The 60,014-nt window shown below is 43.1% G+C and overlaps 1 protein-coding gene across 1 annotated transcript; it reads left to right on the plus strand.

Moving 5' to 3' along the window:
• Window positions 1–335: 335 nt before the first annotated feature.
• On the plus strand, window positions 336–48,419 carry LOC124143940. Its single transcript, XM_046513099.2, has 6 exons — window positions 336–791; window positions 36,568–37,522; window positions 38,288–38,364; window positions 40,376–40,519; window positions 41,645–41,834; window positions 44,493–48,419. The coding sequence occupies exons 1-6, from the start codon at window positions 741–743 to the stop codon at window positions 44,741–44,743; spliced, it is 1,668 nt and encodes a 555-aa protein (XP_046369055.2). The 5' UTR covers window positions 336–740; the 3' UTR covers window positions 44,744–48,419.
• Window positions 48,420–60,014: the final 11,595 nt, after the last annotated feature.

The following is a 60,014-nucleotide window of genomic DNA, read 5'->3' on the forward strand; positions in this document are numbered from 1 at the left end:
TAGCACCCGAGGAATTTCTTACCTGTTCTGATTGTATGTATTTATTCTGGTTGTTTAATATTTTAATGAACAGGCATCTACTTAATAAAGTTCATAACCACCCTGTTTACGCTAGATCAGCGGAATTACATATTCTTTTAGTTTTTCACAACATATATTGATTTAATAATTTAATGATAAATTGATTTCATAATTTCAAAATTTCATTATTTTATTTATTTCAAAATGCATGTTTGACCTTTAAGGACTGTTTGTAATAACCAGTCTCCGAACAATTTGTCTTTTATACTCTGAATGAAATACGCCCTTGTTATCTAAGCCTAACCAAGTTCACATCACCAACAATCACAAACGCGTTCATGAGATTAGAAGATCGTGCACATGACTTACACATGAACAATAACAGAGTGGTTAAGAAGAGGCCTACCTATGTAAAAAACAATTCTAATTAATGTTTATGTTTACAAGTTTAAGTAAACCACAGCTGGACTAACGAGAGAGGCAAACCCAAACTGGACAAGCGTTTAAGTTATCGTAAAACGGAACAAGTGTTTAGAAGTCGTAGCAGCATGTGTGTGTGTTTGCGTGACGTGTACTGAACACGGAGAACAGGGCCAGAGGGAAACGGGGCATACGGCCACTTGCAGGGAGCGGAGCGGTAGTGTGGGCTAAGGCTTCTGTCGGTGTGTGTAATTGGATCGGTGGAATATTAAATGTGAGACACTTGTGCCGTTTTCAACATGGAATATAAGGCTTGGACTACGTTGTTTGTGATTTTGGTTCAAATCTTGGTAAGTACAGTTTTAGTCATTATGTTATTAGCATTTAATTGGTCTTTAGCATTATGTAACAATGCATTAAAATGTTTGTTAATTTGTCTTGTCATGTATTTTGGTACCTGTTATGCCTACATGACAGATCGTGTCATATTTTTTAACACATGTGTTATAATGCTGCGTCGGTAGATAATTATTATTCCCGAGCTGACTCGTATCTGAGATTCCAGATGGGAAAGGTTAATTCTTATGCAAATATCATTTTTCATGGTGTAGCCGAAGCTATGTCATATATAACGGAATATATGTCCACATATTTGACCATAAATTAAATGCTTATATATAAAATATAAGAATACCTTCACTGTTCTTTGTTAATGGATGCATACCGGGGAATATATGAATATATTTGCATAAATCATGATATATTTGAGTCATACTTAACCCCACCCAATATTACATGCAAATGAATAACGGCCTTCCCAGAAATAGCCCATCATTTGGACAGTGCCCGTGACACATGCTGACGTTGAGAGATTTCTGGTGTATTTAAACCACGCTGTAAATCCTACACTGTCACTCAGGCTTAAAATACGAAAAAATCATAATTGCAGTCTTGACATTCAGATTCTTTTAAGATATATGTATGTGCGTCTGGAATCACAATGCAAGGAATTCCTATAACGTGTTTTATAACATTTACTGAATTATACATTTAGGTATGTAAGTAGGTGTACGGGGACAGAGATACAGGTATTGATTATTTTACTAACGTAAGGGCGTTGTTTAACGCAGTATGCGTTAAAGGGGGACCATGCTATAAGTTGTTATTAGTGACTGCGTTAAATAGGGGCGGTCGGGTAGCCTAGTGGTTAAACCGTTCCTCGTCACGCCTAAGACCCGGGTTCGATTCCCGACATGGGTACACGTGTGTGAAGTCCATTTCTGGTCTCGCCTGTCGTGCTATTGCTGGAATATTGCTAAAAGCGGCGTAAAACCATACTCATTCGTGAAGACATTGTTTTTGGGTAATCATCTGCAAAATTTGATAATACAATCTGAGTTTACAGACCAACGTGGGTTTTTAATAATCTAAATTTGTTTGGGCTACATTTTCACCCGAGCCAAGCTTCCCTTTAAGGTCGCTAGGAGGAAATAATTGTGAAAGTGCGATGGATAATTTTTTTGTAAATTAAATTTACAGTCACGTGTCCACATCCAGTCTTCATTTGGATTTGTTTTTGTGCCACGTGTTAGTGAGTATCTGGTACGTTGATACGTCCTGACTACTGCACACAGATCACAAACCAGTCGGTTAAGAAACGTCGGCGGAGAGTAGTTGGATGGGTAACAGTGTTCCTTAGTGTTTCTAGGGCTTCGTTTCTGCCACATATTGAAACACAATTATGTAACATGTACTTGTGGTATCTCCTTAGGCAAGGGGCTTTGTTCGAAATATGCCTGTGTTCACCCTCAGTGAATGGGTACCCGGTAGAACTGCAACCTTCTAGCGCCAAATACGGTAGCTTGGTTTGTTGGTTTGCTTTATTTAAAGCCGCACTCAGCAGTATTCCAGCTATATGGCGGCGATCTGTAAATCATCGAGTGTGGGACAGACAATTCAGTGATTGACATCATGAGCGTCGATCTATGCAATTGGGATACGATGGCATGCATCAACCAAGTCAGTGAGCCTGACCACCCGATCCCGTTAGTCGTATACTACCCACTCGGACGTAAATGGAATTTAAGTACACACTGACACAAAGATCGGGGTCATCATAATGCTGTGCGGGGGCACGGGTGGCCCAGTCGCCTAGGGCGCCGCGATTCGCTGTGCAGAGTTGCGTCCCTTGGGCACGCCAGAAACCTATGATTGTGGGTTCGAATCCCGGTTCGCCCCGATTATGTTTCTAGGTTTGTCAGCACCGTACCCGTGCTCGTGGGTTTCACCGAAGTGGTAACCGTCTGAGACCTGCATCACTTCGGGCTTTCGCCCCACATTAAGCTGATACCGCGATATACATGTAACTGGAATACTGTTAAAAGCGGCGTTAAACCAAACTCACTCACTCACTCACTCATAATGTTGTGCCATGATCATTCAATTGGTGACTGGAAACTAACTCCTTATAACATGGACAGGAAAAACGGAATACGTTTCTTGGGAAATGTTCCTGCATTACACGCCATCTCATCCTCGCTTAGCCAGGGTACATTACATCTTCATTCCTATATGATACAGATTTATCATAATGAAATACTGTGCAGAGTTGCGTCCCTTGGGCACGCCAGATTCCTGTGATTGTGGGTTCCAACCCGTACGCCCCGATTATGTTTCTAGGTTTGTCAGCACCATACCCGTGCTCGTGGGTTTCACCGAAGTGGCAAACGTCTGAGACCTGCATCACTTCGGGCTTTCCTCCCACCCTAGCTGACACGCCGCGATATAAGTGGAATACTGTTAAAACCCAACTCACTCACTCTTAAAGAAAAGTATACAAGTGTTTTATGAGAGAGGACGGGCTGAGGAAGTTCTTTATGGGGCTGTCACTGTGACACACGTCTCCAGGAAGGATTACACGGCCACAGTAAGCTGATAGACCAGTTGGTTGTTTCCTGTGTAATAGATGCTTTAAAGGTGTACTTAATTATCTTATGTTTCGTCCATCGCATTACACGCGGTGTCACAGCTGTTTTCAATAAGATTTAGTATACCCGATAGCAGAGACAATTTCCAAATGTTTAACTGTTTAGTTTGCCTTGAAACAAATAGTTTGTGTGTGTGCACCCCGCTCTTCCCCTTTATAAACGAAATATATCATAATGTTTTGTTAAATTCAGCTCGGTTTGTGCCCGCAAAATGTGTCACTTATTTACAGAACATTATATCACGTTTCATCATTTAAACTGTTCTGTCTCCGTCTAGCTGTACCCGTAGATGAGCACATCAATGACACTTGTTATATGTGACGGGTTCAAAGTATCCTGTATTATCTGATAAAGTTATCATATTTACAAGTGACATGCATTTCTATATCGTTTGACATGCCTCCGACTTCTCATACCTGTGGGAACACGTGGTAAGGGTCTCACACGACTCTGATAGCCTACATAAAACAAAACACCATTATAAAACAACACTGATTTTAACACTGATGTGTCATGCATAATTGTGTACTACAGAACGAGTAAGTGAGTGAGTGAGGTTTTTATGCCGTTTTCAGCAATAACTCCGCATGACATGCATTGTACCCATGTAGGGAAGCGAACCCGTCTCTTCGGTGTAGCACGCAGCATATTAATGATGCACGTAATAGTTAAGTTTTAAGTAAAGTTAACTTATAATGATTATTCAGCGACTTATCTAGAAGCACTTTTTCGCGCCATCGAGACAATCGCAAGCGTTGTGTGGGCACCTGCTGTCTATCTGGAAGAGAATGTTACAGCTACATGCGTGAACACGCTCGGTATGTACACTAAACAGAATAGTATGCATGTTAACAAACATTTGATGTGATATACTCAAGCATCCGTCACTTGTAAAGCGCCTCCCCCCCTCTCTCTCTCTCATGCTTGCTCACATATCATTCGTTTTATATTTCCAATTCCTCCCCTCCTCTCTCTCTCTCTCTCTCTCTCTCTCTCTCTCCCCCGCCCTCTCTCTCTCATGCTTGCTCACATATCATTCGTTTTATATTTCCAATCCCTCCTCCCCCGCCCTCTCTCTCTCATGCTTGCTCACATATCATTCGTTTTATATTTCCAATCCCTCCCTCCCCTTTCTCTCTCTCACTCTCTCTCATGCTTGCTCACATATCATTCGTTTTATATTTCCAATCCCTCCCTCCCCCTTTCTCTCTCTCACTCTCTCTCATGCTTGCTCACATATCATTCGTTTTAATTTTCCAATTGCCCCTCTCTCTCCCTCTTTCTCTCACTAACTCATGGTTGCTCGCTCCCTCCCTCACTCATTCACTCACATATCATTCGTTTTATTTTTCCACCCCCCTCTGTTTCTCTCTCTCTCTCTCTCTCTTTCTCCCTCCCTCCCTCCCTCCCTCATTCACTCACCCACTCACATGTCATCCGTTTTATATTTCCAATCCCTCTCTCTCTCTCCCTCTCTCTCTCTCTCTGGTATACGCTTATTTCTTTAACCGATAACATATAGCCTACAACGTGGAAACATACCGACGTCTTATTCTATAGAAATGTCATACACCGCTTATTTGAGCTGGGTTGCCCACAACACTACCATCCGTCCTTGCAGTTGACTCACTCTGTGATCGGGACAAGCACTTTATCTACATGTGTACTTTACCTGAAGGTGACTTGTCTATTCCGCTGTATGTGGGCCATATCTGATCAGCTAGGAGAACGTTGCATTTGTCAACACCCTGCAAGTGTTGTTGTGTCACTGTGTCAAGTTTTGTCCACACAATAACGCGTGGTCCAGCCCCATGTGCTGAATCGAACCCGGGCCTTCAGCGTGAGGGGCGAACGCTTTAACCACTAAGCTACCCCAATGTTTTATGACCAGATCAGTTCTTATGTGTTTAATCATACATTAACTTTCATGCTAAATTTAACATAAAAATATGTTGGCGACTTTCGAAAGAAGTTCTTTCCTAGGAAGAAATTAGACATAATCGTATCTCTGTAAAGGAAATGCCAGATTCACTAACCCAGTGACAAACAGTCCGTCTGAAATATACTATGCAGGACGTCTTCGGTGTTAAACATGAAGACATGTGAAGACCTGGGATAGAATAGGTCTTCAGCAACCCATGCTTGTCGTAAAAGGCGACTATGCTTGTCCAAAGAGGCGACTAACGGTATCGGGTGGTCAGGCTCGCTGACTTGGTTGATGCATGTCATTAATCCCAATTGCGTGGATCGATGCTCATGATGTCAGTCATTGTATTGTCTGGTCCAGACACAATTATTTACAGACCGCCGTCATATAGCTGGAATATTGCTCAGTGTTGCGTTAAACAACAAACCAACAAACCGACAAATGATAAACAGACCAAAGCAAAGTTAATCTGTAATGACATACTTCATCGATGTATATAGCGTTGAAGCACAGATTTCATTTTGTTTCCATGTAAACTTATCATTTTTAACTCGTATCCTGTATTAATTTTCGGACGAAATGACGTTTTCTGTAACGTAACATACACGTTGACATAGAGAGTCGACATCAGATGACGTGTCGCGTCATACCAATATACTTTAAATCATGGTACTTGGTGTATAAGGGGATACGACACGGATTCTTCAGCTCGGAGTCTGTATACTGTGTCTGAGGGGTATCCATGTTAAACTGGGGCATGGTATCTCAGTGGGCAAGTATACTGTGTCTGAGGGGTATCCATGTTAAACTGGGGCATGGTATCTCAGTGGGCAAGTATACTGTGTCTGAGGGGTATCCATGTTAAACTGGGGCATGGTATCTCAGTGGGCAAGTATACTGTGTCTGAGGGCTATCCATGTTAAACTGGGGCATGGTATCTCAGTGGGCAAGTATACTGTGTCTGAGGGCTATCCATGTTAAACTGGGGCATGGTATCTCAGTGGGCAAGTATACTGTGTCTGAGGGGTATCCATGTTAAACTGGGGCATGGTATCTCAGTGGGCAGGCACTATAAAACTGGCACAAGTCCGGACTAGTACCAGCTGCCACACATACATAATCTTGGACGCGACGTTGAAATCCATTCACCTTACTTTGTTGCATCATATGACGTGACTCCGGCCCCTCTGGAATAACTTGTACGTTGTGGTCGTAGTTCAAAATTTTGCAGTGGTCTAATTAATATATAGTGCTCTAAATAAAAATTAAATTTCACATGTCGTTTTTATTAGCTTCAGCAATGTCAGTACCGTGTCAGCTATCGTGTCACTGGATTTTCTGGTTCATCGATCACTTGATTGTTTGGTTTGTGTACAGGGCGCTGTCGCATGGCAGGAGTACTGCTGTGCGGGGTTACCGATAAATACGTATTTGTTTTATGCAGATTGTATGAAATGCTTACCCTTTTTCGAAAACACTTGGAGTCATCACTTGTTTTCAGTGGTCCATTCATATACAGTAAACTACGGTTATAACGAACTCAAAGGGACCACTTATAGTTCGTTATAACCGTAGTTCATTATAAGCATATATACAGCATATATACAACAAATGGCCGGGACTAAAAAATAAGTTCGTTATATCAGTCAGTTCGTTATAAGCGTGTTCGTTATAACCGTAGTCTACTGTAATTGTCACAGCTATTTTGCCTTTTGGCCAAATTGAATCTGTTTCGGCGGCTTATCAAGACTTGTTATTCTCTTGCATTGACATTTTATATTTCTGCCTTAAGTTGAGCTATTATCAGTGGGACCATAGACATTTCTCAAAAAGAGACTAATGCCATTTCTAGATATTTCCAAAAGATACACTCTATGAAAATAGGGAAGGGTGGTGCTTAACATTTTTCAAGCTGTATAGATGCAATTAACCTTCTAGCGCCTAACAGGCAGCTTGGGTTGTATACTCCCCAGAGAGCTGAGAATGACTTTTGAGTGCAAATTGATCTAGTGACCGGGGTAATAAAAGCGCTTTGAGTATGCCCCTGAGTGGTGTGGAAATATGCGCATTATAAATAGCCTGTTATTATTATTTAAATTTTGCAAAAACACATCATATTCCTTGTTCCCACTGCTGACGTCTGTCTGAAATGCAGTACACGTGTACCGACAAAATCAGGAAACCACATGTTTTTTTTATCCATGGTCCTCTTGAATTTCGCTCCCACTTCCCCGTTCACTGTATCCGAAAGGTCAGAGGTTGCAGGAGGATACACAGACTGTCCTCGGTCGAACTCAGGTGGTCACGTGATTCTGTGTGTCGTCTGCTGGGTTACATAATCGTTAAACTGTCGTCTGGTGACCTTTACTAGTGAAGGTCACAAGCTGAGGAGATTAGACGTCCGACAACAGTACGCCAACCCCGAAATGAAGAATCGTTTGGGGAAAGAGGAAATATCCTTGAACACGTGATTCGGTTACAGACTTCATTTTGCCTGAACCTTTTTCGATCCTTTTTTCGTTTTTAAACAGATGTGTTTGTTTGGGATTATGAAAGAAAATAGCCACGTTTCAATTTTGGTCATATATCCAAAGGAATTTTGCCTGTTTTCTTCTTCTTTTGCAAAACGTTTAAACATACATGCCTGAAGTGATATGGGCGGGGCCATTTTGACCTTGTGTGGAGTGTTCAAAACAGTATATGCCGTCTTGAATATGTTGGCTGTAGCGCCGAAATATTTAACACAACTGCGAAGACGTGTGACATTGTTTTCAAATGACTTTCGTTAATTCCTTAATTCCTAATTTTGTTTTTTGTGACCTCACAAGAACACTACCATTTTCTCCGACCATCCAATGCTTGTAGGGTTGGTGTTGTAGCCTAGTGGTTAAAGCTTTCGCTCGTCTCGCCGAAGGCCCAGGTTCGATTCCCCACGTGGATACAATACGTGAAGCCCATTTCTGGCGTCCCCTGTCGAGTTATTGCTGGAATAGTATTTAAATCGGCTTAGTTATAAATAAGTATACATTTAAGCGAATTGCTGCATAGTTTAGATAACTTCTTTTAACAGTTTACTCTGAACGAATCATAATGTCACGTTCATAAAATATATACCATTTGCAAGAACGGCGTAATACCGTTTTCACTGCGATATCTGTCAACTTCAGAGACCTAAACACAACTCTTGTATGCATGTTTGTGTATCCAGTCGTATATAAACACGTCAAACATACCGTCCAGATAAGCGAGTGTCCGCATTTTAGAGATTCAGCATAACGGCCGGAAGGTTTGGGACGATCAAGTTAAATCTATGTAAATCATCTGACCGATGTCTTGATTCTATTATAATTTATCATTTCATATCCGTTTCTTTAGATTCTAATTATATTTTTCGAGGAAATTTCCTAATTTGTTCCATTTATTTGTGATAATGTTTGTTTAGTTTTTTAGTATGAACATTATTCAGATCAACAACCCAAAGCAATATTTTGTATGAGCCAGTTTTTATGTTTTTACGTATGTGGTGAGGTGGACTGATGCCGATTTTATATCGCCATCCAACTGAGATACCATGCCGCAGTTTAACATAAATACCCCACTCAGATAAAGTTTACTGACTCCGAGCCGACCAGTCCTTGTTTAGCCCATTAATGCCGGGCGTCAGACAGGGTAACAACAAGTATCAGCTTTTGGTAGGACGAAAATCGAACCCCGGACCTTCCGCTCTCCGGGCGGACGGCTCTACCAATAGACCGCGGAGGCAGACTTACGATAGATGTCAACATCGAGTTATGAAATCGTGTTACGACATGTCTGTAACGCCCAACAGGTTACACGTGTGCATGTGTCCGACGACGTCCCCGATGCCATCACAAAAAATCGTATTTGCTGAATAGGGGTAACCAGGTCGTCAAAGCCAGCGCTTTGCAGAGTTGCGTCCCTTAGGTGTTCCAAAAACGAATTATCGTGCGTTCGAATCCCAGATTCGGCCCGATAATATTTCTAGGACTGTCCGCATTAGCACCATATCCGTACTCGTCGGGTTCACCAAACTGGTAAACATTGAAAACATGAACATATCTGTTTTCATTTAACATCAATCTGATATACATTCACATACCTGAAATGCTGTTCAAAGCGGCGGTAAACTCACTCACTCACTCACTCACTCAGTATAAACACTTCTGATAGCTCACTGAGCATGGGGGCGGTTGGGTAGCTTTGTGGTTAAAGCGTTCGCTCGTCACGCCGAAGACCCGGTTCGATTCCCCACATGGGTACAATGTGTGAAGCCCATTTCTTGCGTAAAACCACTCACTGGGCATGCTTGATGTCACAAAAATTGTCTGGTTCCTCTTTTCAGAAATTAATATAAGTGTTTTGAAGTAGCAGCGGGGAAAATAGTCAAGCAGCCCACCTACAACCTACCCATCACAATAAAGGGTCGTTCCCTATGACACAAAACGCTGAGCCCAGACTTCAGAATCTCCCCTAAACGGTTGTTCACTGACAACTGACAATTTCCTAAACATAGGAAAATATCCTTTTGGCCAGTTATGGAATTCAAACGATGTTCTCTATCCACATACTGAAGCATGCGTTAACCTGACATGAACAGTTTATGCCCATAGCAAGACAATGACTCACATGAGACAGTCAGTAGTCAATTTTTCAAAACGTAAGACAAGGATACAAATAAAGCTCATGTCGTCAGCTTATTACGTGACAGAAATACCTATAAACAATGCACTGACACAATCTGACCCACAGCATATATGCCGATACGCAATCCCTTCTCAGCTCCAGCAGCCTATACCCATCCCCTTCTGAGCTCCAGCAGTCTATACTCATCCCCTTCTCAGCTCCAGCAGCCCATACTCATCCCCTTCTCAGCCCCAGCAGCCTATACCCACCCCCTTCTCAGCTCCAGCAGCCTATACCCATCCCCTTCTCAGCCCCAGCAGCCTATACTCATCCCATCCCCTTCTCAGCTCCAGCAGCCTATACCCACCCCCTTCTCAGCTCCAGCAGCCTATACCCATCCCCTTCTCAGCCCATGCAGCCTATACCCATCCCCTTCTCAGCCCCAGCAGCCTATACTCATCCCATCCCCTTCTCAGCTCCAGCAGCCTATACCCACCCCCTTCTCAGCTCCAGCAGCCTATACCCATCCCCTTCTCAGCCCCAGCAGCCTATACCCACCCCCTTCTCAGCCCATGCAGCCTATACCCATCCCCTTCTCAGCCCCAGCAGCCTATACTCATCCCATCCCCTTCTCAGCTCCAGCAGCCTATACCCACCCCCTTCTCAGCCCTAGCAGCCTATACTCATCCAATTCCCAGCTCCAGCAGCCTATACTCATCCCATTCTCAGCTCCAGCAGCCTATACTCATCCCATTCCGATGTCCAGCAGCCTATACTCATCCCCTTCTCAGCTCCAGCAGCCTATACCCATCCCCTTCTCAGCCCCAGCAGCCTATACCCATCCCCTTCTCAGCTCCAGCAGCCTATACCCATCCCCTTCTCAGCCCCAGCAGCCTATACCCACCCCCTTCTCAGCTCTAGGAGCCTATACTCATCCAATTCCCAGCTCCAGCAGCCTATACTCATCCCATTCCCAGGTCCAGCAGCCTATACTCATCCCCTTCTCAGCTCCAGGAGGCTATACCCATCCCCTTCTCAGCTCCAGCAGCCTAAACCCAACCCCTTCTCAGCTCCAGCAGCCTATACCCACCCCCTTCTCAGCTCCAGCAGCCTATACCCATCCCCTTCTCAGCCCCAGCAGCCTATACCCATCCCCTTCTCAGCTCCAGCAGCCTATACTCATCCCCTTCTCAGCCCTTGCAGCCTATACCCATCCCCTTCTAAGCTCCAGCAGTCTATACTCATCCCCTTCTCAGCCCCAGCAGCCTATACTCATCCCCTTCTCAGCCCCAGCAGCCTATACTCATCCCCTTCTCAGCCCCAGCAGCCTATACTCATCCCCTTCTCAGCCCCAGCAGCCTATACTCATCCCATTCCCAGTTCCAGGAGCCTATACACACACCCTTCTCAGCTCTTGCAGCCTATACACTGGGCTGACATATTATATATCAACACATACAACCGGACATTGTGCAACCCGTTGAGCACCCGTGTCACATGCGTGTCAACGCGTGTTAGGGGGATGAACTTCTAGGCAGTAGTGTATCATGTAAGTCTATAGTAGTTGGCAAGTCTAGATTACTAGAATTTCGGAAAATGAGCTTCTTTATATTTTACTTTATTAAGATAATCCAACAACTCCTTTCGGTGTACAACATTTTGATTTTAGAGACTAGATGTTAGTCAACCTGCACACATCCCCGTCTCAGTCCTGGCAGCCTGTACCCATCGCCTTCAAGACACTTGAGGTTTCCTTTAACACTCGTGGATCCATCGTGGACCCCTTTGTATATAACCTTATGCATGACTTATATATCAGAGTGGATAAGTAACTTTAAATGTGTTATTCTGAAACCCACGCGGTTTCTGCATCACTTCGGGATTTCCCCCCACATAAAACACTGCGATACAACTGAATACTGTTCAAAGCTCTAGCAGGCTTTACTCATACCCGTTACAGCTCTGAAATGTGAGGGTTCCTTGATCCTCGATGGTTCCTTTGAATAATTGTTTTTGTTTATTTTTATACATTAGGGTTATTTCTGGGACTATATGCGTGTCTAATACACTATGTGCATTTCAAAGCCAATTCGTCACAGGTGGTAGTATGTTACGTATAGAGATTTTACGACGGGACAGTTTATATTATTATTGACGACGTATTTACGCTTGTGCACACTGAATCAATTAGTCCACAGTGTAGGGTAATTGGACTTAATGGTCAGTGCTGGCCTTGATTAAACAAACTGGACAACCAGAAACTTGACCTTCACTACCATATCGGACCTATCTGTGATGACCACATGTGTTGAGTTTGACCATCCACAAAAAGTAGAGGTTTCAAACGAAATACACTGTTTAAGGCCAATCTCCTATACAGACCGTGAAACAAAACTGAATTTTCTAAGCAAATCTACAATTCTTTTGCAAGTTGGATGTTTCCTCATTTTCAGGAAACGAAGACATACTCTTTTCTCTTTTATATATATTTTTATATTACTTTGGCCTCTCTGTATAGTTATCTCACTCGAAACGTACATTTAAACTGCATGCGGAAAATGTTTCTTGTAAATTCTTTTCTTATGTAACTACCAACAGTAACAGGCAGATGGACTTGTATTTCCGGAAACGAAGAAATACTCTTTGCTCTTTTACATATTTTTTATATTACTTGGCCTCTGTGTATATTTATCTCACCCGAAACGTACATTTAAACTGCATGTGGAACATGTTTCTATGTAACTACCAACAGTAACAGGTAGATGGACCTGTATTTTCGTTAACCATCTTTAAGCAGAAACATCCGAGATTCTTAAGACACGTTAAGTAGCGTCACGCGTACTGTTTCCGCGATGATGCGCTGTGGGGACACCCCAACGGGCTCGCATGTCAACGTTAAGATTATATCGCTAATCTGCTGTACAAGCAGAAATAACCAGCTGGGATAAGTCAAGGTTTGCCATGCGTGGCATGATCTAATCCTACCACTCTTAAAGGAAGACGAGGATCAGGCCAATTTGCAGCCCCAGCAAGGTTAAATGGATAAAAATGTATGTTGTTTTCTGCTAAGAACATTTGTTTTGCGTACACCAATCTAATATAATGTTCACTTGATAACATAAAGTCATTGTATCCGTTTCAAACATGGCAATAATTACGTCTAGAGTTGTGTAGGTATGTCAGAACCCTATGATAGCAATATATACGTTTATTTACAAGTAACGGTTGATGATTTGATTAGGAGCATGGGTACAGTATAAAGACCATCCACCCATACACCAACAAACCCACACTGTAAACGTGAAAGGTGAGGTGAGGTGAAATGGGGTTTAACGTCGCGTCCAAGATTATTGCACTTATATAGCGACGTGCATGCACGTGTATGTGTGTGTGTGGCTGCTTGTACTAGTCCGGACTGATGCCGATTTATAGTGCTAGCCCACTGAGATACCATGTCGCAGTTTAACATGAATACCCCACTCAGACACAGTAAACTGACTCCGATCCGACCAGTCCTTGTTTTAGCCCCTTAATGCCGAGCGCCAGACAGGGTAACAACAAGTACAATCTTTTAACGTCTTTTTGTATGACGCGGCCGGGGAGCGAACCCCGGACCTTCTGCTCTCCGGGCGGACGCTCTACCACAAGACCACGGAGGCGGTGTAAACGTGAAAGAGGTGGAGCAGAACATGCTTACCCTTTTCGCAAAAAAAAAAGACCAGCTGTCAGCCATATGAGTTAGTGGCTGAATGAGTTTGGTTTAACGCCGCTGTTAACAGTATTCCAGTTATATCGCGGCGTGTCAGCTTAATGTGGGAGGAAAGCCCGACGTGATGCAGGTCTCATACGTTTACCACTTAGGTGAAACCCACGAGCACGGGTATGGTGCTGACAAACCTAGAAACATAATCGGGGCGAACCCGGATTCGAACCCACAATCATAGGTCTGTGGCGTGCGCAAGGGGAGCAACTCTGCACAGCGAATGGCTGGTACCAATATCTCAATGTGTCTGTATCTCTGAAGTATGACATTTCTAGCTGGTCACACATATCTTACATTGCTCTTTGTACAAATTGAAACCACGTTATATTAAACCTGTCCGTGAAGATCCGGGATAGAATAGGTCTTCGGCAACCCATTCTTGTCGTAAAAGGCGACTTACGTGTTCGAGTGGTCAGGCATGTCATCGTATCCCAATTGCGTAGATCCATGCTCATGATGTCAATCACTTTATTGTCTGGTCCAGACTCGATTATTTATAGACCGCCGTCATATAGCTGGAATAGTGCTGAGTGCGGCGTTAAACAACAAACACACAAACACAAATTATATTAAACAAAAGGTGATTATTTAATTTTAGCATTCACCAGTATATTCCATTTATAATATGCCTAATAATGTAACTTGTCCTGATGATCCAGTTGGTATGTACATCTACAACGGTAGTTTTAGGAGTGAGTGTGTTGGGTTTTAACGCCGCTTTCAACATTATTCCAGTCATATCACGGCGTGTCATCATAATGTGGGAGGAAAGCCCGAAGTGATGCAGGTCTCAGACCTTTACCACTTCGGTGAAACCAACGAGCACGGGTATGGTGCTGACAAACCTAGAAACATAATCTGGGCGAACCCCGATTCGAACCCACAATCATAGGTTTTTGGCGTGCCCAAGGGACGCAACTCTGCACAGCGAATCTCTGCGCCTTAGACGACTGGGCCACCCGTGTCCCCGTATTTTTAGGAAATTTCAATAGAGCGACAACATCCTTTATAATCACAAAGAGTAGTAATCATAAGAATCCATTGTACAATTCCGTCTACATGCATGCGAATCATTATCAGTGATGAGACAAGATGTCCCACACCTCAATCGTGGCTATACTGTTGCTAAATATATGCCATGTTGTCGTAGGATTGACATTCCATCAACGATGTTGTGACGTGATGTCATTTTGTTATCAGTGATGGTGAATTGCGAACACCTGGTATCATCACTATTTGAAAGCGATACATAAACACATGCTCATGATATAGTCGGAATCGTACAGTCAACTCTGCTTTAGGCAGCAATTTGTTATGAATATGGAAAGGGTTTTGCCTCTTTTCGTTATTCCACAACCCTGATTGTGGGTGAGGGGTGGTATAACTTCGTTAGCTAATATAAAGCTAACAAACCCTTACCAGGATATCTCTACATTTTGAAGAGTCCACTGTTAGAATCCTCAGAATGTAACTATACGATCATTAAGTTTAATGAGTAGGTTTAGGCGAATATAAGGATCCCTCAAGAAAGATTCGGCAATGTCTTCTGAATGTATGTTACCATTATGCTCATCATAAGTCAGGAGATATACAGTTTAACCTTGTTAATCATGACCCTGTTTTTCCGGAGAACATCTATAAGATGTTAATGAACATTACCGTTTACTAATGAATATAAGGTATTAATCCGAACAATGTCACTGGGGACCAAAGTCAAGATTTCAAGGTCATAAAGGAAGAAATGAGAATGCACAAAACCTTACTTTGGTATCAGGGCAGTTAGATCATCATATTCAGACCATGGATCATTAATGGATATGATAATATTGGACCATAGATCATAAATGAGTATGTTCCTCTCGAACCAAGAATCATAAATGATGGTATCAGACATTGGGTCATAAATGGATATGATGATATCAGATATTGGATCATAAATGGATATGTTGATATCGGACCATAGATCATAAATGAGTATGTTGCTGTCAACATAGAATCATAAATGGATATGTTACTGTCGAACCTAGGATCATAAATGAATATGATGGTATCGGACATTGGATCATAAATGGATATGACGATATCGGATATTGAATCATAAATGGATATGTTGATATCGGACCATAGATCATAAATGAGTATGTTACTGTCGAACATAGAATCATAAATGGATATGTTACTGTCGAACCTAGGATCATAAATGCGTACGGTGCTGTCGAACCTCGACTTCGGACTTACTTCGAAGCCACAACCAGGTCTTCACGGCTCTGCACACAGCCCCCATACCTCCCCCACTACCCACGACGGGACACAGAGCAAGATGAATAGGGTGTCATGCTATTTCCTGACAAGGAAGGGTCAGAGTGATGTTAAATAATGCAACGCACATAGGGCGCCTATTACGTTATAAACGTGGGGTGCATTTTCGAATAGGGCACTTCAGTGCAGAGGTTCTCTAGGTCGACCACAGAGAGAGGTAAAACAACGAGTCAGAGTATGACACAATTACACGTCTCTGTTACTGTAGAAACACATGCACCGACACGTGTAGACTTTGCCAAACGAACTCCAAAGGTCCTAGACTAAAATCTAGTCTCTGAAATGAACATATCGAACTAAGAAAAACCACTTGTTCAGTTATCTTAATAAAAATATAATAAAAAGGAGCCCAGTGACTCTTATACTGCAGTGATCTAGACTTGCCAAACATTATAGACTTGCACGGGCTGTATATGATATATATTTGTATCAGCGTCTGTAAGACAGACTACAAAGGTCCTTGAGTGAGACAGAGTCAATATCTGCGAGTTTTAGCTTACGTGTACGTAAACAGAGGCAATAATAACCCAATTATAAACCATACCACGGTGGGAGCATCCTAAATGGGTTCTCGCGTTGTGAATCAAACTTGGGTAAAGGGCGGGACACGCCAACGCTCGAACCACCATACCACCCCACCACCCTCACCGGTCTGTGTGTATGTTCATCTTACCGAGGCCAGGTCGTTAACTGACTATAAAAGTACAGTTTCTGTAGTCAGTTAACGCCCTGGCCTCGGGAAGATGTGTATGTTGGGTGTGGAACTGGTCTCGAATGTCATGATCACCAAGCACAGATTCATTAATGGTTGATTAAGTGTCCGCCCATACAACCAGGTAGTGGTAAGTTATTGCACGTTCACAACACGTATGATTTGGTTGGTTTCTTGTTTAACGCCGCACTCAGCAATATTCTACCTATATGACGGCGGTCTGTAAATAATCGAGTCTGACCAGACAATCCAGTGATTAATATCATGAGCATCGATCCACGCAATTGGGATACGATGACATGCATCAACCAAGTCAGCGAGCCTGACCATCCGATCCCATTAGTCGCCTTTTACGACAAGCATAGTCGGTTTTTAGGGCAAGCATGGGTTGCTGAAGAGCTATTCTACCCGGATCTTCACGGGTCCACAACACGTATGAATGTCAGTGATCATGAAGATCAATAACCAGTCGTCATGCAGGGTACTGGTTGCGATTGTCGTGTGAACAGTTCCAAAGTGTATGGGTGACTTTGGTTTAACTCTTCTTTGAACAGCATTTCAGTTTTATAAGTCAATGGTTTGTCTCTCGCGGTTCGATTATTTTCAAGCCGCTGTTTTATACAATTTTGTAATTGGATTATTACCCCCCCCCCCCCCCCCCCCCACCACACACACACACACAGTCATTGATAAGTAATTACATCGCTGTCTTCACAAGTTGCGACTTATAATACTCGTCGTCATAGGCACCGTCTGTAGTCACTCACAGCCGCGGTTTTGATTCCATATATTGGTACATTGAGTGAAGGAAATCCATGGTGTTCTTTTCGTCATATTGCTGGAATATTGCAATCAGCACAATAAACTCACTCCACTCCACTCACTCACTCGCAATGCAAAAAGCACAATCGGTTCCAACACATTCCGACCAATTTAATATCCTTGAACACGTTAGGCCTTTGTTGCAAGAACGGGACTGTCAAAACAAAGACAATTCCTTCACAAATAACTAGTCCTCCCTTCAAATACAATATCGTTCAGTCGAAAATGAAAACTGTTTAGTGCAAGTGTTGTGCACGGAAAAAACCACCAAATTCCTTTCCATATGTCAAATCATATGTTGAGTAAAGTACTTTGAAATGAACCGTATATTTAGTATTACGTTGACCTCGCGCCTGTAAAGTGAGCTCACAGCCTAAATATTATGACAGTGGCTGCGTAATGCCTTGTCGAAATATGACCGGAATTCCAGCGTAAGTCTCTCCTAGTTCATGGTTCGTTTCAGCGAGGTGTTCTCTTTTTAACGCAACACCACTGGTCTCAAATGCAGACTGATCCAAACAAACACACTCGAACATCCCATCCAAACCTTTGGCAAGTGTAGGTTTCTTGAATTTCAGACAATGAAGAGATTCGTTGGGCTTTTCTAGTGAGTGAGTGAGTATGGTTTTACGCCGCTTTTAGCAATAATCCAGCAATATCACGACTAGGGACACCAGAAATGGGCTTCACACACTTTTCTAACATATCTAAAGATGATTTAACACCAAAAATCGTTTCATAATATTTTCATTTTAAACACCTAATGTTCGTGTACAACACAGCATGTGCCTACTGTTAAGTAGCTATTATCATTATCCCAGCATTATCCCGCCAAGGGACGCCAGAAATGAGCTTCACACATTGTACCCATGTGGATAATCGAACCCGGGGCTTCGGCGTGACGAGCGAACGCTTTAGACACAAGGCTACCCGATCGCCCACTTAAGTATACTGATCGTGTTGTCGTATAAAAAAACAACATATAACTAAATCATTTGGTGACAAAACAAAATTATCCGTTCATTGAATAAATTTGATTATCGAATTATGAGCATTTATCCAGCATTTTGAGTGCTGTTTTAAATTTACCCATCCACTTAAAAAAAGGTGGCCTCCCCACCCCTAATCATTTTTTTCAAATCTGACATGAAACATTATTGACAAATCATTATTGTTGTTTTTAAATTTTCATGTCTTTCTTTTATAACAGATTTAAGTGATCATTTTAATAATATTACATAACGTGAGTCTTATTATAAAAGATGTTTTCGTTTGGTAAAATCGAGTCTGTGTCATGAGTATTGTTGCGGGATAATTAATTGTCGGAGCTCTTGTAAAAGGAATAGTAGCGGTATGGTTAATTTTGTAAAAATAACACAACGAGATAAAAACAACATTGATAGCATCCCTCGGAAGCGCGGTGCTTCTTCTGTTGATGTAAATGGTAATCTAGGTTAAAACATTACCCCTCGGCAAGCGTAAGGAACGGAAGACAGGCGTGCGCGATCTTCTTCTGAAACATCCTACCGACGTTGTTCTCATATAAATCGTCGTAGTAGTTGTCGTGTACGTCTAAGAAGTTCTTTAAACACTGGGCGTGGGTGACTAAAACGCCGAAATTCAATGTGCAGAGTTGCGTCCCTTAGCTGTGCAGGGATCTGCTGGTCTCCCAGATTCTCCCAGAAAATGCGCATTTGTCAGTCTGTATTATGACCGCAGCTTCACCGAAGTGGGAAAAATAGAAAACCTGTGTCATCTGGAGTTTCCCTCACATACTAGGCTGTGCCGTGCTGTTGATGAAACACTGTTCCAAGAGGGGTAAAACGCATGTCACACTGGGGCATGGGTGCCGATACAAGGCGCCGCAGTTCTCTGTAATATAGAAGGGGCACGGGTGGCCCAGTCGTCTAAGGCGCCGCGTTCGCTGTGCAGAGTTGCGTCCCTTGGGCACGCCAGAAACCTATGATTGTGGGTTCGAATCCCGGTTCGCCCCGATTATGGTTCTAGGTTTATCTGCACCATACCCGTGCTCGTGGGTTTCACCTAAGTATGAGACCTGCATCAATTCGGGCTTTCCTCCCACGTTAAGTTGACGCCCCGCGATATAACTGGAATACTGTTAACATCGGCGTTAAACCCAACTCACTCACTCACTCTCTGTAATAAGGCGAGCTAGAACCGCTGGCAGTGGTGCGGAGTGGGTATGAAAAGAGTACACAATTGCAGGGAACATGGATCTACTTTGACAAGCATCAAATTACATCATAAGACGTCGTATTATTCATGTAGGTGTTTATTGACATGGGTTCAATCCCAACATTTGTTTATCCCAATGTTATTTATATGGGAGACACGCACAGCGAAGTGGCCTTTGTGGTCATGTGAGAGAGTGAGAGAGCGTCCTGGGTGAGAGAGCGTCCTGGGTGAGAGAGAGCGTCGTGGGTGAGTGAACGTCCTGAGTGAGAGAGCGTCCTGGGTGAGAGAGAGCGTTGTGGGTGAGTGAACGTCCTGAGTGAGAGAGCATCCTGGGTGAGAGAGCGTCGTGGGTGAGTGAACGTCCTGAGTGAGAGAGCATCCTGGGTGAGAGAGCGTCGTGGGTGAGTGAACGTCCTGAGTGAGAGAGCGTCCTGGGTGAGAGAGCGTCGTGGGTGAGTGAACGTCTTGAGTGAGAGAGCATCCTGGGTGAGAGAGCGTCGTGGATGAGTGAACGTCCTGGGTGAGAGAGCGTCGTGGGTGAGTGAACGTCCTGAGTGAGAGAGCGTCCTGGGTGAGAAAATGTCCTGGGTGAGAGAGCGTCCTGAGTGAGAGAGCGTCCTGTCAGGCCGTTTCATTGAGTTCCTTTGATAATCCTGTGCATCCTGTGTGTGTGTGTGTGTGAGGGGGGGGGGGGGGGGGGGGGGGGGGGGGGGTGGGAGTATTCTGTCCATGCGGCTCCCCCAACACACACCCTCATCCCATGTGAATCACGGTAAGGCACGCTACATGAATACAGTAACAAGGCCAATACCTCTATTATTCTTCAAAGACTTTAAGTGTGACATATTTAGGACTCGGCCCTGTTTTGATTATATTTTGGGCGAAATAAAGCTTTTTATGATTTTTTTAAATCAAGATTTATGTTGTTTACACAATACACAGAAAAAACTTTCACATTAAACCTGATGGCGTATGCCTGTAAGATTGTACCCGGCTATCACAAATAGATGACCTTGTTCGACATTTGTGTTTCGTCATTTCAACATCAGCTTAATCAAACGAAACACGTTTAACAAACCTGGTCGGACGTGATTACAGTATACTAAGAATCTGATAAGAGCGAGATATATGTGTTTATAGGTGGGTCCAAACCAGAGGCTTTGAAATTAACCGACGATGTGAACTCACACATATGGCTTTGCCCCTATAGAGGTGTATGGAGCTATCAACACCCGTGCAGCCTTCAAGCTGTTGACTAGCATGAATAATCATACCTCCATACAGATTATAAGGACGCCTGTTTGGTACATGATGGATGGCGGTTGGCAAGTTTCGGGCTATCGTGCGGCTTCAGCAACAACTATTTCGTATATACTGTCCACCTATCTTCTGTGCGCGCGGGGTGGAGCTCTGGCGGGATTATTTGTAAATTATTCTTTTATTAGATGGCAGCTGGTTTGTGTCCCGCCATGTTGTGTGAAGCATTACGGGAAGGACCGCTTCTTCGGCTGTGAAGCGATACACAGAGTCTTTGCCTTTAAACCGGACGTCCGTTGTTTGAATGAATTTTGTCAGTTTGTGTACATATGTTATAGACATTAAAATTGGTGTTGATATAAACTATGTAAAACAAGAAATGATATATTCTGCCTGTATAGATATTTTTTGTTTTTATAAATTGTTGTCACAATATCGAACTGTATTTGTATAGTGCGAAATGAAACTAAATTTAAATGTCGAGTAGACATATACAAGAAAAACACCTACATCTAATGTTAAACACCTTTTTAAAGTTATCAAAGACCAGGGTGCTGTTTGTACAAAACAGACTAGCCCTACGACTGTCGTACGTTTATGTAAAGGTATGTGAGTTACGATCATCTTAGCGCGAAGATCGCTTTGTACAAGGGCACCCGGTACATGTATATGAACATATAAAAAATAATCAATGTTTTCCACCGCACCAACGACCGCCTCCGTGGTCTAGTGGCAAAGCGTCCGCCCGGAGAGCTGAAGGTCCGGGGTTCGATCCCCGACCGCGTCATACCAAAAGACGTTTAAAGATGGTACTTGTTGTTACCCTGTCTGGCGCTCGGCACTAAGGGGCTAAAACAAGGACTGGTCGGCTCGGAGTCAGTATACTGTGTCTGAGTGGGGTATTCATGTTAAACTGCTGCATGGTATCTCAGTGAGCTAGCACTATAAATCGGCATCAGTCCGGACTAGTACAAGCAGCCACTCAAACACACACACGTACATGCACGTCGATATATAAGTGCAATAATCTTGGACGCGATGTTAAACCCCATTTCACCTCACCTCACCTCCACCGCACCAACAATACGATCCATTATCCTTACCCGAAGAAGCGGACGTAAGTAAACCCCTACCATTTCGAGAACCCGAGAATGTGAAACTCTAGGTTCTATGTCAGTGAGGACATCCCGTAACCAGCCCCAACCGGATATCTCGAAGTATCCGTCTCGTGCATACAATTTCGATATCATAGGATTCGTCTCTACGTATCTATTCATTTTTTGAAAAGTAATTCTCTTGTTTGGTTTGGTTTTTTTGTTCTTTTTTGTTTCTTTGTTGTTGCACTCAGCAATATCTCAGCTATACGACGGCGGTCTGTAAATAGTCTGGACCAGACAATCCAGTGACTGACACCATGAGCATCAATCTACGATGACATGCAAGCAAGTCAGCGAGTCTGACCAACCGATCCCGTTAGTCGCCTCTTATGACAAGCATTGGTTGCTGAAGACCAATTCTAACTCGGATCTTCAGGTTAACAATGTCTTGTAATCAGCCTCATCAGACTGGATTCATAGACAATTCAGTCTCGTGCCTTCTATTGCGAAATAAGCTGATTTGTCTTGGTGAAACGTATCTATACGTTGTCAATAAGAACATCTTGGAACAGGCGTCAGATCTGGTATCTCGAAGATTCCTACTCCGACATAACTTGACTCAACATGAATTAAAGCGTTTCTCTTCGTTTTTTAAATGAATAAAAACATCTTATAACAAACCTTAGACCAGATATCTCGAAGGTCCCATCATTTCGACACGTCGCTATATAAGTGTAATAATCTTGGACGCGACGTTAAACCCCATTTCACCTCACCTGACCATCATTTCGAGATATCGGGATTTAACTCTTAGTAAAGCGTATCTCTTCGTTTTTTAATCAATTAGAACCTTAAACCAAATGTCTCGAAGGTCTCTTCATTTCGAGATAACAGGATTCAACTCTGTCTGAAACGTATCTATACTGTTCCCAATAAGAACATGTTGTAACTGGTTCAGATCAAAGTGACCTTTCTATCCAAACACACCACTTCAGGGCAATTGCTATTTACATGCAGATCTCACAAAATGCCATTTCGCAATTGCAAGTCTGTTGTCGTAAACGACGCTGTTCTCGGGTTGTTTGCTTAGTTCATGGTCACTCTTCCGCCGGCGTCCGTTGCCAGGCAACAATGCATCCCAGCTGAGAACCACTCGTGATCCTATATCAGCGCCCAGAGGTTAAGCGTTGTCCTTAAAGATACTTATTAGTGGGGATTTCTGACCTTTTAGGGTGTCTGCTAACGTCATATGTAAGTGGTTGATGCATTCATATTTCACACGAATAACTGTCATTGTGTTCGGAGAAAACGATTCAATATTTGTTTCATTCATTTTAAGCCTTGGTAACACGTGAAATACGTTAATTGGTTTATGGATTATAAAACCATTTTTTTCTCATCACAAGCTTATTTGAAACATGAAACAACACGTGGCGATTTTGGTCGCAGCTCTATATACAAGTACGCTTATGTTCCTAACTTTTTTGAACTGTTCAAAATAGCGTCAAACCCAACTCACTCACTCATTCGCTCATTTTTATTTGAGGGCATTGGTGATTGAGTACGAGGCGCCTCTGTTGTGTAGAGTTGTGTCCCTTAGATGAGCATAGGATCATTAGTGCGAATTTTGTTGAAATTAATCGCCAATGGAAAAAAAAATATTTTCACAGTTATTTAGGAGAGTGAGTACCTTGGGTTTATTGCCACTTTTTAATTATACTGAACTATTGTCCTAAACGTTACTTCAACTTTTGAATGTTCTTAATGTATTTGGTCTCTGTGTCCAAATTCCAGTCAACTTCTGACCAATGCATGACAGAAAACTGCAACACAAACTACGGGTTACGAGGAATAACGGACTATCTGTCCCGAGTGAATTATTTTGTAAGTTCCGACTATTTGCGATTATCTGTCCCTCGTGGCTTAATGTTGAAAGTTCGTCACCAAGGTTTGTAACTTGCAAACTTAATTCACACGGAACAAATATTCCGTAATTCCGCGAAGCTCGTAAAAATCTTGAACGTTATCACATTCCGATTTATGATCCCTGACGCGCTTGTTAACATGTCCTGCTGAGTAGTATTCACATGATATCACGTCACTGCTTCTGAGACACCCCTTGACAGCACCACGTGGGTAAGGATCGGAACACGTGTCAGTCACGTGACTAGACCCCCAGCCTGGACATCAAAGCTTGAAGCTCCAAATGCATATCGGTTTTCTAGTTCAGTGCATGAACTTCCGCATCAGTTAATTTACATCCGGGTTAGATCAGGAATTACGTGAACGGAAGGCGTCCCCGTCAAGCTTGGTGCATCACCCTTACCCAACATTGTCTGGCACTGATCACTGTTTATATTTCCTAGCATTAAGATATGATACTGAAGATGGGTAATCAAAAAATATTATTAATTCAGTTTCGTAATATCTCACCAGCTCGATAATATGACAATACACAGAATATGAAAGTTATCTAATTTTCTCCCCCCTCATAAACACTCACACAAACGCACACACACACATACATACATTTACACACTCACACACACCCAGACGCTTACACACACATACACACACACAAACACATTTACGCAGCTCCATTTATGAGGACATTGTCTTAGAATGACATGTCATGACAAGTATTGCCATGTTGGGGAAATGCCAATATTCCAGCTATATGACGGCGGTCTGTAAATAATCGATTCTTGACCAGACAATCCAGTGATTGATATCATGAGCAGCGATCCAAGCAATTGGGATCGATGACATGCTTCAACCAATTCAGCCAGCCTGACCACCCGATTCCGTTAGTCGCCTCTTACGACAAGCATATACGCCTTCTACGGCAAGCATGGGTTGCTGAAGACCTATTCTACCCGGATCTTCACGGGTCGCCTTCTTTTAAAGACAAAATATCGTTTTCATCCCTCAGAAGACAGCGTTTGGTTGCACACATTGGTGAATCCCAAAGACGGTCTTGAGTGATCTTATTGTAACGTTCTTAAACTGATCAAATCTCCAACCCAGTGTGAGTGCGGTATGAAGTTTATCACTCACTCACTCACTCACTCTGACTGTTGTCTGACTTTATCGCTAATTCACTCACACTTTCTGACTTTTATTCGACTTTACACTCAATCGTTCACTCACTCACACATTCCAATTGTCACTGACTTTATCACTCACTCACTTACTCACCAAGCCAGATTGATATTTTATTCGACTTTACTCTCAATTGTTCAGTCACTCACACATTCGAACTGTTATCTAACTTGATCGCTCACTCACCCACCCAGTCGGAGTGACATTTTGCTTCGCCACATGTGAACTTACAACGTAAACCCTTCGTCCTCACTCACTCACTCACTCACTCACGTGTATAGAACGTTGTCACATGTGACTGTGCAGTGGTAATGTGAAACTCACGCATCCATCCCCTGACTGACATGGCCCCGACATGTTTCCGCCTGTCAGACACCGGCGTTTATTGGGGTTAACTTGAATAATGTGGGGCTCCACTAAACATGTCAAGGATTAATCATTTCACCCGCTTGATTACCTCTTAAATCACCCGGGCAACCAGAGCAGGACCCCCAGCGGTGGAGCAATAGATGTGCTCAAACAATATGTGTGCTCAGTCGGGTCACACCATGTTATCTCATAACTCACCCGGTTATCCTCCGTATCATTATATGGTCCCCCTAAAGTTACTGAAATTATATAAACTTATTAATACCTGAAATACAAATTTAACAATATGACTTTACAGTTTGATCAGCCTTCTAAGAACTATGGGGTAAACCTTGAGTAGGTTAATGTCGTTTTAGGAATTGAGTGAGTATGGTTTTACGCCGCGTTTAAAAATTCTTGCAATTTGGCGAGGGACAGATGAGATGGGTTTCAAGCGTTGTATCCATGTGGGGAATCGAACCCGGGCCTTTGGCGTGATGAGCGAATACCTTAACCACAAGGCCACCCACCGCCCTGTACATTTAGTAGAACAGAGACGTCCTTACACTGTAGTTTAATGGCGTTTGGAAGCCTTCTTGGGTTAAAAAAACAGTCACACGTCAAATTTTCTTTCGCTTTCATACTGCTGTATCCTTCAACTGGAATAGGGGCGGTCGGGAAGCCTAGTGGTTAAAGCGTTCGTTCGTCACGCCGAAGACCCAGGTTCGATTCTCGACATGGGTACAATGTGTGAAGCCCATTTCTGGTGTCCCCCGCCGTGATATTGCTGGAATATTGTTAAAAGCGGCGTAAAACCAAACTCACTCACTCACTTCAACTGGAATGAATAATGCCGACCGTATATCACCAAATCACAATTGCTTGACAGAATGTGAATTTTATAATTTTAATTCGTTTGAACTTTACCGTTATAAAGTATGTTTAGATACCCGTGAGGTCCATTTTCAGCCTACAGTAGAACTAATGAGAGTTTAGAGAAGCGTTGATATTTTCATAATCGATTTTATTGTTTCATCTTTAATGTCTTGTTAAAATGTGAGCGAGTGAGTTGGGTGGAACGCCGCTTTGAAAAATATTCCAGTTATATCACGGCGTGTCGGGTAGCCTAGTGGTTAAAGCGTTCGCTCGTCACCCCGAAGACCCGGGTGCGATTCCCGACATGGGTACAATGTGTGAAGCCCATTTCTGATGTCCCCCGCCGTAATATTGCTGGACTATTGAATATTGCGGCGTAAAACCATACTCACTCTCGGCGTGTTAGCTTAAGGTGGGAGGAAAACCTCAAGTGATGCAGGTCTCAGACAATTCCACTTTGATGAAAGCCAGGAACACGGGAATGGCGTTGACAGACCTAGAAACATAATCGGGACGAACCGGGATTCGAACCCACGATCATAGTCGTTTCTGGCGTGTAAAATATATAGAAATGTCCCTGACAGATAGACTAAACAACCTTAACAGAACACCCGTCTTTACAATGACGGCGTCCCATTACGTATTGCGAGCTGAAACTCACACAGCCCTATTGTAAAATTGTCGAAGCTAAATCTGAAACCGTGACATGCAGCTCTTATAACTAGATCGCGTCATCAATTACAAGAGGGTCTTTGACATCTGAATTGCTGCCGATGGTGTTGATATCGATATCTCAAGAAACAGCTCGTCACTGTTGCGAAGCCTGTATGTTTACTTGTTCTGATAATAGAACTTCATCTATATGATGCATGGACAGATCATAGAACCCCAACACTCCCCCCTCCCCCCTCCCCATCCCCCCGTGATCACGACGCCGCTACCCACGGCTGATTGCTGAGGGTAGTATTACTTGAGTCTTCCTCACTAATCGGTCATTGCCCTTGTTGGTTTATATTGTAGAGATGTGGAATATATACCATCGTTCTAGTGAAGTGAGTGAGTGAGTTGGATTTAATTCCTCTTTGAACAGTATTTCACTGCGTGTCAGCTTAATGTTGGAGGAAAGCCCCGAAGTGATGCAGGACGTTTATACTTCTATACTATCTACAGTCTTCAACAGTTAATACTTCCCTAAAAAAGGGGGTGAGCATAGGCTAATAGAGCTTAGACAGGTATGAGTATAGGCTGCGAGAGCTGAAAAGGGGATGAGTATAGGCTGCTGGAGCTTAGACGGGTATGAGTATAGGCTGCTAGAGCTGAAAAGGGATCAGTATAGGCTGCTACAACTGAAAAGGGGATGAGTATAGGCTGCGAGAGCTGAAATGGGGATGAGTATAGGCTGCTACAACTGAAATGGGGATGAGTATAGGCTGCTAGAGCTGAAAAGGGGATGAGTATAGGCTGCTGGAGCTGAAACGGGGATGTGTATAGGCTGTTAGAGATGAAAAGAGGATGAGTATAGGCTGCTGGAGCTGAAATGGGGATGAGTATAGGCTGTTAGAGCTAAAAAGGGGATGAGTATAGGCTGTTAAGGCTAAAAAGGGGATGAGTATAGGCTGCTACAACTGAAAAGGGGATGAGTATAGGCTGCGAGAGCTGAAATGGGGATGAGTATAGGCTGCTAGAGCTGAAAAGGGGATGAGTATAGGCTGTTAGAGATGAATAGGGGATAAGTATAGGCTGCTGGAGCTGAAACGGGGATGTGTATAGGCTGCTAGAGATGAAAAGGGGATGAGTATAGGCTGTTAGAGATGAAAAGAGGATGAGTATAGGCTGCTAGAGCTGAAACGGGGATGTGTATAGGCTGTTAGAGCTAAAAAGGGGATGAGTATAGGCTGCTGGAGCTGAAACGGGGATGTGTATAGGCTGTTAGAGATGAAAAGGGGATGAGTATAGGCTGTTAGAGCTAAAAAGGGGATGAGTATAGGCTGCTGGAGCTGAAACGGGGATGAGTATAGGCTGTTAGAGCTAAAAAGGGGATGAGTATAGGCTGCTAGAGCTGAAACGGGGATGTGTATAGGCTGTTAGAGATGAAAAGGGGATGAGTATAGGCTGTTAGAGATGAAAAGAGGATGAGTATAGGCTGCTAGAGCTGAAACGGGGATGTGTATAGGCTGTTAGAGCTGAAAAGGGGATGAGTATAGGCTGCTGGAGCTGAAATGGGGATGAGTATAGGCTGTTAGAGATGAAAAGGGGATGAGTATAGGCTGCTGGAGCTGAAAAGGGGAAGAGTATAGGCAGACTGAGTTCAGAAGGGGATGGGTATAGGCTGCTAGAGTGAGTGAGGATGGCTGTACTCCGCTTTTAGCAATATCGCAGCAATATCACGGCGAGGGATACCGGAAAATGGGCTTCACAGTGACATTGTACCCATCTGGGTTATCGAACCCGGGTCTTCGGCGTGAGGAGCCAACGCTTTACCTACTGGGCTGCCCCACCTCCCCATGGGCTGCTAGAGCTGTGAAGGGGATCAGTATAGGTTGCTAGAGCTGAAACGAGAATGAGTACAGGCTGCTAGATTGTTTGTTTGTTTATTGTTTAACGCCGCACTCAGCAATATTCTAGCTATATAACGGCGGTCTGTAAATAATCGAGTCTGGACCAGACAACCCAGTAATTGACGTCATGAGCATCGACCCACGAAATTGGGATACGATTACATGCATCAACCAAGTCAGCGAGCCTGACCACCCGATCCCATTAGTCGCCTCCTACGACAAGCATGGGTTGCTGAAGAATTATTCTACATAGGCTGCTAGAGATAAGAAGGGGATAAGTATATGCCGCTAGAGCTGGGAAGGGGATAAGTATAAGCAGCTGGAGCTCAGAAAGGGGTGAGTATAGGCTTCTAGAACTGAAAAGAGGATGAATATAGACTGACTGAGCTTAGAAGGGGATGGGTATGGGCTGCTCGAACTGTGAATAAGATGAATATAGACTGCTAGCGCTGAGGAAGTAGTGGTTTTTATGTTTAATATACGCTTTGTGTCTGTAAGAGAGACACTAGCACATTCCGCAGCTGTCTACTCGATTGTCCTGCACAAAGTTAACTTCCCTTCCACTCTGAGTCTTGCGTCGGTTACACTTGAGGCAGAGAAGCAGCTATTCGCTATTTACATGAAATGTGCTGCTTCTTTGCACAAGATTTACCTGCCCGGTATTTGCTGTGTAAACGTTGTGCAAGGAAACAAGGTAGTACCGCCCAGCCAAACAGCGTGGTGCTGGAATGCGCTGGTGCTTCGTCGTTGTAAACTTACGCCATGCCGGTAACGGATTGCATACTCCGGGGTTATTTTCGCGTGTATCATTTTGTTTATAATGACAATATTTACACTTTTTTGAGTTTTCCCTCGACCCCTGAACAAATACAAATACCAAAACAAGAAAATATCGTATCATGTGACGTCGTGAGTTCTACACGTATACAATCATTTGATTGCCATATCATGGTTTATTTCGGTTAGTGTCTCATTATGTCGATTATTTGATAATTTTTCAAAGACATATAGCTGAACGTGGAAAAGTATATGGCCATAGTTATATCAATCATGCATATTCCTCTATGTTTATACCTCATTATAGCCACGTTCAAATAATAGCTTTTTAAAAGTTGTATCTGTGTAAATAAAAGCGACCGACACCATAAGAAATCTCCATTGTACGATTCCGACTCTATCACAAGCATGTGTTAGAAACACTATCAAATAGTGATCACACAATGTGTTCGCGAAAAAGAGAGTGAGTGAGTGAGTGAGTTGGGTTTAATCGCGGCGTGTCAGCTTAATGTGGGAGGAAAGCCCGAAGTGATGCAGGTCTCAGACGTTTACCACTTCGGTGAAACCCACGAGCACGGGTATGGTGCTGACAAACCTAGAAACATAATCGGAGCGAACCGGAATTCGAACCCACAATCATAGGTTTCTGGCGTGCCCAAGGGACGCAACTCTGCACAGCGATGGCGGCGCCTTAGACGACTGGGCCACCCGTGCCCCCGCGAAAAAGAGAGAGCATTCTGTGTAAAATGCGTAAATGAACGCATGTATACTGGTGTCACATCTTTTTCTTAAAGATTTCCCTCTTTTTTTATTTCTATCTCTTTTATTCCATAATTTAGGTTCGTGTCTATACTCTGTTAATGCCTGTGCCTCCTTGTTAATCAGCCCTTAGCCACCTAACTCATATTGTATAATAGCTTAAGTCAATAGGGCCCCTCCTCTTTGTTTTATGGTTTATCCCCATCCAATGTTATTAATGTTACACAATTATATGCCACATGTATCCAGGAATCTCTGCTCAAATGCGGTTTATATTTGTCCCCGATCTGTATGCATTCCAGTCATCATTCTCAACTCCCTGGGGAGTATACAACCCATGCTGCCTCCAGGCGCCAGAAGGTGTTTAGATCCGTGACACATATCGGATCACAATTCCCTGCTGGATGAACAGAGGCACATTTGAACGAAGTCACTTGCCCAGGGTGACAACACACGTTTTGACACTTGTGTTTCGAGTGTACGCATTCGTGTTTTCACCATCTGGTCATCTACCAGCGGATGCGTGGGTTCTTTTGAGTGCACAGGGTGAATGTCCTGAACTCTATCTTGTAATCAGGACCCATTCAATGAATAATTGTAATATTCATGACCCAGCGCCATGACTGTCGTAGACAATGGGGATTGGATATTCACAATGTTCTTGCATGGCCGATTGGAGCCGGTCTGTCAGACTGGTTGACTTGATTGGAGTGAGTGAGTTAGTTGGGTTTAACGCCGCTTCAAACAGTATTCCAGTTATATCGAGGCGTGTCAGCTTAATGGGGGAGGAAAGCCCGAAGTGATGAAGGTCTCAGACCACTTCGGTGAAACCCACGAGCACGGGTATGGTGCTGACAAACCTAGAAACATAATCGGGGCGAACCGGGATTCGAACCCACAATCATAGGTTTCTGGCGTGCCCAAGGGACGCAACTCTGCACAGCGAATCGCGGCGCCTTAGACGACTTGGCCACCCGTGCCCCCACTTGATCGGAGTCACCATATCAGCAAACACCATAGATTGGTCTCCCGGATCCAGACTCGATCATACACAGACCGCATGGTTCAGATCGCGTCGAATTATCGAGTTCTATTTCCAAAATGATTATAATGTGTGAAATTCATTCCCTAGTGGTAAACGTGAATCCACTCTCACTCACTGTCAACAGGTAACAGTAGTAGGTAGTTAGAATGAAACGCATTCTACAGCGATATTGCTGGAATAGTATAAAAGCGGGGTAAATTCCTACTCACTCAGTGCTCTGTGACCGAACATGCGCATCACGTGGCCAATGTTACATCGTCGGAATACAAGAAGTGTTCTGTTTAGCATCCCGAGCTGTGTTAGCCGTGCTGCGGAGTCTGTATGTGACTTTTGACACAGGGCTAGTTAAACACTCGCAGTCGTCATGGGCAATTAGAAACGTTTCTTGTGCACTTGACTGTTCTCTGTCAAACTTCACACAGGGCCGTAACTCCGTGCAGTGTTAAACAATATACAGGAAACGAGCCGCCCTCAGGCGAAGCGAAGCAGAGTTCGGAGTTGAAATCATAGGGCCTACATCTGCATATAGACAGGTTTGGTAAGTCTGTCTTACAGACCCTGATACAAATATTTATCAAATACAGCCCATGCAAGTCTATAATGTTTGGCAAGTAACTGGGCTCCCTTTTATTATATTTTTATCAAGATAACTGAACAATTATTTTTTTCTGTACGATGTTCATTTCAGAGACTAGATGTTAGTCTAAGGTTTGGTCGAAAACACCCAGAATATCCCCCTGTCGAAATCATGTAAACGTAAATATTATACTATTTTTTAACCAAGAAAATTTATAATGAAAAACGAAAAGGTTTTTACATGATCGTGAGAGAACGCTATTTCAAATTTAATCTTAGAAAGGAAATAATTAGAATTATCTGACGTCGGCCTGTTCGTTAATTAAAAACACGATGTCAAATCATTTGTGTTTACTTTGTGATAATGGGCGATGCAATAGGAGGTTGTGGGCAGGCTATGAGTTGTCATGGTAACACACAGCGTGGGACGATGCACACAATATCAAGAAGACTAGTGGTTTGGCTTTCCAGATTGGGGACATTCGCCAAAGTGGGAAAACCACCAGTATCACTTCGGGTTTTCCTCCCACATTGAGCTGACACGCCGTGATAGAACTGGAGTATTGTTCAATGTGGCTAACAGTACACACGATCTTGTTCTTAAGGATACGGGGGCACGGATGGCCCAGTCGCCTAAGACGCCGCGATTCGCTGTGCAGAGTTGCGCCCCTTAGGCACGCCAGAAACCTCAAAATTGGAATATACATTTAAAAATGTGTTCATTTACATACAAGAGCATTTTGAAGGCGATAGCCAGGCAGTATGGTATTCGTGATATGTTGGGGGCACGGGTGGCAAAGTTGTCTAAGGTACCGCAATCCGCTGTGCAGAGTTGCGGCCCTTAGGCACGCCACAAACCTATGATTGTGGGTTCGAATCCCGGTTTGCCCCGATTATGTTTCTAGGTTTGTCAGCACCATACCCGTGCACGTTGGTTTCACTGAAGTGGTAAAGAGACCTGCATCACTTCGGGCTGCATCACATTAAGCTGACACGCCGCGATATAACTGTAATACTATTTAAAGCGGCGTTAAACCCAACTCACTCACTCATACGGATACATATCCGCGTGGTGATTCCGGGTGAGACTGGTCCCCAGTTATCTATGCTGGCTGTTGTTGTTTGTTTTTAAACTCCGCACTCCGCAATATTCCAGCTATATGACGGCGGTCTGTAAATAATCGAGTCTGGACCAGACAATCCAGTGACTGACACCATGAGCATCGTTCACGAAATTGGGATACGATGACATGCATCAACCAAGTCAGCGAGCCTGACCATCCGATCCCGTTAGTCGCCTTTTACGACAAGCATAGTCGCTTTTCAGGGCAAGCATGGGTTGCTGAAGAGCTATTCTACCCGGATCTTCACGGGTCTACCTATGCTCGTGGTAAGATGCAACTCAATTAATGGATCGTGTGGCCAGGTTCGTTGACTTTGTTGATAACGTGTCAACGTACAGCCTGTATCGTTGTTCATATTATCAATCATTGGACACGATTATTTACAAGCCGCCGTCATATAGCAGATTATTGCGGCATAAAACAACATTCCCTCACTTACTCAGGAGATCACTGTGTTTATGCTTGTTGATGGCACTGTGACATCGCTTGTCCCATACTAGCGACATCCTTTAGGGAACTCGGAGGTGGACTAGTGACCTCGCGACTGTTAATCCAGGCTAGATAAAGTTGCTTGTCTGGTTCATGTGTATCCTCCGGCTAGTAGAGATGTCGTGTTGACGTTGCTAGTCTAGTATCGGCTGTGACCTTCAATGGGCTGTCTATGTTCCGTTCACCCTGTCCGCTATCTTGAATGACTCAGTATCAGCTAAAACGCCAAGGGTCAATTCACGATATAAAGCGATAAAAATGCGCTTTCGTGTTGATACAGGCCTACATTTGTGTGTATGAAAGTCTTCATGTAAAATGTATTTAACTGTCGGTGGATTTGAAGTGTAAGGGTTGAATAGCAAGCAGTTTATTTCAACACTGATAATGCAGTTAACATGACCCCGTTCAGTTGTCAAGGGAAAACAGACCCCCATAGTTTTTTAATGTGAACAGCACACAACGTTTGTTTAGCTACCAGGTGCTCATTATAACACATTTGTTTAACCTTAATAACGCTTACGCAACGTCACAGCTTGCTGAAAATTAACGTCTACGCGCCGTGGGTACGTTGCAAACAGGAATGGCGCCGACATTTTGAAGTTCATCGAAACACCTCTTTGAGACGTTATCAACAACAGGACAACACGCATGACTTGCCATGGGCCGGTCATGCACGTGTGACGTCACGTCAACGAAACAACCATATTCGGTTAGGGCTCCTACGGAATCGCCACATTAACGACTTGGACAATTTGTTGAGACCTAGTACTGGCCGAACCCTAGGCAACCAATTGAGCAAACACAACGTCCGGCCCCGACGTTCAGCGATGGGTCTACTTTTGCTTCTTCGTTACCATTAGGGAAGCCTAGCATGATGTAGACAGCATCTGAGGTTCAGAAGACAAGACTTGGATTGCATACTGTTCACCGACGAATCCAGGTTTCATCTGGACAGCTTTGATGGTCGTGCAAGGCTCAATGGGCGTACTTGAGAATCATTTAGCGACGCTTTGGTTACCAAAAGTCGTCAGTCTAGTGATGGAATTGAAATGGTATGGGGTGGCGTTACAACTCCAGGAACGTAACGTCACGTTGCAGCAGGACAATGCCCGTCTCCACTTTGTCCATGTAACAATGCTGCACTGCCATGGTCGGTCGTTTCTCCAGATCTCTCCCCAACAGAACATGTCTGGGCGCAAAATAAGATTAACAGACATTTTAAAGTTCATCGATATACGATATCATCTCTTTGAAGAGGTTATCCACAACATGGCAACCCTTATGACTTGAGAAGGACAAAGGTCCTGGTGTAACGTCACGTCAACAAGACAACCGTAATCGTCTGTTACCTCTACGAAATCGATACCAACTTGCCAAATTAACAGCTCGGACAGTTCATGGGTTGAGAAACAAAGATTGACAATTATGTGACTTGTCATAGAATTGTCTTTTTTGTCTGTTTGTTGTGACAAACGCCGCGCTGTGCAATATTCCCGCTACATCATGGCGTAATTGTCTATCTGTTTGCACAATTGTGTATAAACATGCTATATAATTCCACCCTGCCATCCATTACCATTTTATACCCTGAATCATACGACGACGACCACCACCACCACCCCACTGCAACTCCTGCGTGGACGACGTGGATCCTTGATGTTGCATTAAGCTGACGACGTCATAGCAAACGTGTTCCCCCGGTGTTGATCAGCGTTACAACGTTGAAAGTCTGAGTAAAGTTTTCAAACAGTTTATGGTAGACATGTGCAGGACATGTCCAAATATGACTCATCAGTGACAAGATTATGTCTGTTGCAAATCCCTCTTTTGACTTTTACCGCATCTTTCAGTGTGTTTTTTTTTGGAGGGGGGGCAGAGTGTGTTCAGCTGTTAGCAAACATCTGGTGTCATCACTAATTATTAGTGATTTAGAAACACATGCTGATGACGTAGTTTGAATCGTACAGTTGAGCTTTCCTATGATTATCGAAAGGGTTTTGTGGCTTTCATTTAATAGCATTTTCTATCCTTCTCTATGGTCGGTTACGTACAATATAGACCTTTGTGGCAAAGGGTTTTGTCACTTATATTTTAATATAAGTCATGGTGTTATTTAGATGGAATGCATTATATATGGAGTAGGGGTATAGAGTGTAATCATATAGAGATCATATAGATTGTATATACATATGTTTATGTGTGCTCCGTTCTACACACAGAGAACAACTGTGGACCAAACTAAAAAAAAAGCATGATGATTGGGTGGTAGATCAAACTCCCTAGTCAACCAAATCACTCTGTGGTAACACTGGTCAGTTAACAAAGGTTTCAGCTATCCGGAAATTTATCCTTTAAATATTTGAGAAAACGGAACTTCCCGGATAAGCGACTGTTATCTCAAGGGAAGATTTTATGGCCAGCAAGGCTTGGAAAGAACATCACAAACATCTCGCAGGCCCAGTTCTATACACAATACAACTTCATAGCAGACACAAGCGACCATCCGTTATCTCTGCCTTTGTACATAAAGGGAGTGGGGGCCCCGCTAATTTGATTCAAGACATTCAAAACTAACTTTGTCTTTAAACATATTATGTGTATTAATCTTTTTGATAACTACCCCCAATACACAGATATAATGTCACAGTTTGGCACGAAGTCTATAATGTCCACTTTTAGACATAGAGCACAAATGGATGCCAGATCATTGAACATAGTCCCCTTTGAAATGATTTGTTTCTGTTACAGACAGTCGACAGTTTCCCCGGAAGGTCAGGCTGTAGACGGTGCAAGCCTGGGTACTATGCGCATGCGTCATGCACGGACACCAAAGAGACAGTATGCCGTCGCTGCCCAGAAGGACACTTCGTTCCTGAATGGAACGTCCTGGATCATTGCTATCCTTGCTCCAAATGTGGCCACGGTTTATTCGAGCTAAAGCACTGCACGCGAATATCAGATGTGTTTTGTGAGTCATGTTCCTCATTAGAGGCAAGAGCCAGTCCTCAGTATAAAATGTTTTGCTGGGGACTTGACGCAGATGCTGCTGAGATGCTTAGCGATGAACCTGAAAAGGATGGTGATAAGGATGAACATGTGCCCGTTGGTGAAGGCGAGAAACGTTTGGAAACAGATGAAAATGATGACGAAGGTGACATAGATGATGAAGACTCATCGGGTCAGGTTCATCAAGAAGGTGATATTGAGTTTAAAGAAGCTCTACACGAGCCCCTGAAGGCGACAGATATTGACACAAAGGCAGAGGAAGTGGATATTCATGACATATCTAACGTGGATCTGTCAGAGGGAAGCGGATATGTTCTGTCGGAAGAGGAAGGAGAAGACATGGACGAAATTACTGAACTGCTTGCTCAATCAGCTACTGTAGAACCCAAGGAAGCACGCGAGGATGAACTCATCCCCCTGGGAAAGGTGAAAGGATCCCCAACTCCTAATGAGGTTGACCTTGACGTGGACGAGGAGGGAAGCGGTCTGGTGGTTGAGGATATGACAAACGTCTCACTGGCGGAGCACGTTGCTGTGACAGACGTTCCTGAGTTGACGGAGGACACGTCAAAGCTGCTGGTGGAGATTGGTTACTCTGGGGATGGGGACGAGGTAGATGTGGTGGACAACGCCACGCGTCCAACCCATGAGATCATCATTCTGACAAAGGAAATTTCTACCATTAGCGCGTCTATAGGTAAGATTATACTATTTCAACAAGGCCTTAATTAACAAATCGATGTTATTACGATGGTAAATCGTTCTAACATTGCCATACAATCTACGTGTCAGTAACGGGGTGAAAGTTATTTTACCAGCGGAATGGTGTACACGGACTTTAGCAAATAACAACATGTAACCATTGTATTATCACATGTTACGCAACAAGCATAAAATATGACGTCACCTTAAACTCTGTGACGTCAGGATTCCCGTAAACACTCTTGTGGGCATTACAAGTCGGTGACTGGACAATCAGATAGATGATTGTTTTCCGAGTAATTACAATGCATTTTCCGTGTATAGAGCCTCTTATTATGTGAAGTAATTGAATAAAGGTTGTAACAGCAGTAAAGACGACGACACTACTAATGCAAAAAGACATCCTACACAAACGTAGTCATTTGGCCTGTGCAGATCAGGGTTAGAATTGGTATTCAGCAACCCATGCCTTTTCTATTATTTACACACAGCCGTCATATAGCTGGACCATTGCTGAGTGCGGCGTAAAACAACAAACAAACACAAAACTAAGTCATGTACAAATGTAATTACATTGAGTTGGTACGAAATCGAACTTAAAACTTAATTTCTCGATTATCACTGGAAATTATTAGCAATTATTAATATCGTTTCGGGATGATGGGTCCATCCTAGAAAATATTTCATACGTATATTCTGTACTTTCTGTATTTTGTTCTGTGAAACATATTCTTCGAGGTGTCTTTTTTTGCAAATTCAGATAATCCTCTCTCTGGAGTGGAAAATGAGGAGGCTGACCCTGCTGAAGAAAATAAAGTAGAAGCCAGTGTGGATGAGGTGAGAGTCCTACAGAGAGAACTGGGTTTAAACCTTGTAGCATTTGTAGCTGACGTTTTTAATTGTGTAGGTTTGCTTCCATAATCATACCATGATTGCCGTGGGTTCGTCTCCGATAATCAAAACGGTTCTGTTCCCAGGTCTGTCAGCACCATAGTGTTGGTCGTGGGGTGTAAACGCCTACACCCCTCGTCATGTTGGAATTACCTCCCACATGGTGATGCGTGGTCTTGTGTGTCCCACAACCAGGAAAAAAAGCAGCATTGGTGGCGGAGAGTTGTTGGATGGGTAACCGTGTTCAGCAAGCTTGCCGTTTCGGAAGTTTCTACTGCTTCGGTCCTGCCCCACGCTGAAACATATGTTACATGTGGTGTCTATTTAGGCACATTAAGTTTTTTCGAAATATGCCTCTGTCCACCCAACGATGAATGGGTACCCGGTAGGATTAGATGGTAGACTAATAACCTTCTAGCGCCTTATAAGATTGGGTTGTATATGTATACTCCCCAGGGATCTGAGAATGGAATTAGCGTGCATCCTGGTGCATTTACTTCGGTAATAATGGTGCACTTTGCGCATGATATCAAGCATGGAAACGCGCAAACAAATGGACTATTATTAATATTTTATTATTAAGCTGAAACGCCGTGATATAACTGAAATATTGTTCAACCATTAAATACAACTGACCCACTCACTCACCGATGGCAAAGAGCGAATTGCGGGTTGTAGACGGGTAAAGCAGTTGCACGTTGTATGTGCCTTATATCACTGATGTGCGATACAACATGCACTGAAGTAGGCAAGCAACTACAACAGTTTGCTGTTAATCCTCTTCAATGAATATATAGAGGAGCCCCATGCCGACAGCTGTGTGACTTGGTTCACTCGGTCAATATTCACGAGGAAAAGAGATGTAGATGACAAATTTAACTTGACACTCACAGTCCACTGATGGTTGACTGAGAGCGTAATGACGAGGTTCGAACCCCTCCTTTGCGACGTGTTTAGGTCAACAAACCCTATTGACTGACTGAGGCTCATATCCACATACCATTACGGCTCTCTCTCTGTGTGTCTAACTCTGTGTGTGTGTCTCTCTCTCTCTCTTTCTCCGTCTCTCTCTCTCTCTCTCTCTCTCACACACACTCATATACACACACACTCACACTCACTCACACACACACCCATTCCACAGTCACCCCACATGCACAGACACATATGCCCAGACACACACTCACACACACAATCATTCACACATACTCACACACGCGCACACGCTCACGCTCACGCTCACTCACGCACACACACACACACTCACATACACAGACGCACACACGCTCACACACACACACACACGCAAACGTTCACTCACACACACACACACTCACATACACAGACACACACAAACTAACACACACATATATACACTCACACACTCACTCACGCACACTCACATACACAGACAGACACACACACACACACACACTCACACACACATACACGCACACTCACATACACAGACAGACACACACACACACACACACACACACTCACATACACAGACACACACACACACACACACACTCACATACACAGACAGACACACACACACACACTCACATTACACAGACAGACACACACACACTCACACACACTCACATACACAGACACACACACACACACACACACACACACACACACACACACACACACACACACACACACACACACACACTCACACACTCACACACGCACACTCACTTGGTCTAACTAATTTGGGTGAGGAACAGGTGGTCACAATATATAATTTATATCTGTACTTGCCGATTACAGGACGTCGTGGTACAATGGCGTGGATCGGTGCTCATGCCGTCGACCCAGGATTCCATGGCCAAACCTTGATTATTTACAGGCCGCCTGGATATAAGTGACAAAACATATGTCAGTTGGTTGGTTATGTCTCGTAAGTACAATTCCATCTGTTGCATTATTTACACTGTGTTTGTAGGAGCGTGTAGCGCAGGGCAGCATGGATGGAAAGACGAGAACGGCAGTCATTGTCGGTGTAGCGGTTGGGGCAGTCATCTTCTTTGCTCTGGGATTCTTTGCCAGCAGGCACTGCAAGAAACGCCACGCCTTCAAGAGCATGAAGGTGAGTTTGATAAGATTGCATGACTTAATTAACGCATTTCCAGTTTTGGTTCGACAATGAGAATGTACGATATTGAGTCCATATTTTAGATAATGACTGCAATTTGTGTATTTATATATTTGCACAAAACATTCCATATACTCAGTCATTGACGTTATGGAGGTGTTCAATGTTCCCATATTTGCGAGCAGGCATCAATCAATACCTGTCTTCAGAAATGAGGATATATTGTACTTAAGTGAATTGATAATTGCAATATGGTCGGCCGCGGGAGTATTCATTTCATCTCGTATACATTGCCGAACAAATCTGGAATATTTGTTGAATCGATTGTAGCGCCAACAGTAACTATTACGAGTTATGTCCCTTCTATGTTCCTCCTATTGACCAATGAGATTCCACCTCTCATATCACTTGCATTTGCTTCAAATAAAATGGCGTCGCCCAGTGCAGACAATCTGATCGATGATCAAGATCTATGTTGTGATACAATGGGTCTTACTTCGCGAAGTGCATCAAATCACATGAGCACCTAGACGGAAAACAAAAAATGATTTGGAAATTATCTGTTGACGCTAAGTTGTCGGAACACGTGTTTTGCAAATGCTGCAATCGACCGAAATCTGCACGGCAGTTTTCGAACCGGATGTCGATTTCGTGACGCCATTTTGATTGGACTATGCATAGACTCGTTAGTACAGCCAAAATACTCCATAATTCTAGCTTAGTTCGGCGACTGTGGAAACTGGACTTTTATAGTCAGTTAACTCCCTTGCCTCGGGAAGATGTGGACATGCCAGAAGCCTATCACTGTCGGTTGGAATCCTAGTTTGACAGATTACGTTTCTAGATTTGTCAGCTCGCGGGTAATGTCTAAGATATGCTTCAGTTCGTGTTTTCCTCTTACACCAAGCTGACACTCTGTGATCAGACAAAAATTAACATTCAAGGGGGCGTTAAACCCAACTCACTCACTCACAATACATATACTCCAATGCAGGGACCAGTGAGGTGCCCTGTAAACACAATATGTGAACCTCATACTGTGAGACCCCATTGTAATGTGTCTGGAATAGAGCTGGAATCGTTTAAGAACAATTCACTCACCCATTCCAATCTTTACAGAAGCTGGATGCAGAGAAGGCTGCCAAGCCACAGAACGGGACTCCAGAAGCAATAGAATTCCGAGATGGGCGGTCCACGGGGAAATACGATCCTGGATCTTACGAGAGAAGTCCTCTGTCCTCTAGTCCACGAACTGATTCAGTAGTCCTTCTCAGTAACAAGCCATTGTCTACAGCTCCAACAAGTCAGGGTACGTCCAGGCTTTATACACCTGACAAATATGTTATCCAATATCCCTTGTTTCTTTTCATATAATTATATCCCGAACGTCCATGCTTCGTTTTGGACATTGAATTAATTTCGAAAACTACTTAATATACCACTGATACATGGTGAAAGGTTTCTCCAGATGATCACATGGACATTATGTGAAGCAAGAAAGCAGAGAAGCAATTGAAAGGGTGGTGTAATTGTTATGGAAGAGTTGTGTAGCAGGGCGTTGAATCATCCCACAGATGACATCCTTACCTAGTCAGCTTGCTGACGGGGTTAACCTCCTTGGTCATGTGGACAAGGCGTCCGACCTCGGTCAGAAGGTCCGGGGTTCGAATCCCATCAAGGGACTCGGAAATTTTAGGGCCGCTACATTGGCGCCCAACGTGGGGCTGTGCACGTTCATATTAAATTTGAGTAAATTAAGCCTCAGTACCCTACTATGCGGCCCGGGGCGTGCCTTCTGTTGACGGGAGAGTATGTAGCAGGGCGTTGAGTCATCCCACAGTTGACATCCTTACCTTGTCAGCTTGCTGACGGGGTTAACCCCTTTGGTCATGTGGACAAGGCGTCCGAAATTTTATGACCGCTACAGCTACACGTCAACATTAGATAATTGACTTTCTCAGTTTCTGTATGTCAATATGAGCATTTCACTTTGAAAGCAAAAAACAAAATGTGTTTCTTCAGAAAGTTAATATATAATTACGATTTTTTTACACTGGAGAAATGATATAGCTCCGCCTAGACCAAGGGAGCTGAGCATGACGGCCGATTTTGAGAACTAGAAATTAGATCTACAATTTTTATGTTGTGGACCGTTTCTATTAGTTGTAGCATGGATTGCGAGCGGTACCTTTGATCTTACCCGTGCTGTATCATGGTAGTAAGAGCACGGTTTGTTAAAGATCATTACCATTGGCTGATGCCAAGATCAGCAAGCCCCGCCTACTAGCTTAAGAAATTTCAAACTTACAACAATGTTTCTTTAGTGTTGTACAGTGTTCAAGAGTAATAACGTAAATAAACAACAAAAAACAATAGAAATGTTAATAACTTACTTTAAAGATTACAATGTAACTGTCAAACATAAAAACAAGTGGACACAAAACGCATTTTGCTAAATTCGGAAAATTAATAGTTGACATTTCTAATGTGCCGTTGAAAATTCCAAAGTTTACACTTGATTTAACAATTAGATTAAAAGTTAAAAACGGTTCGACGGCAGAAAGCATGTGACGTCATATTTATATTATATTATACGTCACTAAATTTTACACAAACTCGAGCAATTTTGGAATGACCGTCGCAACCCGTGCTACAAGTCATTTACAACACACCCACCTACTCGTTGTTTGGGCAGTAAGAGCACGGATTGGCTTGGCATTTGATTGACAGACAAAAGGATCACCTCGGGGCTCCGCCCCTCGATCCTTTAGTCTGTCAATCAAATGCCAAGCCACACCGCGCTCTTACTGCCCCAACAACTCGTCTTGGTGTGTTGTAACTATAACGGACACCGCTGCTGCCAATTTATTTTGTGTATTGTGATAGCCACAAGACTGATAAATCTAGTTCCGGTTAAGTCAGATGACCTGAATGCATGATCGATCTGTGACGAGTTACGCTCCTTTTTCAATCCTGTCATGATCCATGATACTATAGATCTCTTTTTAAGCATGCACTTATGTATCCGTAACAGTTTGTGGCGTCATCCCACAGATGTCTTCCGTGCCTTGTAAGCTTGAGTTAACCTCTTTGGTCATGTTGACATGGCGTACGACCTATGATCAGAATATCCGTGTTTCGAATCCCGTCACAGGACGCAGAAATAGTATGGCCTCACCATTGGCGCCAAACGTAGGGCTGATCAGATTCAAATCAAATCTGAGCAAAACAAGTCTCAGATACCCTCCTATACTCAGAACGTGCCTTCTGTTGACGGTGCAGTATGCAGCAGGTTGTGGAATCATCCCACAGATGACATCCTTACCTTGTCAGCGTGATGAAGGGGTCACTCTGTTTTTGGTCATGTGGACAAGGCGTTATCCTATTTTTATCCTAAACAGAAGTCATCCCGATTAGGTCTGTGATATTTGTGAGCACTATACTTATGTTGGGTGTATTCACGTTAAGGTGACATGCCGCGATATAACAGAAATACTGTTCAAAGTGACATGACTCAAACTCAGCCACTCACTTAAACAAAACGCACACATATTCAGTGTGTATCGTGTTCTGTAGAAGTTTACGTACAAAATATTCCCCATTCTGGGCAATACATCTTGATGACGACGTTATTGATAAACACCAACAGCGGGTATTGTCAGTACGATATCAAATTCAACATCCTTATACAATTGGGACACGGATGACCCTGCCCGAAGGGCCGGGACTTTTTTGTTGTCTCCCTTGGACGTGATTGAAACCTATGATGGTTCGAATCCCATATTGACCTAGATTATGGTTTGGCGTTTGTCAGCACCATATGGATACAGCTCGATTTAAATAAAGTGATAAACGTCGAAGACTTGCACCACTTCAGGCTTTCCTCCAACATTAAGCTGACACGTCGTGATATAACTGAACAGCAACCGAACTCACTCACTCACTCACAGATTTCTTTCAATTTCAGATAAGCATGTGAACGGAATTGACAAGATCAAGTACATGGATGAAACTACAGATGAAGAGGCCGACTCTGCTACACCACACGACCGCCTCATCAGGGATGAGGAAGCTTCCAAGAACGCTAACGGGCAAATGGGGGCCAAATCCTTGTCTAATGACGTCATGAACAAATTTGATGACAAATTAACCCCGATCGAGGAAGAGAGACAGCCCATGATATCCAAACAATCTGATGATGCTGAAGAAGCCAGCTAACCTCATCATGTCATTGGATTTGCCATCTGTTACGTCATGTGTGAACTTTATGGGTTTAAACAGAGTATTTGCTCTTGGGACGAGGGGTAATATGAAGAGATGTTGTGAGATTGTTGAGAGTATTATATTCGAATAATTTACATATTCACGATCTCCAAAGCATTGCATCACAATTGTAGGCTCCCGCTCCAATGTTTTTGTCATCCCAAACACCTTATGCCATCATTGTAAGTATACAGCGATGCGATTAAGTTTTGATTTAGTTTGGTTCCTTTGAATATGTAAAATGAAACCTCATTAATCCGGACGCTAGCCTTCCCAATAAGTTTTCCACATTAACGAATCTGTAAACACATTTCCTTATCTGTGTACGGATAGTTTCACTTTTTAAACTTGTGCGTATTCCAAGGAGTAACCAATTGATGGTGGACTTTCCAGATCAAGAGGTTCCGGATTATCGAGAGTTAACTGTATGCCATTAAGGCCACGGCATGCTGGGTTGCCGTTATGTCGGGGCCACGTGAGTTGGTGTGTTTCTGTCGAGGAATGTCACCGTATTAATATTGATTATCTTAAGATTTGAGTTCAACATTTGCTTTCGTTTTGTGGAACATTTGCACTGTTATTTCAACCATTCTTAACCAGCCAATCATCAACCATTCTTTACCAGCCAAGCATCATGCATCATAGAGCGTTCAATGTCTCAATATGGCTGAAATATTGCAGACATGAGCCATTAAGCGTTCAATATATTTCATTACTTCGTTGCCTTCTCTTACATAATATCATTAAACCATGATTTGTTTTATCTCCATGGTGATCACAATAATTGTCACCAACATTCATGAGAATTGACGTATACAAAATTGTGACCAAAACTATGCGACTTCATGTATATGTAGCCTTGACTTAACTTGAACGTGTATACCATTGCTTTTTATTTCGGCTAAAGGTGGCGAAGAAAACCTTGGAATCGCTTACATCTTACATTGAAGCCTTGTAAACTTAAATTCCCTGGGACCATATCGAGTAACCCGTAGTTCGAGACAAAAGGAGATCTATGGATTCCGCTTGAGGTATACAATTTCGAGTTTCGAGTTGCAAAGGTTTTTGTTGTATAATGGATTTTACACTGGAGTTTTGCAAGATTACAATACAAGTATTTCTGTCACTTGAATTTTTATTTGTGTTGCAAATATGGTTTTTCGTTCTGTGTAGTTCCGATCATTTAACATGCATCTGCCTCTTGGAATTCAACCCATTTGCTGAATACATCACTTTACATATGACACATGTGCACGTGTACATATACATTGGGATAAGGTTTTAGTGTATAGAAACAGCGTGTTATAAGCTCAGTGGAAGGGAAGCCTAAGGTGAAGTTGATGTGGTGCTGACCAAACCAGAATCATCATTTTGGATTGGAACCCACTAAAAGCCTTAATTGATTCCACCAACACCACCATAACTCCCCATACCAAGCCACCAACCAATCCACTCCGACAATATTGGAACACGTATTGTTATCATGTATTTAGATGAGACTGTAAGGAACTGCACATTCATCCACATGGGACGATAGCGAAAATGTAAGTATGGAAGAACATGTCATCAATTATACTATAAGACACAAAACTTAAAAGCATCACTGCCTTTAGATGTGTAAACTGGGTTTTGATGAATCACATGTGTTTTATTGTCGGAAAACATCTATTCAGTGCCTTTTAGTACTTGTTTAGTAGTGCATTGTGGCGCAAGTATACGGATGCTTATTATTTATTTATAAATATTTGTATTGACACTATGTAAACAAAAACACATTTGCTTCGTTTGGTTGGATATTGGCTGTACCTAAGCCCTTCGGGTCTCTTAGATTAACACCTTCGTTGATTCTTTGGTGACGAAATATGGGATAAGAATTAAAATCTGGAACTTTTGTTTTCATCATTGGTAGTAAATATATTTTTTTTTTTTTAAACAGCCAGATATCAATCAGATTATGGCACGAAATAGAGCAATTATAATTCATTACGGTGTTGAAAAGGTCTAAATGTGACTTATGAAAACTATTCCTATGAAAACAGGAGAGGTGAAACAAGTCAATCTGTAACTGTAGTTATATGTATCTTGAAATTATCACAAATTATGCGTCCTCTTGTTGAAGCTTTAACTTGTTCAAGAAATATTCTTGCCGATGACATAATCATGAAGAGTTTATTTTCGTGTGTGCATATCAGGTTCTTTGTCTTGATGTCAGTTTCATTTTGTTTGTTAATGTACATACCTGTAACTTACCTTCTATGTTGTTAAATGTTGATATTTATCATTGTCAATTGCAAACTCATTTCAGGTTACTGTTTGTTTTCTGTATCTTTTGCCGGCTTATACGGAGCTGTAATTTATTTGAACAGCATGCTTTAAATTTTGAAGAAAAGTATCACAAAAATATTATTTCTTGGTCACTTGCATTATTGTATGATGGAGTTCGATGTCAATGTTCAATCATAACGTGTTGATCTAGTCTGCGGTTGTGAGATGTTTGTTATAGCAGGGATACGTACACGTGTGTGAAAGTGGGAGATGAAGGCCTTCATGGCTATACATAGGTTAATAGCAAGCATCACTTCGAACGCGACCAAGGCGCGAAATGGTCGCGTCTCGGTCGCGATCTATGCACGTTTGTCTTCAGTGGTAGTGGACGAAAACATCTCAGATGTTTTTTCCAAGAGCGATAGAAAAGCGGACACGTCTTGCATGGCTGAGAACAAAAGCTTTTGCAACTTTCTGGTTCCCTTTCTGTGTGTCCACTGGTTCTCGACGATAATATATTGAATTTCCTCATACACTTGCCTCTTACCGAATCATGTTTCGATGATTTACAAACAGTGTAATATGGTTATAACCAACTCCAAGGGACTAGGTAAACTAGTTATATACGTAGTTTCTAGTTTCTTACTCGGGAAACCTTTCTGATATTTTGGTTTCGAAACAATTCATATACGTTTGATTTGAATACATATACCATGTATTTTTTGAAGAACTCAAAATATCTTTTTGGACTTGTGCCAAATGTTGTGTACGTATTTGGTACTCGAGTTGGGCAGCTCTCTCTACGAAGATTTCAAAGAGCGTCAAAAGTTGTTTGATCGGGGTTGCAACATTCAGCAAAGTTGTAAAACAAATTAAGGTAGACAGTTGGAGGAAATTTCCCTATTTTAACGAATCAGTAACAGAAATCATGTCCGATGCAGTTCCCTATTTTTCTTGTACCACATGTTCCCGTTTTTTTAATGAAAAAAAATACTTGCCTTTGCATGTGTTTGTGATGGGTACTGTGGGTGGGGCAGGATACGCTTACCTTTTCGTGAACACCTGGTATCATCACTTTCTGATAGTGTTTCAAAAACACATGCCCATGATATAGTCGGAATCGTATAATGGAGATTTATTTTGATTGTGGACGTGTTTCTTGTCGTTTTTAATTCATAAATTCTTATTATTAATGTTTTATCGTACACATAAAGAAGCCTTAAACTGACGAAACATGAAAAACTCTTTGCTCCTTGAAAGTCTTCGTGTCTTGGAATGTATGTCGATGTATATTTTGTTGATGTTTTTATTGAATGGTGTCTGTGTATAGCCGAGATAGAGAAATAAATAAATATATGTTTTGTTACACAGGGTTATTGTTTTTGTCATAAAAAATCTTAGCCTATGATGAACTTCATTAATGCAATAATCGTCTTATGAAGAACATTAATCTGAAGTTCCGATGATCAGATCTTATTCTTATACTTATACCAATAATTCACAACAAAATGCTAACGAATCAATATCGTAAATGTATCGCATCACAGAGACAACTGGCCTAATCCGAGATACAAGTGAGTGAGTGAGTATGGTTTTACGCCGCTTTTAGCAATATTCCAGCAATATGACGGCGTGGGACACCAAAAATTGGCTTCACACATTGTACCCATGTCGGGAATCGAACCCGGGTCTTCGGCGTGACGAGCGAACGTTTTAACCACTAGGCTACCCGACCGCCCCTCCGATATATAATATATAAATCAATGTCACATGCAATACATACAGTACCGCTATTGTAGTTGGAGAGTGAATGTTGTCCTGGAGAGATTGGAAATTCCTTGTACAATGAAACATCTGACGCTAGGATGAGTGGGTCTTTATGCCTCTTTTATCAATATTGCAGCAATATCACGGCGGGGGACACTAGCAATTGGTTTCACACGTTTTACCCATGTGAGTAATCGAGCCCGGGCCTTCGGCTTGACGAGCGAACGCTTTAACCAATAGGCTACCTCAATATTTATGATTGAGGAAAAAACACATTCATCCAAAAAATATTCATACGGCCAGAGTCCGCCCGGAGAGCGGAAGGTCCGGGGTTCGATCCCCGGCCGCGTCATACCAAAAGACGTTAAAAGATGGTACTTGTTGTTACCCTGTCTGGCGCTCGACATTAAGGGTCTAAAACAAGGACTGGTCGGCTCGGAGTCAGTATACTGTGTCTGAGTCGGGTATTCATGTTAAACTGCTGCATGGTATCTCATTGAGCTAGCACTATAAATCGGCATCAGTCCGGACTAGTACAAGCAGCCACACACACACACCACACCACCTCATACGCCCAGAAATAATTTTCGGGATCCAATTCCATTCAGCAACATTTCTCAACTAATAGGATTGCAACACCATTTCATTTTTTAATACTTAATGTATCATTTGATGGGGTGTGTGTGTGTGTGTGGGGGGGGGGGTGTGTGTGTTAGTGTGTGTGTGTGTGTGTGTGTGGGGGGGGGGGGGGGGTGAATGGGTGGCCCAGTCGTCTAAGGCGCCGCGATTCGCTGTGCAGAGTTGCGTCCCTTGGGCACGCCAGGAACCTATGATTGTGGGTTCGAATCCAGGTTCGCCCCGATTATGTTTCTAGGTTTGTCAGCACCATACCCGTGCTTGTGGGTTTCACCGAAGTGGTAAACATCTGAGACCTGCATCACTTCGGGCTTTCCTCCCACATTAAGCTGACACGCCGCGATATAACTGGAATACTGTTAAAAGCGGCGCTAAACCCAACTCACTCACTCACTCAAATGGACGGTGCAAAAAATACGCGACCCAAACGCAAACATTCCACGGCTCTGTGTGTAGTATGTTCCATCCTGCTAACACTTAAAGAAATGTATATCAAAGAGACGGTAAACCAGTAACATGGGTTTGAGTCAACTACATTACCTCTACGTGGGAGTAGAGGGCCATTCGGCCGGTTCCCAGTGTTTCAAGTGACAGTGAAGGTTGTAGACGAGATATATGATTGATTAAAATGGCGTATTTGAGACAGGCCGATCTGTAATGAGCGTAATGTGTGAGCATGACATTATACGCACATGGCGTTACGTGGGAATTTCACTGTGCTTAGCAAAGACATGCTGACATGTCATTCCTCGGCCGATCAGGCTGACTCGGAAGGTGCTCGGATTACGCGACGTGACGCGGGAGAAGTTGTATCAGTAACACGAGGGATAATGTGGTTTTATGCGGCCCTCGTGAGATTTTATTTTAACGTGCAGCTTTTTGCTTCGAAGCGGGGATTTAGGGATTTTTTCTCGCGCTCAGAAATCCTTGTATAGTCTGTTTTATTTGTGGCGGGGTATAAGGGATTTAATGTCCCGCTCAGAAAACCATGTGCACCCTGTTTTTTTCGCGGCGTGGTATAATGGATCTATTCTCCGCCCAGAAATGTGCTGCCTGTTTTCTTCGTGGCGGGGTATAACTGGTGTATTCTTACACTCAGAACTACAAGTGCACCCTGTTTTCTTCGTGGCGGGGTATAAGGGGTGTATTCGTCCACTCAGAACTACACGTGCACACTGTTTCCTTCGCGGCGGGGTATAAGGATTTATTCTCCCACTCAGAATTCTTTTCCCTCAGAGACTTGAAACATGGTATTTTATCCAACCAGATCTCAACATTCTGATATTGAGTTAAGACTATGGCATATATCCGACTCATGAATGCATTATCTATTCTGGGATTAAAGTTTTCAACCAATTACGATAATTCTTACATCTAATTATTGCCTGATTATACGTTAACTGTGTATGAATACGATACACATCTACTCATTTGAGTCTGTCTGAATGATAATATCATCTGACCATGTAATTAGAGGAACATCATGTATAAATACGATAAAATGTATGACCATGTTTTTATAAGTTAAATCATTAAGTGACGAAATACGTATCTGAAAAAATAAGTTAATGTCTCATTCGAGTGACATAACGTGTTAATTAAATTAGGTGGAACTCTTGCCAGTTACTGACAATGCGAAAACACTTTACATAAAGGCTAATTGTTATTACCTGGGCAAGCAATATCATGGTTCATGGCCGATGTGTTGAGAACCTTTGTAGCAGGACCGAACTATGCAATGGCGAAATTGTAATGTTACCATGTTCAGAACTGACATTCGAAAAGTCAAGTTTCGCGCAGCACTGCCCAGGACCCAACGGTTGAAAATGTGAAGGGTTTAGAAGAGATTAATAAAGCAATGTGTACCGAATAAACTTTTGGCCGCGTCGGCCTTTTTCTTCAAGATAGACAGAGTATTAAGAATTATAAAAGAAAAAAATAAACAGAGTTTTGAGATCAAAGTGAGATGAAGTTTTAATTTGTGTAAGTATTATTACAAATTTATTGTAAGTGTAGTTATAACAGATTAGGACATTGTTAGGGAGTCCACGCCAATGTGATTACGGCGCAACTTCAGATCAGCTTCACAGGGAACACCTATAGACACAGTAACTTGCATTATGGAGGATACACGTTTAAATCAACAACACTGCAAGGAGACATCCTACTGGCGATCTATAGACAAGACCTGTAAGGCAACACTGCAAGGAGACATCCTACTGGCGTTCTATAGAGGAGACCTGTAAGGCAACACTGCAAGGAGACATCCTACCGGCGATCTATAGAGGAGACCTGTAAGGCAACACTGCAGGGAGACATCCTACTGGCGATCTATAGAGGATACCTGTAAGTCAACACTGCAAGGAGACATCCTACTGGCGATCTATAGAGGAGACCTGTAAGGCAACACTGCAAGGAGACATCCTACTGGCGATCTATAGAGGAGACCTGTAAGGCAACACTGCAAGGAGACATCCTACTGGCGATCTATAGAGGAGACCTGTAAGGCAACACTGCAAGGAGACATCCTACTGGCGATCTATAGAGGAGACATGTAAGAGAACACTGCAACGATACATCCTACTGGCGATCAATAGAGGAGACCTGTAAGTCAACACTGCAAGCAGACATCCTACTGGCGATCTGTAGAGGAGACCTCTAAGTCAACACTGCAGGGAGACATCCTGCTGGCGATCTATAGACAAGACCTGTAAGGCAACACTGCAAGGAGACATCCTACTGGCGATCTATAGAGGAGACCTGTAAGGCAACACTGCAAGGAGACATCCTACTGGCGATCTATAGAGGAGACCTGTAAGGCAACACTGCAGGGAGACATCCTACTGGCGATCTATAGAGGATACCTGTAAGTCAACACTGCAAGGAGACATCCTACTGGCGATCTATAGAGGAGACCTGTAAGGCAACACTGCAAGGAGACATCCTACTGGCGATCTATAGAGGAGACCTGTAAGGCAACACTGCAAGGAGACATCCTACTGGCGATCTATAGAGGAGACCTGTAAGGCAACACTGCAAGGAGACATCCTACTGGCGATCTATAGAGGAGACATGTAAGAGAACACTGCAACGATACATCCTACTGGCGATCAATAGAGGAGACCTGTAAGTCAACACTGCAGGAAGACATCCTACTGGCGATCTATAGACAAGACCTGTAAGTCAACACTGCAAGGAGACATCCTACTGGCGATCTATAGAGGAGACCTGTAAGGCAACACTGCAAGGAGACATCCTACTGGCGATCTATAGAGGAGACCTGTAAGGCAACACTGCAAGGAAACATCCTACTGGCGATCTATAGACAAGATCTGTAAGGCAACACTGCAAGGAGACATCCTACTGGCGATCTATAGAGGAGACCTGTAAGTCAACACTGCAGGGAGACATCCTACTGGCGATCTATAGACAAGACCTGTAAGGCAACACTGCAAGGAGACATCCTACTGGCGATCTATAGAGGAGACCTGTAAGGCAACACTGCAAGGAGACATCCTACTGGCGATCTATAGAGGAGACCTGTAAGGCAACACTGCAAGGAGACATCCTACTGGCGATCAATAGAGGAGACCTGTAAGGCAACACTGCAAGGAGACATCCTACTGGCGATCTATAGAGGAGACCTGTAAGGCAACACTGCAAGGAGACATCCTACTGGCGATCAATAGAGGAGACCTGTAAGTCAACACTGCAGGAAGACATCCTACTGGCGATCTATAGACAAGACCTGTAAGTCAACACTGCAAGGAGACATCCTACTGGCGATCTATAGAGGAGACCTGTAAGGCAACACTGCAAGGAGACATCCTACTGGCGATCTATAGAGGAGACCTGTAAGGCAACACTGCAAGGAAACATCCTACTGGCGATCTATAGACAAGATCTGTAAGGCAACACTGCAAGGAGACATCCTACTGGCGATCTATAGAGGAGGCCTGTAAGTCAACACTGCAGGGAGACATCCTACTGGCGATCTATAGAGGAGACCTGTAAGTCAACACTGCAAGGAGACATCCTACTGGCGATCTATAGAGGAGACCTGTAAGGCAACACTGCAAGGAGACATCCTACTGGCGATTTATAGAGGAGACCTGTAAGTCAACACTGCAAGGAGACATCCTACTGGCGATCTATAGAGGTGACCTGTAAGGCAACACTGCAAGGAGACATCCTACTGGCGATCTATAGACAAGACCTGTAAGTCAACACTGCAAGGAGACATCCTACTGGCGATCTATAGAGGAGACCCGTAAGGCAACACTGCAAGGAGACATCCTACTGGCGATCTATAGAGGAGACCTGTAAGGCAACACTGCAAGGAGACATCCTACTGGCGTTCTATAGAGGAGACCTGTAAGGCAACACTGCAAGGAGAGATCCTACTGGCGATCTATAGAGGAGACCTGTAAGTCAACACTGCAGGGAGACATCCTACTGGCGATCTATAGACAAGACCTGTAAGGCAACACTGCAAGGAGACATCCTACTGGCGATCTATAGAGGAGACCTCTAAGGCAACACTGCAAGGAGACATCCTACTTGCGATCTATAGACAAGATCTGTAAGGCAACACTGCAAGGAGACATCCTACTGGCGATCTATAGAGGAGACCTCTAAGGCAACACTGCAAGGAGACATCCCACTGGCGATCTATAGACAAGACCTGTAAGGAAACACTGCAGGCCAAGTACGACCTTGTAAGCCACCTGGTGGTCAGTTTAGATGACATTTCCCCTAAACTGCTTATTAAACTCATGGTAAAGAGTATGATACAATACGAAACAGTTTAACGTGCTTAATCTATGTTAGTGATGTCATTTGTTTATACATTTGTTACATTAATTCTATTAAACCATTGCAATATATGCAAACCCATTACAAACACTGAACTGTCTTATCCAAAAACTACCTCTATTTTAGATTTCTACACTTCGGGCTGACCACAATGATATTCTATTTCAAATCTTTGCCCGAAACAAAATTTTGAGAATAGTAAGTTTGTTATTAAACTGTGATAAGTGTACATAGTTATATGCTTTTACGTAATATATCTGTGGAGACACCTTTACTGAATTTTAATGAATTGAGAAGCAAAGGCCACTTTTAAGGGATTTTGCATCAACAGGAAAACAAGATCTATAAAAACTTGAGAATTCAGTTGGCAGTTGTTAAATGAGACGAGCTCTACATGTGATAAACTGAGAGACTGAGGATAATATGTCAAAGCTCATAATCTTCGACTTTAAGTACGCCGCGTTAATATAACCGTTTCTTTTACAGCCTGAATTATAAACTGACGTCCAAAAGAAACTTTACCAACTGAAAATATAAATTTCAGACAAAGTATACATTTTTTTCGATGAAGTCTATCTAAAACACATAACCTAAATACAACAATAGTGTTTGCAGAAAATGTTAATCGCCTGTTACATGTTTGCGAGATAACACGCGAAAAAGTGAAAAACACGTGCACCACGGACAACTGCAAATGCACGTGCGGGTAAGGGTATAAAACGATTGCAAAGGCAAGTAAGACATCCACAGTGATAAAACAACACAAAAGAAATGCCACGACTCACAGTCGAACAACGTGAACGAGCCTTAGGTATGGTACAGATGGGAGCCACCCACGCCCATATTGCACGAACCTTCGGTTGCTCCCGTGTTGCCGTTACCAACTTGATGCAACGTTACAGACAGACAGGGCGGACCGCTGACAGGCCAAGAAAAGGCAGACCCAGGGTGACCACGCCCCATGATGACCGGTACTTGCGTACCTTGCACCTCCGAAATCGCTTCCTGACAGTGACGTCATCTGCGACAAATGCCTTAGGTCACAGGGTTAGTCGACAGACAGTGGCCAGGAGACTCAAGGCTCATGGAATCAGGGCTTTTAGACCATACAGAGGACAGCTATTGACAGCGCAACATCGTCGTCTGCGTTTGAGATGGGCCCGGATGTTGGCAACGACGTGACTGGCAGAGGGTTGTCCTCACTGACGAAAGTCGATTCTGTATGTATATGGCTGATGGAAGACAACGTGTTTACCGCCGAAGGCGTGAACGAACGGCGGCGTGTAGCGTGCAGGAGGTTGTACCATATGGTGGAGGGAGTGTCATGGTGTGGGGAGGGATCTGTGGGCAGGAGAGGACACCGCTGGTCATCGTTGACGGAAACTTGACAGCTCAGCGTTACATGGATAACATTCTTCGTCCAGTTGTCCTACCATTTTTTCTCCAACAGCAGCCACGTGATGTCATTTATCAGCATGACAACGCTAGAGCCCATACAGCCAGAATTGTCACTAACTTCCTCGCATCCAACAACGTCAACGGCCTGCCGTGGCCTGCACGCTCACCCGACATGTCCCCCATAGAACACCTCTAGGACTTGATGGATCGTCGTGTTCGACAAAGACCACACTCTCCAGCCAACCTGCAAGAACTGATCTTGGCCCTCCAAGAAGAATGGCGTCAAATCCCACGTGACCTCATCAGACGACTGACTTTTTCTGTGAGTCGAAGAATTTTTGCGTGTATTGAGGCATTTGGTGGTCACACACGGTACTAATGACTTGTTATTGAACGTGAGCGATTGTTTATGTACTCTGCCTATTGTCCATGATTCTGAAAGCTCGAGTTTTGTACCACACCCAACTTTGGGGGGCTCTGACGTCATTCATTCTCGGTCGCGGTATGATTGTCATTTTCAGTGTTGATTATGTTGATATATTGATCTTCTCAATACACTTTACCTCATGCATGTATGTTTTGTTGTTTTTGAGCAAGAGTGATTTCAAACTCTGGTAAAGTTTCTTTTGGACGTCAGTTTATATAACTAGCGTACTAAGAGAAATAACATTTTATTTGAGCAATGTATAAATTTCAAATATCTCTTCACAACTATCAAGTAAACGCAATTCGTAAATGTCTACAACAAATAAGCCTCCTGTAGAATCCCTATGTGGAAAATGTGTCCTGCATATAGCAGAGGGTGGATACCGTGTGTTGTTTTGCTTGCGATAAATATTCGTCTTGGAGAAATCGTTATATAAACTCTTTGTAACATATGTTTGCTCATGTATTTAACTCGGGTAAAAATGTTTCATAATATTGTACTTCTACAAACTATACAAACTAAACAAGTATGGGAACACCCATATATTGTACCATACTACATAAACACACCATTCAATGTTAATTAGGAGATGGTGACTTGAGGCGGAGTGGAGGCGGTTGGGTGACCTAGTGGTTAAAGCGTTCGGCTCATCACACCAAAGGCCCGGGTTCGAAGCGTGATGCCCAGGGCCTAGACTTTCGAAACGATCTTACCGTTAAAATTATCGTAAAGTTATCGTAAGGAAATCGTAGGCTGTCGTAGCCTATTTTCGAAACTATCGTAGACCTAAGATATCGTAAGACTGTCAAAATTCTAAGTTAGCCCTGTACCTGTCGTAAGTTAATTTTATCTTCATCTGCCCACGCCATGTTACTGAAATGTTGCTATAAAGCGGCGAGAAACAATACTCATCAACACACTGGAACAAGATGGTTCTCTGTAGATGCAGGAGTTGTAGTTGCATTTTATGCGCGCTTCAAGGATGGATTTTAAGATGTGTTAGGTGAGGTGAAATGGGGTTCAACGTCGCGTCCAAGATTATTGCACTTATATAGCGACGTGCTTGTACGTGTGTGTGTTTGTGTGGCTGCTTGTACTAGTCCGGACTGATGCCGATTTATAGTGCTAGCTCACTGAGATACCATGCCGCAGTTTAACATGAATACCCGACTCAGACACAGTATTCTGACTCCGAGCCGACCAGTCCTTGTTTTAGACCCTTAATACCGAGCGCCAGACAGGGTAACAACAAGTACCATCTTTTAACGTCTTTTGGTATGACGCGGTCGGGGATGGAACCCCGGACCTTCCGCTCTCCGGGCGGACGCTCTACCACTACACCACGGAGTTAAGATGTGTTAACAATTATAATAAAGTATACAATAATGTTCTTAGAGGGCAACCCGGCTGAAATAACATAAACAAACCATCAGCTTCAATCCAGTTTGGTTGACAATCGGCATTATCTATAAAACTGGGCATCAATGCTGGTGAATCCAGCAAAGTTCGGAACTGACTGGAAGAGTTGGGCGAATCATATGTTCTTTTCGTACATGGTAAGGCCCCATGTTTGTAAAGGGAACACTTCACTTGCCTTTGCATGTGTTTGTGACGGCTGCCAACGGTGGGGCAGGATACGCTCGCCTGCTTACAAACACCTGGTATCATAACTATTTGGTAGTGATTTATCAACACATGCGCATGCTAGAGTTGGAATCATACAATGGACTGCTTTTTGCAGATGTTTCTCATGCTGGGGTTTGTAGCTTTTTTCATTTAACAGTTCCGCTATGGCTGACCAAGAACGTAGATAAAAACCTCATTCATATATATAATAGAATAATCATTTCGATTATCCTACTGAACGGGTTCCATTAGATGTACAAGGCATGATTTTGTTGTTGTTTGGTTTGTAGTTTAACGCCGCACTCCAGCTATATGACGGCGGTCTGTAAATAATCGAGTCTGGACCAGACAATACAGTGATTAATATCATGAGCATCGATCCACCAATTGGGATCGATGACATGCACCAACCAAGTCAGCGAGCCTGACCACCCGATCCCGTTAGTCGCCTCTTACGACAAGCATAGTCGCCTTTTACAGCAAGCATGGGTTACTGAAGACCTATTCTACCCCGGAATCTTCACGGGTCGTAAAAGGCAAGATAACGGTGAAAATTATATGAATCGATGTGATGACACCTGGTGTTCGAGGAAGGGTAAACATATCCTGCCCTATTGGCAGCATCGGACACTCACACACTTTGCATAAACATGCAAGTGTTTGTTACCTTAAGCCGTAAATACAACATGTATGATGTGTAGGATAAAGCACGTCCGATGATTTTTTTATACATTTGAAACCCGCATCCGCTGGATAAAACCAAGGGGCGTCAGGATAACAGTTTTAAATATCATAAAAACACGAGGGGAAGTGTTTTATCTAAATTATTAACCGAAAAAGAAACTTAGGAAACGGGCGTAAAATATCTGTTGCTGGCCTAGGGTACTTGAAAAAGACATTATTGCATTGGTTTATCAGCGCGTCGGTAGCCTAGTGCTACACTCACTCACTGGGCTACAGATACGAAGTTAAAAGAAAAGAAAACATTTGTCATTTGGTTTTCCATTTCATTACATTGTGTTAAAATGCAAAATAAATTTCTATCGAGAAACATTTATATGTTACAATCTGAACGAGAGTCGTATTAATAAAATCCATGGGATATTATATAAAACCACAGGGTTATTATAACATCCTTGTTTATAAGATTTAACCAGACTGGAGAACAATAGAGTGACGTCACGGGAGGTTTATAAGACAAGTTCCGTCTCACCAACAAAAACAAAGGTCATTATTAGAAGGTCTGAAAATTAAAACGTTTCTGGTGCATATGAATAAAGCTATCTTCTTGCGTGTTGTGACGACAAAAAACGGTAGATGTTCCAGACACCGTGATTTAAACAGACTAACGAAAAAGTATATTCCCGAATTACCCCTTATACTTTTCAGTATGAATGCTACCCTAGCGATGTAAACAATGCATGCAGGAAGAGTGTTTCCAACATGGGTACAATGTTTGAAGCCCATTTTTGGTGTCCCTTGCCGTGATATTGCCGAAATATTGCTAAAAGCGGCGTAAAACCATACTCACTCACTCATTCGTGAAGACATTGTCTGCATGTTTTTGGGTAACCATCTGAAAAATTTAATAATACAATCTGAGTTCACAGACCAACTCGGGTTTTGGATAATCTAAATTTGGTTGGGCTACATATTCACCCGAGCCAAGCTTCCCTTTAAGGTCGCTAGGAGGAAATAATTGTGAAATTGCGATGGATAAAGCCACTCTCACTCATCACGCACTCCAGTATTCCAGCTATACGAATGTCTGTAAATAATCGAATCTCGGTCAGATCATCCGATGATTGACATCCTGAGCATTCATCTACGTTATTGGGATACATTGACGTGCATCAACCAAGTCAGCGGGCCTGGCCATATGATCCCGTTTGTCGCCTCTAACAAATGTGGCTTGCTGAACAATTATTCCGGCTCTTCACGTCGATCTCCATTGTCAACAGTTTGATAATACAGTCTTCAGTGCAGCGATGCTGTTATACACCGCAGTTATCCAGCTGCATAACACCGGCTTGTAAATAATCTAGACCAGAAAATCCCGTTGACAACACAAGCAACGATCCAAGGTGGCAAGAACAATGACAATAAGCCAGTTAACACACTGCCCCCGTCTTGATTTCGACTAACACCAATGGAGTTCTATCATACGTTAGAATCCGCAGTGGGCGTAAAATCGGCGTAAAACCATACTCACTCACTCACTCAAGTGAACAACCGCCTCTGTGGTACAGCTGATACAGCTGAAGGTCGTTGGTTCGACATCCGGCCGCGTGA

Source organism: Haliotis rufescens, unplaced genomic scaffold, assembly GCF_023055435.1.
Source record: "Haliotis rufescens isolate VD_foot unplaced genomic scaffold, xgHalRufe1.0.p SCAF_6, whole genome shotgun sequence".
Taxonomy (NCBI): Eukaryota; Metazoa; Mollusca; class Gastropoda; order Lepetellida; family Haliotidae; genus Haliotis; species Haliotis rufescens.

Coding starts and splice junctions, on each gene's coding strand:
- LOC124143940 (XM_046513099.2), top strand. CDS start 741: ATGGAATATAAGGCTTGGACTACGTTGTTTGTGATTTTGGTTCAAATC. Junction 792..36,567: donor TGATTTTGGTTCAAATCTTG/GTAAGTACAGTT, acceptor TTTCTGTTACAG/ACAGTCGACAGTTTCCCCGG. Junction 38,365..40,375: donor TAGAAGCCAGTGTGGATGAG/GTGAGAGTCCTA, acceptor CTGTGTTTGTAG/GAGCGTGTAGCGCAGGGCAG.